This window comes from Leopardus geoffroyi, chromosome X (genome assembly GCF_018350155.1).
Source record: "Leopardus geoffroyi isolate Oge1 chromosome X, O.geoffroyi_Oge1_pat1.0, whole genome shotgun sequence".
Taxonomy (NCBI): Eukaryota; Metazoa; Chordata; class Mammalia; order Carnivora; family Felidae; genus Leopardus; species Leopardus geoffroyi.
In genome coordinates, this window is record NC_059343.1 from 34,448,972 (window position 1) to 34,521,060 (window position 72,089).

Here is a 72,089-nt window from a genome sequence, read left to right on the forward strand (position 1 = left end):
TAGGATTCTCTCTCTCTCCCTCTCTCTCTCTGACCCTCCCCTGCTCTCTCTCTCTCTCCCTCTCTCTCTGACCCTCCCCTGCTCTCTCTCTCTCTCTCTCTCTCTCTCTCCCTCTCTCAAAATAAATAAATAAGCATTTAAAAAAGAAAGGAGAAGGCATTTTTGGCACTCTTATGCACGCCGGGGCTAGAGTTTTAAAGGGAGACCACCTCCAAGACTAGCTGCTGAGGTAAAGATAAAGGATCACTCCCCCATCCCAAAACCTATTCTACAGATGTTCCTCCTAGACGGTGGACTGACTTTGAACTTTGGAGGGGTAGAGGCCTTATTTTTATAAGAGAGGCCTCTTTTCCTCCCCCACCCCCCGAGACAAAAAGCCAAAAAAGGCACCTCTCTAAAAGAAGGTCTTAAAATTGGGAAGTTTGAAGTGTTCCAGGCAACATGTCGGGCCTAGCACTGTCGGCTTCCCCTTCGTGCCACCGCCTCCTGGCCGGGGGTGGGGCGGGCTCTCTGATCCCTTACCCCTCCTGGGCAGGCAGCTGCGGGCCTTGTGATCGGCTGACCCATTAGTTCCCGTTCCCCGAGAGTGCTCACAAGATGACTGGATACACGCGCGTCCCAAGGTGCCGAGGAACACCTGGGGACGCACGAGGTCCGTGTCGTCTCTTGAACCAGAATTGAGTTCAGTGTCAGGGAAACGGCTTTCCAATCGAAAGCTTCCGGCGTGCGTTGCCGTGGACCGGGTTGCCTTCTGTGCTCTGGGCAGGGTCTCTGTGACTGGCTCGTTGGCCCCCACGGGCCCCTACTTTGCTTCAAGACTTTCTGCCGCTCCCGCCTTTGAGGTCGGCCACATGCCATCGGCACCGCCCCTACCAGGGTCACTTTCCATTTCTCTGCCCATGTGACTTCTCAGCAGCTTTTGGCACCCTCCACGCAGAAAATGATGTTCCCTTTGGCATTCGTGACCTCTGATCCACCCCTGACCTCCCTGGCTGCTAGCAGTCTCCTCCCACTCTGGCTGTTTCTTAAGAGTTAACACTCCAGATTCTGCCCCCCGGGCCCTCTTCTCTCGGTGGTCTTATCCGTTCCCAGGATTTCAACCGCTATCTGCCTATATTCTCATGTGTCCCAATCTCCACCGCCAGCCCAGACCTCTTTCCTGAATTTTAGACCCTGTGCTCCCCTGGAGTCCCATGGCCCTTTCCACTGCAGCCTGTTGAAAGTGTGTTCCTTCCCTGCCCCTGGAGGCCTGCTCCCGGCCCTTGTCCCTAATAACAATGAATTGCTCCTGACCTTGAATTGCTGCACCATCCTCCGGTCCCTCAAGCCTGACACCTGCGCACCGTCCTTACCTGCCTCTCCCTCCTCCCTCCCCATAGCCAGTCACTCACCGAGCCTGCTTCTGTGAAATGTCTCCAGATTCATGACTTCTCTTGCCTCCAGCTCTAAAGTCATTCAGATCACTGTGCCGCCTCCTCTCTTGGTAACCCTTGGATCTTCGCCACCTCACCACCGGCCCCCTGTGTCGGCTCACCCGTCAGCCTTCTCGGACAGAGAAGCTCATCTCAGCAGACCCTTCCACCAGGTCTGGAGCTGGTCTGGGGTTGAGAGCCGGGCGTACCTGCACACTCCCCACCCTGGAGCCGATGACCCCCGCAAGCTGGTGGACTGTACGTCGACCCCCATTACCCAGCATATTATAAATGAACATGCACTGATGAGACACGGTCCCATCTGGCTCGGTAATCTTCAGCCGTGAGCAAAGTGAGAAAATAGCACCTGTTTCCAAACCCTTATCTGTGGAGCCTGGAACCTCCTCCCTCCATCGAGTCCCTTGGGCAGCAGGTCTTGCTGCAATGGATCAGAGTGTGTTGCAAGGGCTGCTCTGAGACACGGGGCAAGGATGAAGTGGCACGAGTGGACACAGGGAAGATGCCCCTGGCCGGGGTCGAGGACTTTAAGGCGTGTGTGCTTCGAGGAGTCTATCTCAGTGTTGTGTGAGCGTCCCAAACCTGTGTGTCCTGTCTGGAAGGGAATTCAGACGCGCCACAGTATTGGGACAGTTGTAAAACTGGACTCAACGGATTGTCCCTTCACTTTGCCAGAAGGTAACTGCCTAAGCTGTGGGCATTCGGGAAGGAAACTGTTCCCCGTCCATTGAGCACAGTTCCTTTACCTAGGGATGCAGTCTTTCTGGTCGGTCCCTAAAAGAAATGAGGTATCTTAGTTTGGGTTTCCTGGGAGAGACACTTTGAGTCAGAGAGGCGCGTGTGGAAAGTCTATCGGGAGCACCCTTTGCCCTCTGCCCTCAGGAGCAACACCTATAGGGAGGGAGGGAGGGAAGCAGGATGAGACAGAGGGATAGCCTTATAGAACTGTCCTGAATAGAGGCAAAGGGGCTGGGTCTCTGTACCGCCTCCCGGTCACCCTGCAAGGCCGTGTGACCTTGGCCAAAGAGGCCTCCCCATCAGCCAAGAGCAGTCTCCAGAGTGGGACTCAGCCTCTGCCAGTCCCGGTGGCTGAGGGCCAGAGTGCCTGGGGGGGGGGGGGGCGGGGGGCGGGGAATGTGGACACCATGGTACCCGCCACGTATGGCTGAAAATGCAAACCCACCCGAGAAAAGCAACAGACTGTATTTTTCACGGCTACCAAGGAGTAAATGACTGATAGCACAGTCTCTTTTGGTAAGGTTTGGATAAGGGTCATGGAAGTGGATTTGAGGTTGAGAGGAACAGGGACCAGGGTAAGGGAAGAGCAGAAGAGATCGTGAGGAAGGACAAGGAAGGGGAATCTGGATGGCTGGGGGCTTCTTGCTCGTGCAGTTCTGCTAGCAGGAAAGCCCCCATCCCTTGCCCAAGGATTGGTGACGACCCAGAGTTTCAGCTTGCCCGGAGAGAGACCCTGGGCGGGAGAAGATCTCTCTGTTCCTGCTCTACCACTTGGCAAGCGGGGACTAGTGACGGCCACCTAATCTGGGGGCTTCAGTCTTTAGGGGAAAAAAGGGGAAAATACACATCGATGGCTGCTGCGAGGGATGCACCGATAAAAATGAGCGCTTCAGTAATTGGAAGTGAGATCTAAATTATCATGAGAATCGCGGTGCTCAGGGGTGGGAGAGGTGATTCAACGCACTCCCTTTACAGATGAGGCAACGGGTTCAGGGAGCAGAAGTGACTTGCCCCAGGTCCCCAGCTTGTCAGTGGCAAAATCAAAACTAGGCGCAAGGTCTCTCTGACTTGTGGTTCAGTGCTCATTCAGAACACCCAGCTTCTGTAGTCTTTGTGGGCTGCCTGCCTTCAAAGCAGCCCCAGGGCCCGGCAGACTTGGGGTTTTGGAAGCTCCTGTACTATGCAGAGTTCTGGTGCTGGTGCTCCTGCCAGCCGGAAGGCTGGCCAGCCAGAGAGGCCTCAAAGACATTTGCATTTGGGTGAAAGGGGCCGATGGTCTTGGACTCACAGCTGAAGGTTTTCTGGGGTGGAAATTAAAGTGGCAGCAGGAAGCAGAATGCGACCTAATTAGCAGTTTGGTCTCCGAGGCTGACCTCCTTTCGGGAAAGCTGGCACTCGTAGGAGCATAAAGCAGCTGTCGCCTCTTCCCTGCCTGGCCAGGTGGGCTCAGAGCAGTGCCAGCCCAGCCGTCACCCCACGCCAGATGCCCTCCTGGAAAGAAGTCTCACCTCGCCCCCTAGAGCTCTCCATCCTATGGCTCCAAGGGGCTATGAAAACAAGCCACACTCCCAGCACGAAACCCCTTTAAAAGGCGGGAAGGAAGAGAGGGAACAAAAGCCTTTCATGTCTCTGGGGGCAGGGGGGAGGCTGGAGGACTTGAACTGTGCTCAGGAGGCGAGGGGGCTGGGAGGCGGGGGGGGGGGGGGGAGGAGAGAGGGGGCAGAGGGCGGCGCCATGCGTTCACCAGCGTCTCGCACCTGTTGTCTGCTGTGACCACACGTGCGGGCGACCCCGGGAGCTGCAGCTAAACAGGCGAGCAGTGTAATTAATCCATTGTTTAGCATTATTGGAGCTCACTGCTGCGCGGATTCTTCCTGGCAGTTCTCCCAGCCCCACACGGGAGGTTGGGAGGTTCGTCAGCCTGACGGTGGTGGTGGTGGTGGCGGTGGAAGGAGCAGCAGGGAGGGAGCAGGGAGGGAGCTTGGAGGGATTGAGACGTTAGGTCCAGGGAAAGAATCCCCCCCCTTCCCCCAAGGAGGGACACTGCCTAGCTCTCCTCACCCCCCCCCCTCCCCACTTCCGACAGCTAGGAAGTCGGTTGTCTGCCTCCTGCTGAGAAAGCTGGTTTCCACCTTGGTCCTTGGAGGCCGGCTGAGCTGTGGATACTGAGTGGTTGAGGTTTGCCCAGAGGCCGGGCCACTTCCTGCTGCCTGGCTTCTCCGCTGGTGTGTGGTCAGCGGCTTTCCCTGACATAAGTGCCCCAAGCATCATGACACGATCTTAATGGCCTCACCTGGGGGTAAGAGGCACCATTTTCACAGTTCTTACTAAGCACCAGGCACGGTGTAAGCACGAGGAGTCTATTATATCATTGAATCTTTACAACATCCCTACTTAGGTAGGCGCTCTCTGTATCCGCATTTTACAGATGGGGTCAGACACACAGAGACACTAAGTCACTTCCCCAAAGTAGCACAGCTAATAAGCAGTAGAGGCAGGATTCAAACACAGAGTCTGGCTTCAGAGCCTGTGCACCCAACCTCTACACGTACCATCCCTGCCTGGGGCCGTGGTTCCTGGGTCATACGCCTAGCAGCAGTGGGGCATGAACAGTTTTTCTTGGTATCTTGATCCTTGCATCCACCCGCCACAGGACATTTCCATTTCTGTCCCATGGATTCAGGTTACCTTTAGAGGGGCCTGGGAGTTTGCATTTTTTTAATGTTTATTTATTTTGAGTGTGTGTGTGTGTGTGTGTGTGTGTGCGCGCGCGCGCCAGCAGGGGAGAGGCAGAGAGAGGGGGAGAGAAAGAATCCCAAGCAGGCTCTGCACTGAGGGCACAGAACCTGACTCGGGGCTCAAACTCACAAACCGTGAAATCATGACCTGAGCTGAAATCAAGTGTCAGACGCTTAGGCAACTGAGCCGCCCAGGCAACCCTAAGAGTTTGCATTTTTAACCAGCACTCGGAATACCTTAGTCTGTTTAGGAGGTCCTGGAGATACGGGATTACTTCAGCGCAGTGGTTCTCAAACAGGTGTGAAGAATAAACCACCCCCATGGAGGTTACTGACGGCACTGCCAACCCCTCCAGCCCCCACATTTCTGGTTTTAGACCCACTGGTTGGGTTTTCTCACCCCCTCACTTTCGTGGATAAGGTAAGACTGCAGACCTCTTCGTTCCATCCTGGTGCCTATCTGCCCTGATGTGCAGCTCTGGGCTGAGGCAGCCCCACAGGGCTCACCGACTCTCAGAGGCATGAAACGGAGGGAGGCGCCCCGAAGTCCTTGCTGACGGAGCAGGGATCACAAAGCTCCAGCGATTACTGCTCCTTAATCAGATGGTTATTGCATTGCCGGGGCTGGCTCTTGCTGGCTCTTAGCAGCGTGCAGCCGCCCCAGTCAGTACAGTGAAGGAGGCTTTTTTGCTTCCGTGAACCCATGGGGACAGTGGATGGTGCCTTCCTTTCTCTCCCAACTCCGGCACACTGAGAGGAGGAAAGCACATTCCTGGAACTGGACATCGTCAGAGAATAAAACAGATGACCCAAGTTGGAAACCTATATACGGTCAAACCTTGGATTGTGAGTAACTTGTTCTGCGAGGATTCCGCAAGACGAGCAAACATTTCTAATAAATTTTAACTTGATAAACGAGCGATGTCTTGCAACGCGAGTGGTGTGTGATGACGAATGTCACATGATCACAACTGAGCCAATGTTGTCTCTCTTTCTCTCTCTCTCTCGCTGCAGGAGTGTGGGCGATTGTCTCCTGTGCTCGGATGCTCTATCTCAGGCCGTGGCATTTGGCAGAAATCAGTGATTTTTCAGAACGTTGGAAGGTACCCACAACGGCACTAGTATATTTCTTGTCACTTCAAAGCACCTACGGCCAGTCCTTTGCTTTTCCATACAAGAGTGAGCTCAGGAATGCTTTGCTTCATTCCAGGTCAGGCTGCCTGCAGATACAGACCCTTTCCTCAGCTGCCTCATTGCCAGTTACATTAAATACAGTCTGTGACAACAGTTTATTAATACTGTACTGTGGTCAATATCTATGCGAGCGTATACGGTGACCCCATGCAGAAAAGTATTCCATGGAGCCTACAGACGGCAGTGACTCCGTTAGTGATAGTGGAAGTCGTCCTACACATTAACCCTCCTCTCCCATGTCTCCCTCACACCAGTCATGAAGGTTTTCAGAGGTAAGTGCAGGTTAATGTGTTCATTTTTCTTTACGTTTTGTATTTTCTTTATGATTCTGTATTATATTACAGTACTGTACTCATTTTTATATGAATATTTTTGGATGGTGGAGCACACATCTGAGTTTCCATTATTTCTTATGGGGAAATTCGCTTTGATATACAAGTGCTTTGGATTACAAGCATGTCTTTGGAACAAATTATGCTCTCAAACCATGTTTTTAACATATGTGTATGTTACCTATATATACATATATGTACGTATATACTTGCAAAGCCGTGACTCTTAGCTTGGGAGGCCAGGCCAATGAGTTGTTTTCTGAGTTAAGTGCCAGAAAGGGAAGTCCTTGGTGGTAATGCTAATTAAAACTAGCCCTTGGGATAGGACGGAGGAGTCCAAGCCTCCGTATACAATTGGTTAAAACAAGTCCCATTGTTTGTTGGTTAGGAAGGTGTCTTCAGTTAGGTCCAGTGACGGGGCTGGCATCCCGGCTTCAGTTCTGATACCTCCTGGGTAAATACAAGTATAGATCAAAAATCATCCTTTTACAACTTGCTGGGGCTGCTGGAACGACCCAAGTCTGCTCCCTGAGGTCACTTTGCGCCCTTCCTGGGCTGCGTGGCTCAGCCACCAGCAGCACATTGGAAGGAAGGGCAGCCGATCCCAGGTCTTTGCCGCCCGGCCTGGGGGTGATCCTTCCCTAGCTACAGGCAGACCAAAGCACACTTTCCGGGTGCAAAATTTAAGGAGGCACACAGTCTCAGGGTTCTGCAAGTACAGGGTCAAGCCTTGAGAATAAGTACCTCCTTAAGTTTTGCACTGGCCTCTGTCTAAGTCCCACTGTCTTCCAGGCTGTAAGGGAGGATGTTTTCAGTGTGTGGGTCCAGCTAGAAACGTTCTCACTGGATGAACTATGGTTTCACTCCCTCCGGAGCCATGCGATTTCCAGTTGTTCTTGGTTCCTCCGTGGTAGAAATGAATAGGGAGTGTTTCCTGGGACCAAGAGAAGAGAGTGGGAAGGCATGCATCTCAGAGTGTGTCAGATTTTGTTTTTAATTTTTTAAGTTTATTTATTTGTTTTGAGCGGGGGCAGGGAGAAGCAGAGAGAGAATCCCAAACAGGTTTCCCACTGTCCGCACAGAGCTTGACACGGGGCTTGAACTCACAAACTGTGAGATCATGACATGAGCCAACGCCGAGAGCTAGACGCTCAACCAGCTGAGCCACCCAGGCACCCCAAGGTGTGTCAGCTTTTGACCACGATCTACCTAGTTCCATGGATTTTACTCATGGCCAGGCCACAGCGGTAGAGGAAGTCTGTCCCATTACAGGGCTGACCTGAGGATTCTCTTGCTGTTCCCTCCGGGCAGAAACGTTTTGTTTCAGGAGACGTTTATTTGAAGTCTCGGGCCACGCGGAAATTAGTCCTATCAGAACTTACCTATAGGATTCTCCTGGCCAGTCATAAAATAGCACCAGCTGGACAAGTGTAGGAAAATAGTTTCCTGACTCCAGTTTCCTCAGTGTGGTCCTTTTACAGTTTCCAGAAAAGCACTTGAGCCCAATCCCAGGTACGCTAATTCGCAGGTAAACACGGGCCTCTGACGGTCTTCACCAGCCACCGAATCATGCATGCCCCTGACTCTGTGTTGAATTGAGCCCCCATCATCCTGTTCTATTTTTTTTATTTTTTTAATGCTTATTTTTGAGAGAGAGAGAGACAGAGCGCAAGCGGGGGAGGGGCAGAGAGAGAGGGAGACACAGAATGCGAAGCAGGCTCCAGGCTCCGAGCTGTCAGCACAGAGGCCGATGTGGGGCTTGAACTCACGAACTGTGAGATCATGACCTGAGCTGAAGTCGGATGCTTAACCCACAGAGAGCCACCCAGGCGCCCCCATCCCATTCTATTTTGAATGGCCTGTCATGAAGGCCAGCCGGTGTGGACAACCGTCTTGGTCCCAGTGGTTATGCCTCTCACCCAACACATTGAGCCAGGGCTGACTCATGATCATATCTTCATCCGGAGAAGAAGCAGTCACTCCTGTGTAATTGAAATTGTCCTTGTTGGTCTACCTGGCAATTTTCAGCTGTTTCTTCTTGTTCCATCCTTCAAAGACACAGGGAGGAGCCAGCCACCAGCTGCTCAGTAATAAGCCTTCTTGTGGGGCATCTGAAAGACACCCGGGAAAGTGCAGGGTTAATGTGAGAGCCTCATTCCGATTCATTCATGCAAGGACCTCAGGAAGTTTTGTTGTTGAATTTTTTCCCGAACATCAACTATGCATAATGAAGTCAGTGCAGGATGGGCTTTAAGCCCAAATTCACTTGCTTTGGGATTCGTCACTCAGGCTCCTATATTAAATTCACCTTGGGGTCTATGGTAAATTTTATTAAATGTGACTTTCCTCTTTACGGCTAGCATAAACATTTATTATACATCCTGTGATATATGTTTCCAGGAAGTAAGGAAATGCAGTTGTGGAAAGATATGATTCCCAACTGATTTGAAATATAGACGAATAGCATGTTTTAGAAAGGGGCCGGAACTTTAATGGAAAAAAGTAGTTATCAGATTTTTTTCCTTGGCTTTCTCTGTCTTCTCTTCTGGCACCAGTTAAAGGAACATTTCTCAGCCCTTCTCCCCATGCACACAAAAGATGATACCTGATATGAAATGCTGTGAAATCCTGCTTCATTAAAGCCCACAAAAGCTAATGCACAGCTCCCCTCACACTGCCCTAAAATGGGAACAAAGAGGCAGAATAATGTCAAAATAGAACACAAAGGAAAAGAGTTTGTCCTCTGGGCCCGGGAGATGAAAGATATCAGGAATCATCCGTGAATGTTGGGCTGGGCCAACGTTTCTAGGGCTCATTTCGTGGATGATGGGGGATTGTCAGACCGGGCAGCCCGTGTAAACACAGCAAGGGTGCGGGCAAGGAGCTCCAACAAGGGCCCAGGCAGTGTTCCTGTTAACAGTTCGGTCACCGGCAACAAGAAGGACTATGTGTGTCAGGATAGGGACAGATGACCAATCAGGGCAGACAGACTTCCACTCACTTGCTGCGCGACAGAATACCCCCCGAACAGCAGTGTCGTCTAGGGAGCTTGGTTGGGGGACCAAGGAAACAGGCAGTTTCGGGCCGTGTTCTGGGTTCTTCAAGGGAAGTGGCTGTAAGAGAAAGCACATCCTCTGAGAAGCCGTGTCGCTGCTGGTAGCATAAACAACCCTGAAGACCAAGCCACTTGGCTTTGTGGCTTTACTAATGGTGGGTGGTAGATCACGGATGGGGTTGGTGCATTCCATCAGGTCAGAACACGACCCCTGGAAAGGTGAGCGGGCAGATTCAGAGTAACCTCGTCGGCACCACCAAGGAATGGTAGAGCTATGGTTTGACATCTAGCACGATGGGACACAGTTATACGATACTGTCCGTAAAAGCAGTGACAGAACACAGCCTGGACCCTTTCCACCAGCCTGTATTGCCGCTTCACTTAGACTCCCGGACGCCCCTTCAACCTTCTTCCTCTTGCAGTATTTTACCATCCACAGCTAAAGCCAGTTCCTGGGTGCTGGCCCTGGACCCCGTGAGGAGAGAAACGATGAGGGCTGGACAGCCACTGGGATCCTAGCTTCTCTGCTTGGCAAGTGAGGCCGTGTCTTCCTTGGATTACTCAACGCCGAGCCAGAAACAAGTATTTGAGAAAAGGTAGTTCTGGGGGGGGGGGGGCGGGGAGGGGAGTGATCCCAGAGGGCAAGAGTGGGGGAGGGGGAGAGTGGAGACAGGGATGGAGAGAAAGTCAATACAAGGGAGCATTATCAGGGCCTAGATCTTCCAGGGCTTCCTAAGAAGCATATAGAATGCCTCCCAAAAATGTCTCCTAAAAGATGGGAGGCAGGAACATTAGTTCCCTGGCTGCCATCCGGCCGAGGGCTAGCCCTGAACTTCTGAGCTGTGCCTGCAGTGGCCTGGGACTCATAAGTGCCTTGGGGCAGAGAGCAAAGGCACGGTGCTCATTCTCGGTGACGCTCGTGAGCCTCAGCTGACCTTGAACTGTCCACCCCGGTCACCGTTAGAATCAGAGACTGTGACCAATAGGACGTGTGACAGGGCACCAGGCACATGGACTACAGGAAGTGTGTCTGCAGCACGAGGAGATAATCTGCTACCACAGGGGAGCCAAAAGCTGAAGGGAGCTTGGACAAAAGTCCTCTCGGCAAATAAGCTGATCTGGGAGGATTCAAACTGACAGAAGTAAGAAGAGCTAGGGAGGGTTGCTGGGAGTTGGGTGGGGGATACTGTCAGGGAAAAGGGCAGAAGTCCTTCTGGATACCCAGCATCCTGTGCATTATAATGCACTTGAGCCCTGACCCAACAGAGTCCTCAACATGAGGTCATAAAGGAGGTGAGACCATACTTTAATGAGATTTTCTGGTTCCAACCTTAATAAACCTCTGTGGGTAGGGACCAGGATGGCCTACATAGTATTGATTTGGGGGCTACGGCAGGGTCATGCCTTTGTGAGAGTATTTAGAAAGCTTGCAGTGCAAGGAATGGGGTGTCGGGAAACAGGGAAGGCTTGGACCAGAATCCTGATTAGACTTTTGGAGCTATTTGCCCTACAAAGCCAGAGTCTAGACATTGCTGCTTCTCCCTGCCACAGAGCACGTTGGGAACAGTTGAGGGTCTGTGAGGCGCTGCAAACTCAAACTTGCAAAAAGAAAGGAAACGTCCCTCGTGCATGTATATGGTAGACGCTTCGAGAGAGAGAATCTGAAGATTACAAGCCTCTGAGATGAGTAGGATGAAGTCTGTCTGGTTGAGCTGATTAAATACTATGAAAGGATCATAGAAGATACACACGGCCAAGACCCATTAAGTCGTCCCTCAGCAATGCACTCGCGCCTCCAAATACCACAGGCTTGGAAGTTACAGTGGCCGTATATTATCGGCCTTTTCAGTGTCCCTCCTCTGGAGAACTGATTTCACCTCCATTCTAGGTGGTTCTGGTAGGATATTAATCACACCTGCCCACCTCCACCATCACATGCTCCAGCCGCAGAGGGGTCGTGGAAGGACTGGCCAATCAAACACTTCCATTACTCTGATCACAGCAATGCCTTCCACGATGGGTGTGTGACTTACACAGGAACAGTCAAAGTGTTCACTGAGATTTGATATATGGATGCTGGCAGCATGAGGGTTTCTCATCTGTTTGACGGTGAAGCTTCTTGAAAATAAAGCAACACCAAGACGGAAGAAAAGTTGAAAGGTGGAGAGACTGAAAGATACCGTGGAGTCCAGGATCCAGTCGTGTGTGATGCCGCTGTCTCTTCCAACCTCCCGGTTACGTGAACAAATAAATTCCCTTTGTGCTTAAGCTAGTCTGGCTTGAATTTCTATCATTTGCAATGGAGAGACTATCTCATACGGTATTTACTGAGCACATAAGGTGGTCCCTGCTAGATATAGTGAGTTGAATGTTGGTTCCCAAAGGCTATATCCCTGTCCAGAAGCTGTGAATATGGTTTATTTGGAAAGCGAGTCTTTGCAGACTTAATTCCTTTAGGGATCTCAAGATGAGATCTCTTGGATTATCGGGATGGGCCCTAAATCCAATGATGAGTGTCCTTATAAGAAACACAGATTAGAGACCCATAGACATAAGAGGAGAAGATACAGACACACAGAAGAGGAAGCCGTATGAAGACAGAGGCCGAGATTGGAGTGATGTACCCACAAAAAATGCTGGCAGCCCCCAAACGCTGGAAGAGGTGACGAAGGATTGTTCTCTAGAGGGAGTGCACACCTGCTGATACCTTGAATTCATACTTCTGGCCTGCAGGACTGTGAGAGGATAAATTTCTCATTATTTGAAGCCACCTAATGTTTGATAATTTGTTATGGCAGCCACAGGGAACTAACACACTTGGTGCTTGCCAACAATTCAAATTTGAAAAGAAAGCGTTGCTGCTCTGGAGATAGGGGCATACCTTTATTTATTATTTATTTTAAATAATTATCATACAATAACTGTGTTAATGGACTTAACGGGCGAAGAAGAATGGCTCATGCAATGGGGTCATATTATAGATGCAGAACTCTCTGATAGTTAAGATTTGATATATGTGTTCAAATCCTGGCCCACTACTTGCTCCACCATATATAGCGTGTGCAACCTTGGGTCAGTTGCTTAACCATTCTGGGCCTCAGTTTCCCAATCTGCAAAACAGGAATGGCAATAATACTTTATTCATAGCATGGTCATGATAGTTAAATGAGATAACATACGTTAATTTCTTAGAACAGAGCCTCACACATGGTAGGTACCTAATAAATGTTATTCTGGAGGAACTACCTTGTAACGTAACGGCCCCAGGGAAATAGAAAAAATGTGGGGAAATCACAGAGAAGGAGAAGCTTGTGAACGTGACCCCATAAAGTTGTTTATGAATTTCTGTGATCATCCCATACCTGTGCATGCACGGATGTGATCCTGAACAGTGTACTAAAGATATCGAGAACTGAACAAAGAAATAGACCAATGTGCAGGTCAAAGACTGGCCTATGGGTCAGGCACACATGAGACAGGTCCAAATCGTATAGCAAAGGCTTTGAAAACAGAACTGACATTGAAACCACAGCCCAGGGGCACCTGGGTCGCTCAGTCGGTTAAGCGTCCAACTCTTGATTTCGGCTCAGGTCATGATCTTGCAGTTCTGAGATCGAGCCCCGTGTGCTGTCAGCACAGAGCCTGCTTGGGATTCTGTCTCTTCGTCTCTCTCTGCCCCTCCCCTGCTCTCACATGTGTTCTCTCTCTCTCTTAAAATAAATAAATGAATATTTAAAAACAAAAAAGAAACCACAACCCACAGGAGGCTGGTCAAAATCGGCAGCCGCAACTAGGTTTATTGTCTACTAAAACAAAACACACAGCAACATTCTCCACAAGATTTAAACAAGAACTAGAATCTGATAACATTCAAAACGTCTAGATGCAATCCAAAAATGACTCAGTATACAGAGAACCAGGATATAATGGTAAGATGATACAAATGCTGGAATTGCCAAACTGAGATTTGAAAATAGCCATTGTAAAAAGACTTCAGGAAGTAAGGGCAAACACTATCGAAATGAATGGAAAGGTAGAAAATCTCAACAAAATCAAAAATAGAAGATATATAAAAAAAAAAACAAACAGTGGGAGTTTTAGAACAAGAAAATACAATAACTCAAATAAGAAAAAAAAAACAACCCCGCCTCACTGGATAGGCTCAATAATACAATGTAGATGGTGGCAGAAACGATCAACAGAAATTAACCAATCTGAGTAATAGATAAAAAGACTGAGAAAAAATGAACAAAGCCTCGGGAACTCTGGGGAAATACCAAAAGGCTTTATAATTGTGCCATCAGAATCCCAGAAGAAGAGGAGAAAGAACTCTATGTTGAAAAAATATTTGAAAAAATAATGGTTGAAAATTACCGTTTGATAAAATACATAAACCTATAGATTCAAGAAGATGAGTGAACTCCAAATAAGATAAACTCAAATAAATCTATAGCCAGACACAGCATAATCAAACTACTGGAAATTAAAAACCAAGAAAAAACTGTCAAAATCAGTCAGAGAAAAACAATGCTTTATTTATAAGAGAACAATTATTCCAATGACTGTGAATTTCTCCGCAGAAGCCAGAGGCCGAAAGAAAATGACACGGTACTTCTCAAGTGCTGGAAAAACAAGAATAGTTAACTGAGAATTCTATATCCAGTGAAAAGTATTCTTCGGGAGTAAAGGTGAACTAAAGATATTCTTAGATGAAGGAAAAGTAAGAGAATTCATAGCCAGCACACCTGTGCTGAAATAATTGCTAAAGGAATTTCTTCAGACAAGTGAAATGATACCAAGATGAAGCTCGGGACATTAGGAATGTGGGACGAGCAACAGAAATAGTAATGTAAATAGTAAATAATTATTTACTATTACTAAAGGATTTACTGAGTAGGTAACATTGACTATTTCTCTCCTCTTGAGTTTTTAAAGATATGTTTGACAGTTGAAAGGAAATGTATAGTGTTGTTTAATAGGGTTTCCAGTGTTTTTAGATGCAATATATAAGACAATTACGACATAAATGTAAGAGGGTACAGGGACCTATTCAGTGTTAAATTTCTTCATTCCACTTGAAATAGTCAAATATTGATTCTAAATAGAATGGGGAAAGCCAAATACGTATATTCTAATACCTCGAGCAACCAAAGATCTCCCAAAAGAGATATAGTAAACAACAATAGATGAATTAAAACATATATTTAAAAATGTTCAAATAACCAAGAGAAGGCAGGCAAGGAGAAGCAAAATAGTGAAAAACAGAGGGAACAAACAGAAAATGACATTGTAGAAGTCAAAACGTTTTCATAATTATATTAAATACAAATGGTCTAAACATATCAATTGAAAGAGACGGTCAGCATGGATTCTTTTTAATGACTGAACTATATGCTATTTACAAGACACTCGCTTCAAATATAATGATAAAGCTAGGTTAAAAGTAGAAGGATGGAAAAATACATGGACTAATCAAGAGAAAGCTGGAGTGGCTACACTAATACTGATAGACTTCAGAGCAAAGAAAATTACCAAGGGTGAGGGAGGGAAGCACATACTGATAAAAGAGTCAGTTGCCGAGAAGACAGGACAACACCGTATGAGTATGTGTCTAATGACAGAACACCATAGTACGTGAAGCAAAAACTGACGAAAAGGAGAACGAGACGAATCCGCAACTATAGTTGGAGACTTTGACACTCCTGTCTCAGAAATTGACAGACCTAGTATACAGAAAATAAGGCTATACAGGAAGCGAGCAGCACCATCAACCAACTGAATCTAATAGACATTTTTAGAAAATGTTACCGAAAACCATGGGAATACAGATTTTCAAGTAAACGTGGAACATTCGCCAACGGAGACCATGTCCTAGGTCATAAGGTAAATTTTAACAAATGTAAAAGATTTACAATCAGAGTATGCTCTCCAACCATAATGGAATGAAACCATAACTCAACAGAAAGGTAACAGGAAATTTTCAAACATTTGAAAATTAAACACACACTTCTAAACAATCCTATCAACCCAAAAAGGAAGTCCCAAAGGGAAATTAGAAAATCTTTTAACTGAACATAAGTGAAAATAAAATATTCAAAACAAACAGTGCTTCGAAGGAAATTTCTAGCATTAAATGCTTATATTCGATAAGAAAAGGGGCCTAGTTAAGTCTAAGCTTAAACCTTAAGAAGCTAGGAAAAGAACAAAATAAGGGCAATGTAAATGGACAGAAGAAGATAATAAAGGTAAGACAAAATAATGAAAATGAGAACAGAAAAACAATAGAGAAAATCCGCGAAACCAAAAGATGTTCTTTGAAAAGATTTCCACAATGATAAATCGCTACCAATAGTGACAAGGAAGGACAAAAAGAAACCAATTGCCAATGTGGGGAATGGATGAAGGGGATATTATGACCCGTTCCACCCACATGGATTTGACAAGTTAGTTGAAATGGGCCAATTCCTTACAAACCACGAATGACCAAAATTCACCTAAGATGAAGTAAATAACTTGTATAGTCCTGTAACACATTAAAATATTAGTGGAAAATCTTTCAAGAAAGAAATACGGAGGCCTAGATGGTTTCACTGGAGAATTCTACTAAACACTTAAGTAAGAAATAACACCAATTCTATGCAATCTCTTCTGAAAATATAGAAGTGGGGATTTGGAACACTTCCAAATTCATTTTGTGAGGCCAGCATCACCTGATACCAAAATCAGACAGAAGCAATGTAAGAATAGACAACTACAGGCCAATATCTCACATAAACAAACACACAAAGAACCCTCAACAAAATATTAGAAAGTTGAATCCAGTAGTACTGACTGCAATCCTTCCAAGAGCCCCAAAGAACTGGTGGGCGCTTCCTCCATATTCTCCCTCTGACTCACCCCAATAGTAAAATCAAGTTGGCAGAATTTCCCTGGAAGGAGCTTTTCTACACATCTAGCTGCCACCGGAGGGATGGGCCCCCAAATCACCTACTTTTTGATAGCCATTGGGACTTGTGTTCATGAGTCCTACAGGATCACAGCAAACAAAGAAGCCGTTTCTAAATGAGCACAGAAACACCCTCTGTGGCTACGTACCCAGATTCAGCACAGAGGAAGGAGAAGATATGCCCATGTCTTAGCTGCTGCCTGAGGGTCCAGCTTCTAATCACCACCCATCTAGGTGGCTGATGGCGAGCCACCTGTTTGGGACACTAATGAGTCTTGGCACATCCTCAACTACCGGATGCCACTAAGAGCAAAGATGGCAGATTGGACAATCACAAAGGTTTGAGGAGCAACCAGGAACTCGGGCCAGGCAGACTGATAAGGTTCACGTCCAACTCGAGACCAGTCTGTCAAGACTGGGAGAGGTGGCTATTTCATCTAATGCGCAGAAACCAACACAGACAATCAAGGAAAATGAAGAAGAATATGTTCTAAACAGAAGAACAGAATGAATCTCCAGATATTGATCTTAATGAAATGGAGATGAATGATTTACCCAATAAAGAGTTCACAATAACGACCATGAAGATGGTCACTGAGGTCATGAGAACAATGCATGAACAAAGCGAGAATTTCAACAAAGAGGCAGAAAATACAAGAAAGTACCAAACAGGAATCATAGAACTGCAGAGTACAATAACAAATGAGAAATTCGGTAGAGGGGTTCAGCAGAAGACTAGATTCAACAGAGAAAAAGAATCAGTGAACTCAAAGATACGGCAGTAGAATTCATCCAATCAGAGGGACAAAAAGAAAAAGAATGAAAAAGTGAAGAAACCTAAAGGAATTATGGGATGCCATCAAGGCGACCAGTATACGCATTATAACACAATAGCAGTAGCCACGATATGGAAACAACCTACATATCCATGGATGGATGAATGAATAAAGCAAATGTTATGCACACACACGCATGCACACACACACACACACACACAGGAATATTATTCAGCCTTGAAAACGAAGGAAATCCAGTCATTTCCTTCCTAGATGAACTTGGATGAACTTGGGGCCATTATGCTAGGTGAAATAAGTCAAACAGAGAAAGACAAATACTGCATGGTATCACTTATATATGGAATCTAAAAAAAAGTGAAACTTATGGAAACAGAGTAGAATAGTGAGTGCCAGGGGCTAGAGGGTGGGGGAAATATGGGGAGGTTGGTAAAAGGGTATAAACTTTTGGTTATAGATGAATAAGTTACAAGGATCTAACGTATAACTTGGTGACTACAACTGGTAATACTGTATTGTATAATTGAAGTTTGCAAAGAGAACGGAGCTAAGTGCTCTCACACAAAAACTAAATATATGAGGCCATGAATGTGTTAATTATCTCGATGGTAGGAATCTTTTCATAATATGTACATGCATCAAACCACCATATGCTTTAACTATATTATCATTTTTTTAAAGTTTATTTATTTATTTTGAGAGAGAGCACGAGTTGGGGAGGGGCAGAGAGAGAGGGAGAGAGAGAATCCCAAGGAGGCTCTGCACTGTCAGCACAGAGCCTGATGTGGGGCTTGGACCCACGACCCGAGCCGAAATCAAGAGTCGGATGCTTAACTGACCGAGCCACCCTGGCACCTCTATATTACCCTTTGTCAATTATACTCTATAAAGCTGAAAAGAAACACAAGAAATGGATAAGCAAACTGTTACTTGCATACAGTAGAACATTACTCAGGAATAAAAAGGAATAAAAACACAATTTGTATGACTCAGAGGGTGAGTGAAAGAATCCAGTCTCAAAAAGTAACACACTGCATGATTTCATTTATATGACATCCTCTAAGAGATAAGACTGTAGTGGCAGGGAACAGACCAGCGGTCGCCAGGGGCTAGAGGTAGGGACAAGGAATAGCTAGCTACAAAGGGATTTGGTGAGAGATGTTTTTCTGGCCATGGAAATACTCTGTATCGTGATATGGGTGGCGGTTACATAAAAATAGGTGTTAAAATTCATGGAAATGTATGCCTTCCCCCTAAAAATCGATTTTGCTTTATGTTAGTCTAAAAAACAAAATCAGGGTGCCTGGGTGGCTCAGTCGTTAAGCGTCTGACTTCGGCTCAGGTCATGATCTCACGGTTTGTGAGTTTGAGTCCCATGTCGGATGAGCTCCAGCCCCGCATTGGGTGAGCTCGAGCCCCGCTTCAGGTGGACACGAGCCCCGCTTCGGGTAAAACATGAGCCCCGGGTGAGCCCTACTTCTCTCTCTCTGCCCCTCCTGGGATTCTCTCTCTTTCTCTCTCTCTCTCTCTCTCTGCCCCTCACTTACTTGTGCCCTCTCTAAATAAGTAAGTAAATAATAAAAAAAACAAGATTAAAAAAAAGAACAATCTACTAATCATGAATGCAGTGTTAGCATCCCTTGAGATAGAACTTACTGTTGCTCTGTCTTAACGCGCATATGGAAAAGAAGACGCAGTGATTTGCTTAAGTCCATGTTTCTCAAACTTCACCTGGGGATCGTGTTAAGATGCAAACTCGAATATGAGAGGTGGGTGGATGAGTCCTGAAATTCTCCACGGGATGCCAGTGCTGCTGGTCCACGGCCTCCACTTCGAGTAGCCAGGGGCTAATGTTTTCCACCTTGTAAATCAAGATTCACATTCTGATGGTCAGAGACAGAGCCCAGTGCTCTTTCTATCCCACTACTGTTATCTCCAGAGATTTTTTTTCCTCCTGCTGCAGTTTGATAGAAGGTAACGCGGCAGTTAATTACAGGCTGCCAGTTCCAGCGTGCAGTGCTGTGCAGCAGGAAACAGAAAGCACCCTTTTTCACAGTCAGCTCTGGGTAGTTGTCTCACCTCCAGCAGATTTAACCGCAGGCACATCGTGCTTCGGGATTGAACTTGTAAAAAATAGTGGGTTGAGACTGATAAGCCCATTGTAGGCATCGCTGGGGCCCCTTGGAGGAGAAAGGAGAGGAGAAGAAAGAAGTGAGCGGGCTTAGGAAAGAGAATGCATGTAAACTGGACGAGGATGGAGGTTGGAGGGGGGAAATGCCTGGACTCCTTCTGCGGTCGGCTAGGGAATGATTACTATAATAAGGGAATCACAAGCATGCTGCTAATGCTTCCTGGTCGGGAGCAAGCCACAGCTGCCCAGGTGGACTGCCGAGCAGCGCCTGTGCTGAATGAAGAAGCCTGATGATGATTATTTATTTGCATCACGGAATCCTCATTTTGCAGGCTTGGCTGTCTCAGCCTGCACGCTGACTGGCTGTCCAGACATGCGGCCATCCCTGATGATGATGGATTTCGGAGTTAGCCCCACTCTCTTCCTTTGCTGAAGGCCCCATGCTCTTTAACAAGCATGCTGTAGAAACGTGTGTGACCGTCCTGCTCCTGGGATAGGGGGCCAGGGACTAGTGAGAGGTTCATAGCAGCGGGGCTTGGAATATTTGAGATGTGCACAGGACTCCTTCATGCTTCCCCGGTTTTGGTTTAAAAGGATATCCTGGGTTGTACTGGCAGAGGCTCCTTTCCTTTCCTTTTTTTTAAGTTTATTTATTTATTTTGAGAGAGAGAGAGAGAGAGAGAGCACAAGCAGGGGAGGGGCAGAGAGAGAGAGAAAGAGAGGGGGGAGAGAAAGAGAATCCCAAGCAGGCTCAGCACTGTCAGCGCAGAGCCCCATGCGAGGCTCAAACTCATAAACGATGAGATCATGCCCTGAGCCAAAACCAAGTATCAGACGCTTAACTGACTGAGCCGCCCAGGAGCCCCTCCTTTCCTTTTTAATTTACTTTTTACAATGAGATATAACTTACATATAATAAAACAATAAATCTCAAGTTTGACAAATTTATATGTAAATGTGTACGTAACCTGCCATAGGATGTTGAAACTCTTTATCAACCCTATAGACAGAATATGGCCAGTGCTCATAGCACGGTGGACATACTAATGGGAATCACCGTCATGGTAGTGAATCAAATTCCACTGGCTTTTGTCCCATCACTGATAGAGACCCTCTCTCTCCAAGTGGCCCTTCTGGAGATGTTCTTTATGTGCTCAGGAAGGAGTCTTTCTTACTGCATCAGCTATTTGTGCGGTGTTGCTGCATAGCTTATCAACTCAAAAACCTCCATGGCATTCAACTGCATTTATGGTCCACGCAACTGCGGGGTATGATGAGCACTGGCTGATCTAGGCTGGGATTCTAATTCTTCTTGGCTAGAGATTGGCCAAGCGAGGCTGGGTCCAGCTGGGATAACGGCTGCATTCCACGTTACACCATGCTGTCCTGGACCCGTTTTTCTCATGGCGATGGCAAAAGAATGAGAAAGGAGAATTGGAGCCGGCACGCTATCTCTTCTGCCTTGTTCTCTTGGACACAGCGGTCAACGGCTGAACCCAGGATCAAGGAGTACACTCTGCCTCTTGATGGCAAAGGGTGCGGATACGAGGAATGACATAGCATCGTGGTCGCTGACGCCATGCGTCACACTTGCCGAGAGATGCTGCTTTCCCTCTTTCATCGGGCGCCAGAATCTCCCACCAGGTACCACCACTGCTCCACGCCATGGGCGGGCCCACAGGGGAGGCGCCAGACTCATGTCAGGCCCCAAGCTGTCGGGGGGAGGAGAGGAGAATGCAGTGCTCCCTTCTTTGTTATAACCTGGGTCATAGATGCTTATCACCCTGAATCTCTTAGAAACCTTAATAAAATGGTTTTCTACTTATGGCCCTTCTCTCTCTAGGAACGGTGTCACCCTTAGTGTTGGGATGGGAGGAATTTAAGTGAGAGCCCCTAGGTGTACTCAGAACGATTGCTCTCCTCCAAGAATGTGGTCAAACTGGAGTCTGTCTTCTTCCCAAGACAACCTCGGGGAATACTAATGAGGTCGTATCAAGTTTCTTTGCTTCGTTAACAGATCTCCAGCCATTTCAGCACGGTTTGGGCCTAAAATATAGACATCTGCTCTCATGATGACTGTCCAGTTAATGACTTTTTGTCATAACAGCTTTTAGAATTTATTTATTATTTATTTTTATTTATGTTTATTTTTACTTATTCCAGCTTTATTTTATTTTTATTATATGTATACAGTATACTGTCAAGTTAGCTAACATACAGTGTATACAGCGTGCTCTTGGCTTCGGGAGTAGATTCCCGTGATTCATCACTTACATATAACACCCAGTGCTCATCCCAGCAAGTGCCCTCCTCAGTGCTCATTACCCGTTTTCCCCGCCCCCCTCCAAGCCCCTTTCAACCTTCAGTTTGTTCTCTGTGTTTAAGAGTCTCTTGTGGTTTGCCTCCCTCTATGTTTGAAACTAATTTTTTTCCCTTCCCTTCCCCCATGGTCTTCTGTTAAGTTTCTCAAATTCCACATATGAGTGAAAACATGTGGTATCTATCTTTCTCTAACTTATTTCACTTAGCATAATATCCTCTGGTTCCAACCGCATTGCTGCAAATGGCAGGATTTCATTCTTTTTCATTGCTGAGTAGTATTCCATTGTATATATAAACCACATCTTCTTAATCCATTTGTCAATCGGTGGACATTTGGGCTCTCTCCATAATTTGGCTATTGTTGAAAGTGCTGCCATAAACATTGGGGTACATGTGCCCCTATGTATCAGCACCCCTGTATCCCTTGGGTAAATTCCTAGCAGTGCTATTGCTGGGTCGCAGGGTAGATCTATTTTTAATTTTTTGAGGACCTTCCACACTGTTTTCCAGAGCGGCTGCACCAGTTTGCCTTCCCACCAACAGCGCAAGAGGGTTCCCGTTTCTCCACATCCTCGCCAGCATCTGTTGTTTCCTGAGTTGTTAATGTTAGCCACTCTGACCAGAAATTTTTTATTTTTTTAAGTTTATTTACTTTGAGAAAGAGTAAGCACACGCAGGGGAGGGGCATAGAGAGACGAAGAGAGAGAATCAGAAGCAGACTCCGTGCACTGGCAGCGTGGAGCCCTATGTGGGGCTCGATCCCACAAACCGTGAGATCATGACCTGAGCCGAAATCAGGAGTCTGCAGCCTAACCGACTGAGCCACCCAGGCACCCCAACGGCCTTTTCTTTTGCCATTATTCATCTATTTTATTTTGTTCTGATGTAATTTTCTCACCTCAAAACACAATAAATACACTTTAATCAAAAAGAATGAAATCTTGCCATTTGCAACTACGTGGATGGACCTGGAGGGTATTATGCTAAGTGAAATTAGTCAGAGAAAGACAAAAATCATAGGACTTCACTCATATGAGGACTTTAAGAGACCAAAACAGATGAACATAAGGGAAGGGAAACAAAAATAATGTAAAAACAGGGAGGGGGGCAAAACAGAAGAGACTCATAAATCTGGAGAACAAACTGAGGGTTACGGGAGGGGTGGTGGGAGTGGGGGGGCTAAAGGGGTCAGGGGCACGAAGGAATCTACTCCTGAAATCATTGGTGCACTATATGCTAACTAATTTAGATGTAAATTTTAAAAAATAAAAAATAAAAAAAAAAGAAGTGATATTTTGACCCAATACTTCCAGGGAATTCAGCAAATTAATTGAAACATCAGTTTTTAGTCAGAGTATATCATATGGCACACATTTGTATCGTATACCACGTTTGGATGAGGCCAAAATGTTTGGCCTTGCATCCGTAGACTTATCGGCTTTTCTCTGTTGTCCGTGTGCATTGCTTCCATGTTTCTAAAACACTCTTCTGCTTGGTCTTTATTTTGTCCTAGAGTGTTTTTGTCTGTGCTGTAACATTATTTTTAAGGCACTTTAAATGCAGGATGACCATGAGCCCAAGCAGGTTGAAAAAGTGAACAGAATGGTAGAGAAAGAATGCATCTTCCAAAGAATGACTCCCTTTCACCGTTCCTCCGGCATTGACCGCTGCTATCGAATCTTCTTCCTTTGACAAGAGCAGGAAAGTTTCAGGATCTGACATGTATGTACCTACTGTGCTTATTTTCTTTCAAGTTTATTGGTAGAAACCTATGTTATTGTTTAATTGATGTATGTTATCTCTCCATGGATATTCTTTCCGTATATTAGGTTGAGATGGAACACGTAATCTTCCTTATTAAAATAAGTGGGATTTCTGGCATTGGGCTTTCAGACAAAATGGGAACCCTGGAAAAACTACATGAAGCAAACAGCAGAAGACACTGAAAAAAAAAATTTTTTTTTTGACACTGAAATTTTTTTTAAAAGTGCTTTGTTGGAGTGCCTGGCTCAGTCGGTTAAGCAGCTGACTTCAGCTCCGTTTGTGATCTCACGGTCTGTGAGTTCGAGCCCCGTGTCAGGGTCTGTGCTGACGGCTTGGAGCCTGGAGCCTGCTTCGGACTCTGTGTCTCCCTCTCTTCCTGCCCCTCCCCCCCAAAAGTAAATGAACATTAAAAAAAAAATTTTTTTTTAAGGTGCTTTGTCTAGGAATCTTGGTATTTGAGACCTCTATATTCTGGCCTGGATACCATAGAAGCTCACAAGCCAGAAACACCAAGCACAGAGAGGTCAAATCAAATCGATAAAACAAGGGAGGCCTTTTCTCTCTACCTGCAAAATAGGGAGAGTGGAAGCCTTTCCAGAATAAAAGCTTTGTGACACATGAGCCTTATACCACCCGAACACCGCAAAAAGCATGTGTCGTCCCCGGTGCCACTGTGCATGACAGCCAACACCAGGACTGTGTGAGAACACCCCTCTCAACCATCCCAGTCTGGCAGTAATATGGCAACAACCCTGTCTCCTGATACGTAGTGATCAACAGAGCTTGTGTGTGAGCAGAGCCCTGACTACCGTCCTGGCTTCATAGCAATGAGGCAGGACCCGCCTCATTGCCACTAAGAAAAATGGATAAGTTTCCGACATTTAACTTGAAGTGGTAAAATGGTGATACTAATAGACTGTGGTAAGTTACATATTTATACTGTAATTCCTTGAGCAACCACTTAAGAAAACTCTACAAAGAGATATACTCAAGCCTACAGATAAAGCAAAATGTAATACTAAAAACATTTAAATCACCTGAAAGAAGGCAGGAAAAGGGAAACAAGCAAAAGCCAAATAAAACAGATAAGGAGGGCACTTATTATGCTGAGCATTGGGTGTTTTATGTAAGTGATGAATCTTTGACTTTGATTCCTGAAACTAATATTGCACTGTATGTTAACTAACTAGAATTCAAATAAAAATTAAAAAAAGAAAACAAATAATAAAATGTCAGACATAATTCCTAACATCTCAATAATTGTATTAAACATGAATCGTATACGTATACCAAGTAAATGATAGTAATTGACAGAGTGGGGAAAACAGTGACCCAGCTCTGTGCTCTCTACGGGAAATTTATTGCAAATATACTGATATAGATAGGTTAAAAATAAGTGGGATGGAAAAAAATATACCACGGAAACACTAATCAAAGGAAAGCTAGCTATACTAATATATTGGTATCCATATTATCCCGATTTCAGATAAAGTAGACTTAAGAGCAAAAAAAAAAATGACCAGGGACAAAGATAGATACTCCATGATGATAAAAAGATCAATCCACCAAACATAACAATTCTAACTGTGTATTGCCAAATCACGATGCTACAAAATTCATGAAACAAAAATTAACACAACTGAAAGGAGAAATAGAAAAGCCACAATTATACTGCGGGATCTCAATAACTCTGTCTCAATAATTGATAGAGCCACTACGCAGAAAATCAGCAAAGATTTAGAAGAACTGAAAAATACTATTAGCCACAGGATTTAACTGATATTTAGAGAACACTGCATCCAACAAGTGGAATTCGAATTTTTTGCAAGTATACATGAACAGCCACAAAGATACACCATATCCCGAGTAAAACAAAACATAACAATAAATCAAAAAGAATTAAAATCATTTTTTAAATGGCTAAGAAATGGAATATCACTCAGCCGTAGCAAAGAATGAAATCTTGCCATTCACAACACGGATGCTGAGTGAAAAAAAGTCAGAAGAAGACAAATACCATACGATTTCATTTCTATGTGGCATCTGAGACACAAGAACAGACAGAAACAGACTCATACATGCACAGGATAAACTGGTGGTTCCCAGAGAGTAGGGGAATGGGGGAATGGGCAAACTAGGTGGTGAGGATTAAGTGGTAGAAGCTTTCAGTTATAACGTAAGTAAGTCATGGGAATGAAAAGTGTAGCATAAACGGTATAATCAATCATATGTAATAATATTGAATGTTGACAGATGGTGGCTACACCTATCATGGTGAACACTGGGTAGTGTATAGAATTGTCAAATCACCATGTTGTACTCCTGAAACGAATACAATGTTGTATGTCAACTATACTTCAATTAAAAAAAAAAAGCATGGAAATCATATAGAGTATCCTCTCTGATCACAATTGAATCAAACTAAAAATCAACAGAAAGACAACTGGTGAATCTCCAAAAAGTCGGGAATTAAGCAACACAGTACTACGGGCGCCTGGGTGTTTCCGTCGGTTAAGAATCCGACTTTGGCTCAGGTCATGATCTCAAACCTCGTGAATTCGAGCCCCGCATCAGGCTATGTGCTGACCGCTCAGAGCCTGGAGCCTGTTTCAGATTCTGTGTCTCCCTCTCTCTCTGACCCTCCCCTGCTCATGCCCTGTCTCTCTCTCTCTCTCTCTCTCTCTCAAAGATAAACATTAAAAAAAAAAAAAAAAACACGATTCTAAACAATTCATGAACAAATGCAGTGGTTTCAAGGAAAATCAAAATCAACATAGAACTGAATGAGAATGAAAATGCAACATATCAAAACCTATGGAATGCAGCTAAAGCAGTGCATAGAAGGAAATTTATAGCATTAAATGCGTATATTTGCTAAGCACAAAGGTCTCAAATCAATAATCTAAACTTTCATCTCAACAAAGCAGAAAAAGAACAATAAACCCAAACCAAGCAAATGGAAGCAGAAGTAAATGAAATTGAAAACAGGAAAACAATAGAGAAAATTAATAAAAAGAAAGCAGATTCTTTGAAACTATCAATAAAATTGACAAACCTCTAGAAAGACGAACAGAAAAAGAGAAGTCACAAGTGGGACTAAAAGGAAATATCACTGTGGACACCGAAGGCATTAAATAATAGTTAGGTAATATTACAGACAACGTTGCACACATAAATTTAACTAAGTACAATAAAAGAAAATCACAAACCAATATCCTTCATTTACACATACACAAGAATTCTCAGCAAATTAGCAAACCAAATTCAGCAATATATAAAAAGAATCCTATACCAAAATTAAGGGGACTTATTCCAGGAATGCAAGTGTTGTTCGGTATTTGAAAATCAATCAGTGCAATCCACCGTATATTAACAGGCTAAACAGGAAATACCACACAATTATATTAATTGATGCAGAAAAAGCAGCTGATGGACTCCAGCTTCCATTTCTGAGAAACACTTAGGAAAACTAGGACTTGAAAGGAACTTGAACATCCTTACCCTGATAAAGGACACTAAGAAAAAATGGATGCCTGGGGTGCCTGGGTGGCTCAGTCGGTTAAGCATCCCACTTCAGTCCAGGTCATGATCTCATGGCTCATGAGTTTGAGCCCCGCATTGGGCTCTGTGCTGACAGCTTAGAGCCTGGGAGGCGCTTTGGATTCTCTGTGTGTCTCTCTCTGCGCCTCCCCCATTTACGCTCTATCTCTCTCTCCTTCAAAAATAAACATCAAAAAACGTTTTGTAAATGTATGGCTAACATCATACATAATGCGAAAGACTGAATCCCTTTCCCCTAAGATCAGGGACAAGGCAAGGATGTCTACTCTTGCCAGTCATACTTAGCTGCAAGCCTTAGCTTGTGCAATAAAGTAAGAAAAGGAAGTAAAAGACACAGCAATTAGAAGCTAAGAAATAAACTCCTGCTATTTGTAGATGACATAAGCCCCAATAAATCTATAGGAAAACTCCAGACTAATAAGTGATTTTAGCAAGGTGAACATACAAATGTTAGTCACATTTTTATATGTACATGTTGCGCATGTTTATATGCAAACAACAAAGTATCAGAAAACAAAACGAAAAATACAGTACCATTCAGAATTGTTTCACAAAAAGGAACACCCAGTTATAAATCTAACAAAACACATATAGATACTATGCTAAAAACTTTAGAACTTTCATGAACGAAATTAAAGATATGAATAAATGGAGAGAGAATACTATGTTTATGGATTGGGAGACTTGACATAGTAAAGATATTAGTTCTTCTGAAATTGATCTGTATATAGATTCAACAGAATTTCTGTAAATATCCCGACAATATCTATGGAAAGACCATGAACTAAAATAGCTAAAACAATGTTGAGAAAGAAAAATAAAAACAGGAATTACACTATGGAATGTTAAGACTTACTATATACTTATAGTAATTAAGACAGTGTGGTATTAGTGGAGGGAAAAAGAGGGAGAAAGAGAGATATGGCTTGATCAGTGGAAAATAATAGAGAACCCCCAAATAAGCTCATGTAAATATGTCCAACTAATTTTTTGTGGGAAGGCACTAAAGCAGTTGGGTGGAAAAAGAATGATCTTCAACAAACGGTGCTGGAACCGTTGGCCATCAATAGGCAAAAAAATGAACCTCACCTCCTATGCAAAAATAACTCAAAATGGATTATATATCTCAATGTCAATGCAAAACTATAAAATTTATAGAAGAGAACAAAAGAAAACACCTTTGTTACCTAAGGAATGCTTAGATGGGACCCCACAATAAACCATCCATAAAGAAAAGGCACACGTTCAGAGAAAATATTTAGAAATCACATATCTGAGATAGGACTCATGTCTAGAATGTATGAATAATTCTTTAAACTCAACAGTGAGAAAACATACAAACCACTTCAGGAGATCAGGTCATGTGTATAGGAGAACTCATTATTTTTGCAATTTTTGTGAGCCTATAATAATTACAAAATAGAAAGTTAATATTCTTTGCTGTCATACTGTAAATTACAATCTCTCCTATCTTGATATATTTTCTTTATTTTCATAGTAAGGAAGTTTTAAAAAATGTTTTTATGTATTTATTTTGAGAGAGAGAGAGAGAGAGAGAGAGAGGCAGAGAAGGAAGGGAGAGAGAGAATCCCAAGCAGGCTCTGTACTGTCAGCCCAGAGCCCAATGCGGGGCTCAGTCTCACAAACTGTGAGATCATGACCTGAGCCGAAATCAAGAGTGGATGCTTAATCGACTGAGCCATCCAGGTGTCCCTTAAGGAAGTTTTTGAATGAAAGTATGCTTGCACGAAAATTTGTTCATGGAATAGTATCACACTAAACAACAGGGCTTTCGGGAAGTAAAGTCATTAAAGGAGGACAAGAGTATAGTCGTGCATCTCTTTTGGGTGAACTGACCCGTATGGTTTAGAATGTGTCACATTTTGGGTAGACCCTTGTGACATACCTGCATCCAGTTCTGTTACAAATCATTCTGTTACAACTCTACAGAGAAGTTCTTGTACCCTGTTTCAGTTCACTTTTGCCGCATGACAAACCAACTTAGTTTTCTATCGCCATGTAACAAACTGACCCAAAATTAGGGACTTGAAAAATCCTCACTTATTAGCTTAGCAGTTCTGTGGGTCAGAAGCCCAGCACAGCGTGGCTGCGTTCCTCGATCAGAGTGTCACAAGGCTGACGTCAAGGTGACAGTTAGTCTGACTTCTGATCTCAAAACTCTGGGGGAAAACTTGGCTTCTGAGATCATTCTTGCTGTTGGTAAATTCAACTGCTTGAAGGTGAGGTAGAATTGAGGCACCATTTCCCTGTAGGCTATCAGCTGGGGACCATTCTTGGCTGCTAGAGGCCACCTGTAGTCTTTGCTGTGTGAGCTTTTCCACCTTCAAGCCGGCAGCACGTCATCATCGTTCTTGTGCTTTGAATCTCTGACTTCTGCTTCCAGCCGGAGAAAACTCTCTACTCCTACAGGGCTTATAAGATTAGGTCAGATCCACCCAAGATAATCTTCTTTCCTTTTTATTTATTGTGGCGAAAAACACATAACATGAAATTTATCATCGCAACCATTTTTAAGTATACAGGAGAGTGGCGTTAACAAAGGCACGTTGCTGTGCAATAGCTCTTTAAAACTCATTCATCTTGCAACACCAAAACTCTATATCCATTGACCAGCAGTTCCTCATTTTCCCCCTCCTGCTGGTTCCTGGAAACCGCCATCCTCTTTCTGTGTCTAAGAGTTTGACTACTTTAGATACCTCATGTAAGTGGAATCACGCAGTGTTTTCCTTTTGTGACGGGCTTATCTCACTTAGTACAATGTCCGCAAGGTTCATCCGTGTTGTAGCGTATGACAGGATTTCCTTCTTTTTCAAGATTTTATATTTTTTTTCATTATTTTTTAACATTTATTCATTTTTGATAGAGAGAGACAGAGTGCGAGCAGGGGAGGGACAGAGAGAGAGGGAGACACAGAATCCGAAGCAGGCTCCAGGCTCTGAGGTGTCAGCACAGAGCCCGACGCGGGGCTCAAACTCACAAACCGCAAGATCGTGACCTGAGCCGAAGTCGGACCCTTAACCGACCGAGCCACCCAGGCGCCCTTAAAGATTTTGTTTTTAAGTAATCTCTACAACCAATGTGGAGCTTGAACTTACAACTCTGAGATCAAGAGTCACATGCTCTACCAACTAAGCCAGCCAAGCACTCCAGGATTTCCTTCTTTTTTTTTTTTTAAGTTCATTTATTTATTTTGAGAGAGAGAGAGAGAGGCAGAAAGTGAGTAGGGGAGGGGCAGAGAGAGAGAAGGAAAGAGAGGATCCCAAGCAGGCTCTTCGATGCCAACGCAGAACCCAATGCAAGGCTTGAATTCACGAACCGTGAGATCATGACCCAAGCTGATACCAACAGTCAGATGCTTAACATGACTGAGCCACCCAGGTGCCCCTTTCCTTCTTTTTTAAGGCTGAGAAACATTCTAGTTGTGTTTGCATGTGCACAGGCGTGTGTGTGTGTGTGTGTGTGTGTGTGTGTGTGTGTACGTGTGTGTGATCAGTTTCTTTATCCATTTATCAGTATGGTTGTTTCCATATCTTGGCTACAGTGAATAATGCTGCAGCAAGCATGTACGCGCAAATATCTCCTCAAGATCCTGTTTTCCATTATTTTGGGTATATAACCAGAAGTGGGACTGCTGGATCATATGGTAAGTCTATTTTAAATTTTTTGAGAAACTTCCATGCTGTTTTCCATAGCAGCTTAAACGTTTTAAATTTCCACCAACAGTGCACAAGGATTCTGATTCCTTCGCATCCTCACCAACACTTGCTATTTTCTGTTTCGTGTTTGTTTTTTCCTAGTGGCCATCCTAATGGGCGTGAGGTATTATCTCATTGTGGTTTTGACATGCGCTTCCCTGATGGTTGGTAGTGTTGTGCGTCTTTTCATATACTTGTTGGCCATTTGTGTGTTTTCTTTGGGGAAATGTAAAATGTGAGGTTCCATGGCTATTCTCCAGGCTGCTGGGTTTTAGGAGGCACTAGTGGCATTCTTCTTTATTCTGGTTTCCTGATCCTTGGATCACAGTTACGATGCTCTGGTTTTTAAGTGTATTTATTTATGTTGAGAGGGAGAAAGAGAACACGGAGGAGGGGCAGAAACAGGGGAAGAGAGAATCCCAAGCAGGCTCCGTGCTGTTGGTGCAGAGCCCGACGTGGGGCTCTATCTCATGAACCGTGAGATCGTGACCTGGGCTGAAATCGAGGGTCAGGTGCTTAACTGACTGAGCCACCCAGGTGCCTCTATAATGCCCTGGTTTTGAACTCAGGATTCCTGTGGTAACCTAAAAGGCTGCGCTACTCTGATAGGCCAGTACTGTCACAATGATTCCACAAATCATTCATGGGGGTGCAGCTTATGAAGCACTCCTTCAGGCATTCCAGTGATATTATAAGCCTACAATCCCCTATGTTAAATTCCTGCTTTTGCATCACACAGGGGTTTCTGTTTCTTGCAATGGATCCCAACTGTTACTTCTTCTAAAACACCTATCAATGAAGCATACGTGCTTCTGCCAAAATAAGCAAGGACCTCTTTGGATGTCAGCCCTACCCAGGCATTTTCCTCCTCTTCACCCTGCCATCTTGGTTGTATCTGTAGTCGAGCAGCCATGGAGGATATCGGGAGGATCACATGGAGAGGCAAACAGGAATCTCCCATGTGGCTAATTCCTTCTAAGCCTCCAGAAGGAGGGCTTTAAAACAAAGATCTGGACCATCAAACGTTTTACAGGTTCGAGTTTGTGGCCACATTGGGAAATTAGCACTCTCACCTTCTTACGTTGTTAATTTCTTTTCCAAAGTTTTTTTTTTTTGTTTGTTTGTTTGTTTTAACTGACCTCTGGTTAAGCAATGTTTCTCTAGAATTTAACTCAAGAGGAGGGATGGATATGGGCCAATGCTTTGGTTTGGCGATGCTAAGTGACTCCTGAATTGGGGTGTGAAAACCCAGGTGTTTACTTTCTACCTTTACCTGTGAATCTTTTTTCTGTCTAGCCCCAGATTTCAGTAAACAAGAGAAACTCAAAATCTGCATCTGAGGAGGAGATCCCATCAAGGGGACTGTTGTATTTCCATAGATCACAGAAATATGTGTGGCTACGAGAACAGGAGGTGTAGGTAGGGCCAAGAAGCCTTGTTATGAGCGACCGGGTTCTTGGCCGTGGGAACACACCGTCAGGGGGAGACTTTAGGGGGAAATCCTTTCGATAGTCGATGGCTAAATGCCTTTGGGTGGATTTTCAATCAGACCTCTTCCTTCAAACAAATTTCACTTTGTGATTAATGGCTCCATAGAAAGGATTCAGCGAATTAATAAAAGGACTAAAATATCTTAGTAGGCTAGAATTGTTCAAACTTGCTCTTGCCTATTTTTTTTCTAAAATCAGTAGAGAAAGGAAAATGATATGGGCTATATTTGGGTTCTAGAAATAGTGATCAAGGGCTTTCTTTTAAAGAGTGGCTTGAAAATGGGAGGAGCTAGACACACATACACATCGTTGGTGAGAGTGTAAATTGCCACAAGATTTCTGGAGGGCAGTCTGGCAATCTCTATCAAATTCTAAATGGGCCCCTCTTTTTTTATTAATTTTTAAAAATATTTTTATTTATTTTTTGAGAGAAAGAGAGACCGAGTGCAAGTCAGGGAGGGACAGAGAGAGAGGGAGACACAGAATCTGAAGCAGGTTCCAGGCTCTGAGCTGTCAGCACAGAGCCCGGCGCGGGGCTCGAACCCACGAACTGGGAGATCATGACCTGAGTCGAAGTCGGATGCCTAACCGACTGAGCCCCTGAGGCGCCTCTAAAATGGGCTGTTCTTGATCCAAAAGTTTAAGCTGTAGAAATGTATCCTAAGGAGAGAATGAGGCAACTGCCAAAAGATGTATGTACAAGGATGTTCATTGAGGGGTTTTTTATAGAGTATAAAAAATGGAAATAGCCAAGAGGTCTGTTGGTGGAAGATTACTTTTCAATGGGCTATTATGCTGAGTCAGGGGGATTCATATGTTTTAACATAAAAAGATATCTTTAATAAGCTGGGTATTGATAGAAGCTAGCTGGGGAGTGTTTTTTGTATAGCTGGTATATTTTTAATGATTTGTGTATTTTGGTACCTTTTATACTTGACTCACGGCAGATGCTTAATAATATTTAGTGAATTAATTCATGTGAATCTATTTTTATAAACTCTTATATGCATTATACATTCTGGAAGGATATATGCCTCCCTGTTAATGGTGGCTATTTTTATCGTTGGGTGGCATTGAAGCCTGAGGCCATAGTGGAGATTATTAGAAGCAACTTTTACTTTCTAATTTCTCTTCCTTTGCATTATTTAAATTTTCAATAAACATGTGTTATTTTAAAATTGTATTTCCATTTTGAAACAGTATGGAGTTTTCAAAGTTTGTAACCGGCAAATTTCTAGAATACACTAGAATTTGTGCAAGCCAAATAGAAAAAGGGAAACAACCCAATAGAATGGGCAAATAATACAAACAGGTTATTAACAGAATAGAAAAACTGGAGGACCCACAAATACATATCAAGGGGTCAACGTGAAATAATGGGGTACCACTTCTCGACCAGTAGACTGACACAACTTCAAGTCGGACAATATCACAGATTTTCAAGAATGTAGGGAAACAGGGCCTCTCAGACGCTGCTGGCGGAACCATGAATCAGCTCAAGCACTTTGGACCGCGCCTGGGACGATGGAAGCTGCACGCTGCAGGAACCAACAATTGCACCAAGTGTATACCTTAGAAAGAATGTCTGCAGAAAGAGAGGTGCACATGTGTGAACCAAGGTTGTTTTGAATGGCTGTGCTCTCAGAGTGTCGGAGTGATTTGTGAAGAGGGTACCTCCGCGCAGGAGCCAGCAAGGAAGGAGGGGAGCAGGATAAAGGAGAGACAGGGCCGGGCAAGGGGGATTTCGAATCAGGTCCTCAGCCTCAGCTGCCCCAGGAGGGGAGCTCTGGGCTTTTGTTGCCTCGTGCCGGTCATTGGCTAAGGGCCCCCTTGGAGGATAGAAATGATAGGTGCAAAAAAATATACTGGAATCTTAGATAGTAAACTCATGATATTCACTGAGGGGTGGGACAAGGAGTGGATCTTATCTATAACGTTTTACTGTTGTTTGTTTTTTTTTAAAGCTGAAGACAATATAGCAAATATGAATACTAGCCAATCCCACGTGGTGCAAACATGAATGAAACCAGGGTCCTTGTCAAGGAGCCGGGGGAATCCCCAAACTTGACTTGTGGTGGGAACCAGGGGGCTTCCTGGGCGTGTCACCCGCCTGGCCCTCAATTCCCCGGTGCTAGCCCAGAACTGGCAAAAAATAGCTAAGGATCCGTGCAGCTTTGGGACGCCTTAAAAGATTGTCACACAAATGACCAGGAGGCCTCGCGCCACTTTGCTACAGACCGCATCTTAACTTGGGCACTTTGGGGATCTTCTGTCTTGGTGGCCACACCCGGCAAAGATTTCAGAGTTTGAGAGGAACAGACATGTTCATACACACCTGGGAGACACCCTCTGTACATTTCCAGAGAGGGCTGGGGTGGGGAGGCAGCTAAGGATGCTCATTTGTTAGTGGCTGAGACAGCTCCCAAGCAGGAGTGGGTCAACAGTGAGCTCTTTTGGGGGTGGGAGAAACATCCAAAAATTTGTGCTACTGGTGGTGCAACTGTAAATATCCTAAAATCCACTGGATTGTTTACATAAAGGGAGCGAATTGCTGCTACGTCAGTTATCCCTCGATCGAGCTACTTTTTAAACATTGAGTTGTTCCTTAAGACCTTCATAGGGAGCAGACCTGGGATCGACCAGGGACCTGTGGCTTCTGAAGAGAACCCCCTATGCTTTTATCCCATGGCGTGGCTTTCTATAGCATACACTCAAAATAGTTGTTGATACAGGCGGCATGTCACAAGTGGGTTACCGATATGCTGGGACATTCCGGAGCCTCACAGCCCTTGGGAAGGCTGCCCTGGGGGCTGGGTGCAGAAAATCCTCTATCAATTGCCTCTGGCCAAGGGCGTGTTCTACCTTGTGCCCCAGCATGTTAGACAAAGAGTATTAATTGTCTTTGGGTGCTATGATATGGAACAAAAGAACCCAGAAAGTATTTCCCTAAAGAAATGCCATGTTTCTCAACCTTTTCTATGTTTCTTAATAAGAACCTGGGCCTTGTGGAGGGGAGAAGGGTGGTGGGTCACCTGCTGTTGGTGGATTTGGGGCTTTATGTAAGAAAAGGGTGTGGAGCTGGCTGGCTAGGAAAGGACGCCCTAGGTAAACGTGAGGGCAGCCAGCACCGACTATGGGAATCCACTTGGATGTTTCCTCTACCCCTGCAGAGAATTATGTTTATTCACCTGGAAAGCAGAAACTGTTGCTAACTGGAGCAGAAAAGTAATTTCCATTTGGATGTGGCAAAAGAAGTCCAGGGCATCAGAAGAGGAAGCCTCCTATAGCAGAGACAGGATCACCTTTGCCTGCATTTCCAAAGGCAGAAACCTGGTCCGGGAGGAACTCTAAGACCCGAGGAGGCCACCTGGGAGGTACTGGAGGCATGTGGAAATCAGAGTATCTTAGACCTGTCTTCGGTCAGATTTTAACAGCCCCTTACTAGGCTGCTCGGAGCTTGTCTTACTTCCACGACCTAACTATCTTTGGAAAAGGTTAGGACATCCATCCTTCCCAGAATCCAGAGACTGTGCAGGTGAGGGGCGTTTCTCAGGCACGTGCACTTTGCCACCAAAAGTCCTTTCTGGTGTCTTCATTCGAGTTGCCCATGGCAGGCCCTAAGACAACGGATTGATTGTCATTTCTCCGGGAGGGATAGACAACGGATTGATTGTAAGTCATTTTTTCGGGAGGGCCAGGGAGTGAGGCAGGGAAGAGAAGGAAGGAGGCGACTGAAGGGTACGTCACCAAGCGGGTTACCACTCGGGGCAGTGGGAGCTGCTCCCGCTGGGGGATGTCTGGAGACGGCACGGAGCGGCTCAGGTCTTCCAGTGTTCTGGACACCTGCTGCCACCTCTCTGGAAAGCCACAGAACCGGCAGCCATCAAGGGCACCGCCTAAGTTGGCTGTTCCGATAGCATCATTCGTGGTCCACCCAGAGAAAGGCTGCGGTTGGAGGAGCTTTGCGCTGCCCTGCGAGAACTGGCTCATCTGCACCCATGCACTGTCTGAGGCCACCCGCGTCTGACAACAGAAGCCAGAGCCTCGGACCAGAGCCTCTGGCCACAGCCGTCACGTCTGATTCCTAGGCCGCTCTGTCTCTGATCTGGAGGAGACTCAGTGGCCAAGATGTTTCTCAATTGTCTGGACGTCCTCACGAAATGGCAGTAGAGGCTTTGGTCCTTCCTGCCTTCTCACCCCTGAGACACATGCTCTGGCAAAGGCAGTGTAGCGCAGCGATTAAGAGCATGTATGTGCAGGGGCCCCTGACTCTTGCTTTCCTCTCAGGTCATGATCTCATGGTCCGTGAGTTCGAGCCCCACGTTGGGCTCCGTGCTGTCAGTGCAGAGCCTGCTTGGGATTCTCTCTCTCTCCCTCTCTCCCTCTGGCCCTCCCTCTCCTATACTCTCTCTCTCTCTCTCAAAATAAATAAGTAAACTTTAAAAAAAAGAGTGTGTGTGTGTGTGTGTGTGTGTGTGCACATGCGTGTGTGTGCATGTGTGTGTGTGTGCACGTGCACTTCCTCTGGGGTTAAGCTGCCTGGCTTCAAATGCTAGGTTTGTTACCCATGCAAGTCACTTAACCTCTCTGTGCCCCGTGTCACTCTCATGATACCACCTCAGAGGAGTGGTGCAAGCGTAAAGTTGTAGAAACATCTAGAACCTTCTAAGGGCACCTGGCGAATGCTTGGCAAATGTCGACATTTTCATTCTGCTTGTGAGATAAGGAAAACCCTGGAAGTGGGGAGATGCACCCAAGGTCACAGGCAAGTTGGATTTGTAGCAGAAAAGAACTGTGCCCGGCGGCAGCCCCTGCCCAACCCCTAGCCCAGCAGCCCCCCTTCCGCACACATTTGGAGTCACCCGTCATTGTGATTCTCGTGGTTAACCCCCAATCTCTGTAACCACTCCAGCTCTAGAGCCTGGATTTCTGCATCAACTTCCCCGAGGCCAAACTTCCGATCATATGACCCAAGCCGGACTCTTTCCTTGTTCCCCAGTCCCAGCTCCACACCCCTGTGCCCCAATTCCCATGTCTCGGCTTTCTCACACGGGCCCCGTCCCCCTTCCTTTGTGCATTCAGCACAGTGCTTGGCAGCGGGTAGGTAACTGGGCAGGGGGCGTTGGCTGCACTAGTCTCTGCTTCGTGGCTGAGTCTAAGGATTGAGACCAGGACCCCTACCTGGAACCAAAGCCAGTGACAGGAGACTGCCCCACACTGCTGGGCCCCTGGTGGCATATCCCGTTTTCTTGGAGCTTCCACGCGCAAGCCACCGCGGCTTCCTGGGCCCCATACTTTGTTGTAGCCTCATTGTTCCAGTTCCCGGGTGTTTGCCTGGCTGGAGACCAGAAGTAGCTGTGAGTTCTGGTGCCAGACTCAGCCTCCGGGATAAACCTCCTCTAGCTGCACCTGCAGCCTGGCCAGCACCCCGAGAATTACCCTGGGCCAGTGGGTGTGTCTGCAGCCTATTCTCTTCGGGGCCAGAGCTCCTGGTCCAGCAGGCACCTCAGACCACACCGGCCGCACCCTTTCCATTTCTTCTCCAGAAATGAACAGCAAAACACCTCTGATTTGGCGTCCAATTCCAAATTCAGAAAACTCTTGCCCACCCAGCCAGACACTGGCTGATTCTGAAACCACTGCGTTTACAGATTCAGTTCAAACTAGAGTCATTCTCGAGGCCCTACAACATATGTCTGTTTAAACTCACCATTAATTTGTTTCATCACCAATTCTAGGCGCCAGAGGTACGAAAATTAATAAGTCACATCCGTTATCTCCTGATGGAGAAGGCAGATGTGTAAGCAAATAGCTATTATACGAGGTTATAAACGCTAAAATACAAGTATCATTAAAATGCTATGGGAATGTCAGTAAAGGAGGAATTAATCCTATGGGGAAGGGTCAAAGAAAGCTTCAAAATGGAGACCATGCCTGAGCCAAGCTTGAAGCCCGGGTGGGAGCATGTCAGCTGGAGAAAGGAGAAAGGGCGTTCGACTCTGTTTTTGCTTTCCTCCGTTTGCACCCGAGGTCAACAGGGCTCCCTCCGTTAACCACATCTCTGTGTTTGCGAACCGCACCTGCACCAGTCCGCCCAACTTGTCTCTTTTCCTATTTCTCTCTCCTTCTTCTCTTCAATCTCCCGGTTCCCCATCGTCCCCTGGAGGCACCCTCTGGAAGGTTGTATAAGCGGTATCCTTCAATAGTCTTTTGTTTTTGTGATATACACAGCGTCATGTTAGGCATGTGTGCTCTTAATTTACATAAAAGGTATTGTGCTGTGTCATTTCCTTTCTAACACTGTTCACTCAGCACTCTTTTCAAAGATCAATGCATTTGCTGTATGGGCATTTAGTTTTTCCTTCTAAGTGCAGCATAGCATTCTATGGTGTGTGCATACCTCATTTTTCCCATCATCTCCCTTAATAATGGACACCGGGGTGGCTTAATAGCTCTCTTCTTCCATAAAGAACATCCCCACATATGTCCTCTTACAGACCTGTGCGGGAATTTTTCTCGGCGGGATTGCTCAGTGATGGGCCATCCACATACTTAGTTTTACGACGGGTTGCCAAATTGCTTTCAAGGTGCATGTCCTCAGCCAAGATTCATCGAGCACGAACCTCCTGCCAGGTGCTATTCTATCCACAGAGGATTTAGCCGTGAACGGAGTCCTTGCCTTCAGCGAGCTTACGGTCAAATGAGGGAGACAGCAATGAACTCTTAAGTGCCCAATGAAAAACCACGCAGTGAAAAGTGCCGTGAAGAAATTGAAACGGTAGGTAGGGGACAGAGAGCGAATGGGAACGCTATTTTAGGTAAGGTCATCAGAGGCGTCTGAAGGGTGCCATTCCATGGGAGGTCTGAAAGAGGTGAGGGAGTGAGCCATGTATTCGGTCGGGAGAAGAACATTCTGGGCAACAGCGAAGCTCCCAGGCAGGAGCGTGTCGGGTGTGCATGAGCAGGAGGGCAGTGTTTGGGGTTGTTCAACCATGGGTTCAAATTTGACGATAATGCTAGTAAAATGCTTAGCACTGTGCTCAAATTGGACAGGCCATCACTATTATCAGATCGCCATGATTAGATGGGAAAGATGCCTTTCAGTGCAGAAGGAAGGAAGATGGGGGGATTGGAAACTGGTGGGAGGGGTAGGTGCCTGGATTGCGATAGCGGTAGTGGGATGTCGGTGTAAACAGTCCCAGAAAACTTTTTCATTGTTTTTGTCCTCACGAGGGTTTTGTGAACAGCTCTGGGGACCTGATGGCCGTCATCCATCTTCGTCACCATTAGAAAGCGCACCCACAGTATGGTCCCTGCAGAAGGGGGAGCTTCCTCAAGGACTGAGGAGGCACTCAGAAAATAAGCTGGACCAACGTGCATCCTTTGCTTCCCGGGAGCTTAAAGAGAACAGCATTTTGGCGAGGTGTTCGAGCTAAATGCCCAAACGATCAGCTAATTACTTGGGTCTGAGCACAGCTGAACAAATCCACCTTTCCAAGTCACCGCCAGAAGTTCGAGCAACTTCATTCTGGCTGGATTTCAGCACTGCACACCAAGAACCAGATGACCGGGGCCAGGAGGGGCATTTCTCACTTACCTGCTTCCTTCTGTTAAAGAAAAAAAAAAAAAAAACTACAGTGCAATCAGTTCTCCTGCCTACTGATCTGGTGAGGGATGGAGACAATATGAAGCACATTCAGCCTCACTAGAAATCACAACCGTGCAATTATAAACAGAAATGAGAGACCGCTCTTTATCCGCCAGGTTGGCAAGCGTTAAAAAGATAGAAGGATCAACGATATCTAGAGTTGGGGAGAGCAGGGGGAATTGGGGACCGCTGGACACTCTCGGTGGGAGTTTTCATTGGCAAAGCCATTTCGGAGGCAATTTGGCAGCTTCCAGCGACATTTAAAACGGTCATAGTCTTTGGCCCGGCAAAGTCCTCTTCTAAGCCAGCCTGAGAAACTACCTTGTAGATATGTCTGCACATGTGTACCCAGATATATACATATCTAGCTATAGCTAGCTAGCTAGCTAGAGTGAAGAATGCAATCAATCTAAATGCCCATCCATAGGAGTGTTGTTAAATAAATAAATCATGGCATGCCTGTACAATGGAGTCTTTGATGCATGTATTGCCGGGGAAAGATGTTCAAGATATACGATCGTGAAATAAAAGCCAGCTCTGGCTGATATGCAGGATAGAATCTCATTAATATAAAAAAAGAAATCTATATATGTTCATTTGCGTGTGTAAAGACTTTCCTACGGGGGGGGGGGGGGGGGTCCGAAGGGACACACTCTGACTGTTAACCCCCAACCGCTCCCCAGGGAGGGCAATGGGAAAGAGGGAAGGGTGCCTTGAAAGGTTTCTCTCTGTGTACTTCTAAGTTAGCGTTCACGTATGGCACGTGCCTTTAAAGGCAATTTTCTCAGAAAAACAGAAAATCGGGGGGCCGATCTGCATTTGTATTTCATATGCCTCATCTTCCTCCTCTTCAGGACCCATCCTGATCATCACTTTCAAACCCCTGAGCCTTTTCTCTTCCTTGGCGCATGACAAAGCCTGAATCCTAAGCATGCTCTTACTGTGGCTGATAGCTCTGTCAGCTGTTAATTATTCATGCTAATGGAAGGGGCTGGAGGCACAGATAATGCAAAATCAAGAGGAGTAAATCTTTCAGAGCCTCTGTCGACTCCTCTCCTGGATCCCCTGGGAACACCTTGCATACTGTAGGTATTTACTCAGCAATAAATATTGATTGATATGGATTGATATTTGTCTCTGCAATTTCACATCGCCCACATCCTCAGACGGGTAGATACACACCCCTGGGCAGTGCCTTCCCCACATCGGTACTGGCCCGGCCTTGCTTGCCCACGAGGACTAGCAAGCCCCCGTCACAAGCCACCAGTGGGCTATTCTGTTCTCAGATAAAACAGAGACGACAGGAGTCCTTGCTGTTACTTGTTTTTTTACACTAACTGATCAGTATGGCCACTGGTGGCCCCGCCTCTCTAGTGGGTTTTCATCCAGCTTATGCTCAGCACGAACAAGCCACCCGCAACCAAGATTTCACAACCATGAAAGTGGCTACAATAAAAATAGATACCCATAACCCCCAATACTGATGAGGACGAGGAGCAACTGAAACCCATTTGCCGGTGGGAACGTAAAATGGTCCAACCACTTCGGAAAACCGGCCGTTTCTTACAATTATCCGTCTTAACCCTGTGACCCAGCAATTCCAGTCCCAGGCTCGCACCCAAGAGAAATGAAAGTAGAGGTCCACCGTAAGACTTGTACACAAACGCTCATAGGAGCTTTCTTTCCGAGAGCCACAAACAAGAAGTGCCTCCAATGTGCGTCAGCAGGCGAACAGGATTAAGAAGTCCTAGGACCAGCAAGAGTGCCGTGTGGTGTTGTTTAGGGTCGTGGGGAGAATTGATTGGAAAGGGGCATGAGAAATCTTTCTGGGATTATGGAAATGTTCTGCATCTTGACAAAACTCATCAAACTGAACATGTAACACGTGTATAGTTTGCTCAGGCCACAGCCTGGGGTGGCGGGTGGGGCGGGTGCTTAAACAGCAGTAATTTGTTTTCTCGCAGTTCTGGAGCCTGGAAGTCCAAGATCAAGCTGTGGTCGGCACTGGTTTCTTCTGAGGCCTCTCTCCTTGGCCTGCGATGGCTGCCTTCCCACCGTGTCCTCACCTAGCCGTCCTTCTGTCTGCTGTTGTGTGTGTCCTAATCTCCTCTTCTTATAAGGACACCGTCATATTGGATTCGGGTCCACCCGAACAACCTCATTTTAACGTGATCGCCCTTTGAAGGTACGATCTTTAAATACAGTCCCATTCTGAGATCCTGGGGGTTAGATCTTTGACATATGAATGGAGAGGGGGTATATAATTCAGCCCATAATAATAATAGTGCATTTTATCACAGGGAAGATGGTCCTCGATAAAAGAGGAATAAAACACAGGGAAGTAAAGCCCCCCATATTCCTGGAAGCCGAGGAGGCTGAGAACTGGTGAACGGTGAGGATGTCTGCCATGCAGCGTTAAAGGCACAGTAAGTGAGATACGATACCGTAAGAGCCAACATTTATTGCATGGAGACCCTTTACCTGTATCAACTGATTTAATCTTTGCAAACACACTATGAGGTATAGGCACCATTATTATCCCCATTTTATAAATGAGGAACTAAGGCCCAGCGAGCCTAAGTAATTTACTCAAGGTCACATAGCTGCAAAGTGGCCAAGCCAGGATTTGAACCCAGGCAGGTTGTGCCCAGAGCTGGCACGACCGTCACGCGGCTCTGTGTCCACTGGCTGCAGAAAAGATCACTAATAGATGGGTACTTGGGAAAGCAGATGTGTCCTGAAGTCATGAGGTTCTCCTAAAGGAGGACAGAGGTACTCCAGGTTACAGACTGAAGGAGGTCCCTGGGAGAAATTAGCCGATCACTGCGTTACCTAAGTGCTTGACACATAGTAACTTTTTAATATAATTTTTTTGAAGTTTATTTATTTGTTTTTGAGAGAGAGAGCAGGGGAGGGGCAGAGAGAGAGGGAGACAGAATCCCAAGCATGCTCTGTGCCGTCAGCACAGAGCCCGACATGGGGCCCAAACCCGCAGAACAGTGAGATCATGACCTGAGCTGAAATCAGGAGCTGGATGCTTAACTGACTGAGCCACCCAGGTGCCGCAATATTATTTTTGAGTACGCTTGACAGGTTTCTCTGCCTGCTACGTGCAGGTCTATTTCTCAGGGAATGTGGCCCCATCGATAACCAGAAAGTCCCTAAGTGTGTGTGTGTGTGTGTGTGTGTGTGTGTGTGTGTGTGTGTGTGTGTTAATGTTTCATTGAAGTGTAATGTACATAGAGAAAAGTGCACAAATTCCCCCTCCCACCCCCTTCCAGACATCACCCCTGCCACCAAGGGTAACCATGGCCTTACTTTTAAAGAACATGGATTGGTTTTGTCACCTTGTATCAGTTTCCCAGAGCTGCCATTACAAAATACCACAAACGGGGGGGCTTCAAACAATCGTGTCACAGTTCCGGAGGCTGGAAGTCCAAAATCAAGGGGTCGACAGAACCATGATCCCTCTGAAACCTGGACACCACTCGTACTGGATTAAGTGTCTTCCCTACTCTGATATGGCCTAATCTTTGCTAGTTGCACCTGCAACCACCCTATTTCCAAATAAGGTCACAAGTTGAGCTGTTGGGGGTTAGGACTCCAACGTGTATGTTTCTTCGAGGGGACACAATTCAACAACTCATAACACCATCCAGAAGGAAAATGAAGTTGTATGGTATGAAGTCTTGTGGCTGGCTTCTTTCGCTTGGTGCAGCTGGCGAGATTTGTTCATGGGTATCATGTGTACTTGTCGTTAGTTCGTTCTCGTTGCTGTATCGTATTCCATTTGGTGCATATAGCATCATTTAGCTATCCATTCTACTGTTGATGCGCATTTGGGTAGTTTCCTATTTGATGCTGGTATGAATAGTGTTGCTCTGGATATTCAAGTACGTGTAGTCTGGCTAACTGATGTGTGCCTTCCTGTTGGTGTCTATGTGGGGCTAGAATGGCTGGGTCACAAGGCAGGCATATAGTCACCTCTTGTAGATACCGGCACACGGCATTCCAGAGGGATTTGACCAACCTGCCCCTCACCAGCAGTGTCTGAGAGTCCTGATTTCTCTCCCGCCGGCACTTGGTATTGTCTTTCTTTTTCGTTTTAGCTCTTCTGATGAGTGTGCGTTGATGTCGTGCCATGTTGTTAATTTGCTTCCTTTTGTTTTTCATTCCAGCTTCACATCTCTCTTTGATCATCTTGTTTACTTCCTGGTCTCTTCATCGCCCGTTACCACAACTAGCATCTCAAAATCCCTTCCTTACAGTCAGATGTCTTGATCTACAGGGAAACCAGTGTCTTTCCCCATTTATCATCCTCTTACAGAAGAATTTCTCTCGCAGCACCTTTGAACAGCCTCCGAACTCATGTTGCAAAAGAATCCATGCCTGTTTGTTGATTATTTGGGTGTTTTTTAATGCCTTCAGAGCACAACTGGAACATGAAGTTGGAGGGCAAGATGCTTGCCATAACAAATTTATAGAGTCTGTAGTGCATACAAATCTACTTGTAACAAAGTAATCCCCCAACTTTGCTCTACGGCTGTCTTTCTTATTGTATGATTGTTAAATGCATTTCATGGTGCACTTATGTTAGAGTGTCAGATGGCTAATGGAGATAAAGCAATTCCTGAACAAAGAGGCTGGATATGAGGAGGCAGCCATCCCCTGCTTAAATTGCTACCACTGGCCCCCTTTCCTTCCTTCTGCCCCCGCTGTCTAAAATGTAGCAAGTTTGCATCTACTGTGATTTTACAAGGAAGCAAAATGGTATCCTGGAAAATACAGGGCCGAGGGGAGGGTCAGTCACCTTAACTGCAAGCCCTTTCCTGCCACTTGCTGGCGATATGAGAGAGGGGCAGGGAGCTGGGCAGATGGGCATCCTTGAGGAAGCAAGTGACTCAGCAAGAGTGGAATGAGTCAGGGCCCGAGACCAGAAGCCAGTGAGGGATTGCAGTTTTTGTTTATTCTGGGCTTGTTCCCTTTTTGCCCCATCGTGTTCTGTGAAGTCTCTTGGAAGAGGCAAGTCTGCCTGGGTACATTCGGGACTTGGGTTGGAGATATAAAGAGGAGCCACCCTCTCTGGGGCCGTGAGTTACTGTGGCCTAAGGGTCCTGGCTTCTCGGACCAGCTTCTTTTCTATCTGCGAGTGTCACCAGCTGGAAGTGATAGAGAAGGAAGGGCCATCACCTACCAATTCTCAGTTTTGAACCTGTATTGTTTCCAAAACTGGCCTCGAATAAGTCAGACTCTTGGTACTTGACATTTTTTTTAATGTTTATTTATTTTTGAGAGAGAGAGACAGACAGAGAGAGACAGAGCACGAGCAGGAACAGAGATGAGGGAGAGGGAGACACAGAATCCGAAGCAGGCTCCAGGCTCCCAGCTGTCAGCGCAGAGCCCGACGCGGGGCTCCAACCCACCGACCGTGAGATCGTGACCTGAGCCGAAGTCAGATGCTTCACCGACTGAGCCACCCAGGCGCCCTGAGATTTGATACTTCTGGACTGTCCCAGAGCATTTGGTATGATAGAGATCGCACGGAATAGATCCTAACCTGGCCCCTTATGGACTTTTTATTAAGCATTTACCAAGAACCTTACATCTGTGAAGGGAATCTCAGAGCCATCCACACCCACCCACAGGGCTGACAAATGAGGACTGCCAAGCCTTAAGGTGAGTGAAATGAAGACTTCCCTCAATGGGCCCAACAGACCAATGCCAGACCATGATCGTAACAGAGAGTTACACTCCTTCTGCCATTTACCTTGGCTTTAGCTTCCTGTCTGGAAACAGCTGGTCTCTGTGATTTGTTTAGGTGGGATTTCCCCAAGCATTGTGTTCTTGTATTTATCTTCCAACGGCGGGAGAATAATTGAGTCTGAGGAGAAGCTGCGTAGCGTGACCCGTCCATGGAGGAGGGCATTGGAAGGACGGTTTGCGGGCTTGACTTGAGGTGCGGGGCCAAGAGGGAATTGCGGAGAGGTTGACTGAGGAAGAGAGGAACCAGAGAACATTTAGGCTTATCTGTGGCTTGTTTCAACTCTAAGAAATTTGGTGGCTATGCAAGGAGCATCCCTTGAAGGGAGGGAATGACTCAGGGCCATTGTCATATTGCGGCTGATAGAATAAGGTGGAGAATGAACAACTGGGTTAACTTTTCAGCCTACAAACCGAGCAGTGCCCACCTGGCGTGAGATGGTGCCAATTTTCTGACGTTTTCCCGTGATTAACTCAGTGATTAGTAAGTGGACTAAGTTGTAAGAATCTACGTTTGCGTCTTCCCACATGGGAATGAGTAGAGTCATTTTCAGTTAGACACTGCTATCGAGAAGCATTTCTTGCTTGCTTGCTTGCTTTCTTTCTTTCTTTCTTTCTTTCTTTCTTTCTTTCTTTCAACCCTAAACTGGCAAGAGTTTGTTCGTCCCTGTTCTACTCATCCACCATGGACAATGGTGGCCACTCTGGGCCTCTAGTATCGTCACTGGAACAACCAAGAACAACCACTTATATTTTCTGAGTCGGTCACTGATCTAAGAGCTTGCGGTAGATGGCATGGTGGTTGCCAACTCTGCACCCCTCCACGTAGCCACGCCTTTTGCCACGTGACTTGGTGGTGCCTCCCCTCTCCACTGATAATGGAATCGGCCCTGTGACTTGCTGTGGCTAAGGAGATCCTGGCAGATGTGATGCTCACAAAGGCTTGAAATGGACTGTGCTCTTGGGCTTGCATTCTCGTGTGGTGGCTGCAGCCCCTTTATCCTGGCCTCGGAATTAAAACATGTGGAGCAGGTTTGATTGCTCTCCTGTAGCAATACATTCAAGCCCAGCTGAACCCGAAGCTTAAAGTGGACCCACTCAGCAGAGCCTAGCCTGGGTCCCCTGGTCCACAGACACTGCGGACGCATAAATGTGAGACGGGCCGGTCGTTTTGTTGGTCATTGAGTTGAGGATGTGTAGTAATAGCTGAAAGTCCCAGAACTGCTGTTTTAATGTTTGTTTTATTTATTTTGAGAGAGAGAGAGCGCAAGCGGGGGTGGGGGGGGGCAGAGAGAGGAGGGAGGGGGAGGGAGGGAGAGAGAAGCCCAAGCAGGCTCTGCACCACCAGCACAGAGCCCGACGGGGGGCTCGATCTCACGAGCGGCAAGATCGCGACCTGAGCTGAAGTCGAGAGTCAGACCCTCAGCTGACTAAACCACCCAGGTGCCCCAAAGTCACACAACTCCTTAAGCACTTTTTCCACTTAACTCAATAATGCCATACTCGGGCCCTCCCGTTATTCCCATTTGAAAGTTGTGGAAACTGATTCTTAGGTTAATGAACTTACTCAGGTTCACATTGCTGAGAAATGTCAGAATGGCAGCTCGAACACAGGTGTGTGGGGTTCCAAGGCTTGTGCTGTCAGCAACTATGTTTTCTTTATCAAGTACAAATCTACAGGGTCTAGGGCAGAGAGAGAACAGATCCCTTCTTCATTTCCTATGCCACTTAAATGTCAGCCAGCTGACTTGCTGTTTCCATATCACTGGACAACTGGAGACCCTGAGTTACAAAATCTCCCCTCTTCTCCCCAGCAGATGGGTCCCGTGCTTAAGGAAACTAGAGCTTACAGTGCTGGTGACTTTTCAAAGTTTGGGGAAATTCTTTGATGATGTATTGGCTTATAGAATATTTGCCATTTACTTATGAAGAGATGGAGGGGTGAGGAGTTTATATCCCCTGGCAGTTGAAGGTCAATCGGAAGAGATGAGGAGCCTCTGGATCCTTAATCCAAATCAGTGGAAAACTATGATTTGTTTTACAATATATCCATTTCACTATGATTTTCTAGAAATTTGGGGAGTATGTAAAGCCACTTGGCTTTACTTTTATTGGCTTAGAATGTGGGCTTTGGAGACAGATGACTGAATCCAGTAACTACATGAATAAGTTACTTAACCTTTTAGTGCCTCAAGTTTTTCACCTACACAATGGAGATAATAATACTTCTGCCTTCTGATAAAATGAGGTAATGCACATAAAGTACTTACTTAACACACTATGTGCCTTTAAGATAGTTTTGGCTACGAGTGACAGAGATCCTGAGTCAAAATGGCTGAAACAATTAGGAAATGTACAATCTCACATGGTCTGGTGAAGGAGGAGAGTTCCCGGTGTGATCCAGGATATCCAGAGCTCTGGCCCTGATATATCAGCCATGCTGTGTGTGTGGTTTTTCTCAGGTTGGGCCCCGTAGACGCAAGATAGCTCCTGGCCCCAACTGGAGCAGTGGGATTGCTTGTCCGTGGCCAGTGGAAGAGAAAGAACAAACCACTCTCAAACATGAAAAAAGAAAACTTTCTTCCTTTAAATCTCATCGAGCCAACCTTCGGTTACTGTCCTCCCCCTGAATCCGTAGCAATTGCCGGAAGAGTGTTCTGTGGCAAATGGATTTAGCTTGGGTGTGCAAACCAACCCGGAGAAAAGAGGAATGGATTATGGTGATTGATCCACATGAGTCAGGATTCATCTCTGTTGCTGGAGGTAGGGGCCGCCTTCTCCTAAGTTACACGGTATGGGTGGGGAAGGAGTGGTTACTTGAACAAGAGCAAGATCTTACTAGAAAAGAGGAAGAGGGGAATCGATTTGAAGACATTCAGCAGTGGGGACCACAGCAGACAAAGTAGGCGCTTGATAATTGCCAGCTTTGCTGTTCTGCTTTTGCAACCAAAAGTTACTTTTTTTTTTTTTTTTTTGTCAGTCAGATTTGGTGTTTTACAATAGGGCAACTGATATCTGGCTTTTATCCACACGCTGAAAGATAAATTTGGGGACTCTGGAGTGACAAATTATTTACATTGAAAGCTTGTCTCGCCTCTTCTTTTTTGGAAATTCATCTACCTGGAAAACATGGTTGGTCTAAACTCCATTCTTCATGTCAATGTCACCTTGAAAAGGCGAAGTTGATCATGCACAGCAACTTTTCCCTCCTTGGGCCAAGCAATATTTTCCTTCAAAAATATTATACTTCAACAGTTTTTGCACAAAACCTTGGCGCTCTATGGTGGACATCTATTGTTTCTGCCCACCCACCTACCTTTCCCTTTTTTCCATGTCCTATCGGAAACCTATTCTATGTGATTTGGGTAAAGCTGACCTCATCTATACACACACACACACACACACACACACACACACACACACAGGAGCCAGGTTGAGCAATTGGAAAACATCATCTCTTCCTTGGCTTGAATGAACAAGTTATCAAAGGAGCCACAGCTAAGTCTTTATATATAAGCCAGTGCCTGGGAAATATAGTTCATGCATTCTCTTTATTTACATCCAGAGTTGACATGGTTTCCATCAGTCACAGGTTCTGATTATCTTGATTAGTTAGCTCTGTGAACTACTCAGAATTTCTCTAATAAAAACTGCTGTGGAAACAAAAAACTGCTCTGGGATGAATTGCGGCTCCCCAAAATACGTATGTTGAAGCTCTAACCCCTCAGTGTGATTGTATTTGGAGATAGGACTTTTAGGAGGTAATTAAGGTTAAATGAGGTCGTAAGGGTGGGATCCTAATCGAATAAGACTGATGGCATTCTAAGTGGGAGAGAAGAAGAGATATCTCTCCATAGACACACACTGAGGAAAGACCATTTGACCACACAGTGAGGAGGCAGCCATCGGCAAGCCAAGAAGAGAGTCCTGACCAGAACCAACCATCCAGGCACCGTGATCTCAGACTTCCGGCCTCCAGATCTGTGAGGAAGAAATTTTTGATGTTTAAGCCACCCGGCCTGGTACTTCATTATAGCAGCCTGAGCAAACGGAGACAAATATCATTTTCCTTCTTCGGTATCAATGTCTATTCCTTGCCAAGCAAATAAGTCCTCATTTTGGAGTGGCAAAGCCGCTGGTGAAATTGTCACTCCCTGTATCTTCAGATACAGGCAATATGCCTACGCACACCAACTACTGGGCTTAGTGGGAAAATATCAGGATGTCGTAGTGTGGGGGCAACTTTTTGTGGCTTTCCCCAAGGTCTTACAAGAAAGCCTATTCTCTCTGGAAGCCAAAAAGGAGGAGCCTATATCTCTGGCTAAAAAGCATGATCCAGAGCCTTGGTAGAAGTGAAAAAAAGTCCTATTTTACGCTCCACACTAAAGTTAGAGCTCACTAAGGCAAGGAGGAGGGAAGCACAGTGGGGGATAAAATTGGTCCCAGGAAGAGATCTGCAGAAAATGGGAAAGTCTTGGCTCCTTCCAAATATCTCCAGATGAGTACTCTTTGCCTGACAAAGGTAATAATTATCCTCGGTGTAATGAGTCATTCACTCAAATTGAATGGAAGCTTTGAACTTGGAAGCAAGGGGCAGATTAACTGGGCTTCATAACCAGGCTGCTGTTTTTATTGCTGAAATGCTGAGGCCCAAATGGAAGCTGTTAGATTAAGAATGAGGGGTTACCTGCTCGCACACTGAGACTAATTATGAAACAAAAGGTGCCACAGGGCTGGGGTTCGGGTTCAAGCACCATAACTCATCAAGGCTTTCGGCTTTGATTAGGGTCACCACTAGGTTTGTGGGGGCACCCCCTCAAGGCACGTTTTGGAGGGGGAATGGGGGCGAGCGATAGGTACAGGTTAATGTTTTAAATGTGCTACAAAGTTCGGGGGCTGGTGCCAGGTGTAGTGATTTATTAGTGAAGATTTAGGACAATGAGTATAGAAGAGACGCTTAGGCATTTGTTCACTGTCCAATCAGTGCCTGTAAAGATTCTTCCGGGCGTCCCGGCGTCATCTCTTCCTGTTTCTGATCCAGGAACCATTCTTTGCATTCTTGGTTGCCAAATGTGTCACTCCTGGGTAATTTCGTATCTCTCGCTACAAGAAAAAGGTAGCACTACTGTTACTACTCACAACAGCGGAGCTCTCCGGAACCTGTTTGTATGGAATCATGCAGATCTTCTTGCCTTTTCAGTTCCCTCATACCACTTATTCCATCTATGCAAAGCTGGTTATGGTGCCCAGGATGCTGCGTCACCCACAGTGCCGCCAGGGACGCTGGCTTCCAGTGACTGTCCCAAAGGTCACCGCTGTGTTTCATTGATGACCGTCACAAATGCAAGTCTTACTGAGTATGCAAGAAAATGCAGATGATAATCCCTTGTCTGGTCATGTTAAACTTACTGTTTAGAATTATATGGCTTACACAAGAGACTCTTAAATACAGAGAACAAACTGAGGGTGGGGGGTGGGGGAGGGGGAAAGTGGGTGATGGGCATGGAGGAGGGCACTTGTTGGGATGAGCACTGGGTGTTGTAGGTAAGCCAATGTGACAATAAATTATATTCATAAAAAAAGAGAACTGTATGGTTTAAACACCGAACAGCACATCTTCCATCTATATTTTCCCTTGATCTCTTTAGGCCGTCATCATTGCATTTCTAGAATACAATCTCTTTTGACGTTGACCTCACCCCTGCTTTTCACACCTCATGGCCAGTGGGGAGGATAGGTGAGAGGCCCACAGGCAGATGGAGAAGAAGTCTCATTCGTGCAAGAGATGTCCGTCCCTTATCCTGCGTGGCTCGAGGACAGCCCAGGAGAGCATGGCGTTTCATCGATTGAAGGTAAGAGTGGACCTAGATCAGAAAGGTCTGTTGACATGGCAGAGCACCAGTCTAGGGAGCCCTTGGAGGAGATGGGCACGCGTCCTCCTGGAGGACTAGGGATGGAGCCTGAAGCAGAGGTGGGTGATCACCCTGGGCGCCAGCAGCAGGAGGCACACAGCGCGATGGTGCCGTAGCCAGGACAAGGATACATTGTAGCTGACACATGGCTGGCACCCATGGCTCAAACTTAAGGGTAAGCCGTGGACTGTTGGTAGCCCAGAGCCCCGAACTCACCCTGTATTCTGTGTAAATGGGAGACACCAAAATCAACGGTGCCAGCGCCACACTTACGGCCCAGTCTTTGCGATTCTGCAAGAGGGATACTGCGCCTGCAGAGAGGCTCTGCTCCCCAGGCTGCCCTTCTGGAACCGGCCCTAAGACAATGCCATATGACAGAGCCTCAGGGTTCCTCAGAGCATCTGATCAGTCCCTCCCTGGGGGTTGGGAGGGGTGTAGATGGTTGCAGAGTGCCCCGAAGGGGATAAACAGAGATGCAAGCTCATGCAGGCCTTGGTCTGGGCTCAGGCGGCCTCATCCAGACAGATGCTGCTGCCAGCCCTGGAGGGTGGGTCCCAGTCACTGTTAGAGGACCTAGAAAATGTTCAAGTAGCTGCTTCCAGTAACCAGGACCCATGCAGACCCAGGGTGGTAAGATGAGAGGCGGTGCCCAGATAGTATTCTGGACCAGTTCAGGCATTGGAGGGGAGGAGTTAGAAAATTTCAGGGAGGGGCACCTGGGTGGCTCAGTCGGTTAAGCGGCCGACTTCAGCTCAGGTCATGATCTCGCGGTCCGTAAGTTTGAGCCCCACATCAGGCTCTGTGCTGACAGCTCAGAGCCCGGAGCCTGTTTCAGATTCTGTGTTGCCTTCTCTCTGACCCTCCCGCATTCATGCTGTGTCTCTCTCTGTCTCAAAAATGAATAAACGTTAAAAAAAAATTGATAAAGAAAACAAAAGAAAAAAAAGAAAATTTCAGGGAAAGGACTTCAAAGCTGAGGTCCCTTGAAGCACTAAGATCAGAGTAGAGGTCCTGCTTGCCCACATCTAAGGCCCACACTGGCTTTGATGACTAACCAGTTGTCTTGTTGAGAAATCCGATGGCTGGTCATTAATCAAGAGTTTTAATGACGCTGCTTTGCCAGAGTACCCGCCCCAAGTTTGCGAAGCAGGAGTGTATGATTGTTTAGTTCCCAGGCAATCCCAGGCCCCTATAACCGTTCTGACAGGTGTTGAGCTGCCAAATGGGCATGTTCTCCAGAACTGAATTGTTTCATATGCCCTCCTTAGGGAAGTCCATGGAAGACAATGGTCAAATGAGTTCTCGCAGGGCTCACAACTCTGAGCCACGGTCTCACTTCCCGGAGCATGGACTTCTGCCGCCCATCTCCAAAAGGATATCTAACATGGGCTATGGTCCTCGTATGTTGTTCCCTCCTCTCCTCTTCCCAAAGAGAAGGAGCTTTTCTTGTGATTTTCTTGCTTGCCTTTAGAACTGATTATGGGGTACATTGTGGGTGGTTACATTTACCATTTAGATGTGGGGTTCTTGACCTGGGGGTCTATCAATGTAAAGGGACTGTGAACTTGAGTGAGAAAAAGTCATGTTTATTTTCAGTACTCTTTAACTAAAGTTTAGCATTTCCTTCCGATATCATTGCGGGCAATAGGCCACAATAGTATTAGTACTTGTCACCAATGGATCGTAGATTTTTTTTTTTTATCATGTGATGATTGTGGTAGATTCTCAAAATGTCATTCACGGATGTCACTTTTGAAATTGTGCTAGTTATTGGACCCACCCGTGGAACTATAATGTTTTGCTCAATACACTTCAGTATGATTCTGAGGAGTTTGTAGGTTCCTGAGGTGTCCATGGTGTGAAAAAAGTTGAAGAGAAAGGTTTAGATGGAGGTGAGCAGCCTATGAAGAGCTACATCCAGGTCTGTCTTGGGGAACAGAAACCCAAGACTTGGATTTGAACTGAGTATCCAGAAAAGACCTTGGTTTCTCTTTCTGAGGAGAACTGAGTGGATGTCTGTTGTAGGGGAGATTGATGCATTCAATGGTGTAAGGACATTTTTGGCAAAGTGTATGTATTCTCGGCTGCCAAGGGGTGGAGTGTAGTGGGAATATGTTAGTCCTACTTACCAAGACTCTTTTCCTCTTTCTACTGGAAATGGAATCCCCATTTCCTTTGAGGAACTAAAACTTAGTTGTGTCTAAACCCACCCTACTCTTCCCCTCCAACCCCTGCCCTGGGGGTGTGCATGTGAGCTAGGCTTGCCTAGTCACAGTGTTCCATCCTGTTGGCCACAGGGATTGGTTTAGAGCAGGACACGTGTCCCAAAACAGACCAATCAGAGTCTTCCCTGAGATACTTCTGCTGAAAACATCTGGGTCACTTTTTGAGATTATGAGTTGCAAGGATGGAAAAACTAGAGCTGCTTGAAGCAATCTTTCCCAGCTCAGGCACAAAGGTGTTGTCAGTGGGAGGGAATGAGGCCAACAAATAAAAAGCAAGGACAAAGAAAGTGGTCAGAGAGAGATAAGTAAGTTCAGTTCAGTTCGGTTCCTTGAACTAATAAATCTCCCTTGGTTTGTTTCTTCCTGGTTGAAAATGGATCTCTGTCATTTATAAGCAGAAGATTCCAGACTCATGTGTTGAAGAAGGGAGGGAGGGAGAGAGAGAGAAAGAGAGAGAGAGAGAGAATGTGTGTGTATGTGTTATCCCAGCAAGTGTTGAGAATGATTGAGGATTGCACTCCTATGTAATGGGTAGTAAGGTGTCTATTGTTTTTGTTTTCCTTTCTTTCTTTCTTTCTTTCTTTCTTTCTTTCTTTCTTTCTTTCTTTCTTTCTTTCTTTCTTTTTAATTTTTAAAAATGTTTATTTTTGAGAGAGAGAGAGAGAGCACGAGTCAGGGAGGGGCAGAGAGAGAGGGAGACACAGAATCCGAGGCAGGCTCCAGGCTTCGAGCTGTCAGCACAGAGCCCCATACGGGGCTCGAACCCACGAGCCATGAGAGCATGACCTGAGCTGAAGTCGGACGCTTAACCGACTGAGCCACCCAGGCACCCTTCTTTTTGTTTTTATTGATTAAGAAATGACACAGTGATTATATAATCCTCCCGTGGTCACGTGGATAGAAAGTGACAAAGCCAGGAAAATAGGATTTGATCTAGTTTATCCCCAAGCCCATATTCTATATGAACTCAAATAGGACAATGAGATAAGAAATCCATCCCTTAGCACTTGGATTCCTCAAACTTTCCTGGTGTTTTGCTTGGTGCATGAGAGGTGAGTGGACAGTGGATGCCTCCACCATCTCAATCCCCTTCTTCCCTTCTGACTTTCTCCCTCTAACCTAGTGCTGACAGCCTGATCTTACAGCATCGTGCTGTCTTACGTCTAAGAGCTTTGGAAGCCTAGGCTCTGTGATGTTTATGGCCACCCTTTCAAAAATTAAAATGTTTTTCTCTATTTATTTGCTCTATCATTTCTTCTTTGGGTCAATAAATGCTGCTAGTTGAAATGGAGGGTTCCTTTGAGAACCTGGGGCTTTCTTTATTTTATTGTTCATTCCTTCTGTCTTCCCTTCCTTCCTTCCTTCCTTCCTTCCTCCATTTCAAGCTGTGTCCTTATTTATTTTTTTCATTATGTTTCATCAGATATCTCTGTGTCTTTGCCGTGGGAGCAAGTTATTGAAATACCACATACGTTTCCCACCCCCGCCTTCGTTGCGACGTTAAGGAAACCCGTGGTGGGGGTGACAGATGTGATACCACGGTGAGTCTGGAGAGGAGGGGTTGCACTGGCCTGAGACTGCCTGAGGACAGATTGTGGTCCGGAGATGGTGAGTCTGGTCCTGCCTCCGTCCCGGGAAGCATCGCAAGTATCAGATAAGTCCTTTCTGTTATGAGGAGCCCTAATTAATGCGTGTGCTGATTTGTTCTTCCCTGCTGAGGCCTGCAGATTAATGCTTACTGGGTGCTACATGTGTTACCTCTTATGTATCTTTAATAAAAATAACACTGGCTACCATTGACAGTGGCCTTACGGTGTTTGGGGGCCTATGCCAAGCCCTTTGCATTCGTTCTCTCGTCCCCCTTCCCACCACCCGATGACACAACTCTTGGGCATCGTTCCTCTTGCCGCATGGAGGAAGGAGCTGAGGCTCAAAGAATTTCAGTAAATTTCTCAAGGTCACACTGCTAGAAAGAGGCAGGGCGGGTTTCACACCAAGGCTTGTTTGATTTCATAGCACTTAACCACTTGCCACTGTGCTGTTATGTTTTAATGTTAAGGGGAAGTGAGAAATGTAATAATAGAACTTTGGCAAGGTGGCAATAAAAATGAGGTAGGGCTGTTCATCCCTCTTACAACTGCCCTTCTCCCGATCCCCTTGTCTTTACGTGCCGGAGGTGCTCGGAATACTGATGGGGCGGGGGGAGCACGGAGGGCGTGAGTGAGGAGCCAGCAGGCTCCTGGGTCCAAGGTGGACCTAGTCAAGCAGCAAGTGCTATTTCCGCTCCAGGGTCCGCCAAGTAACTATCGGAGAGCCTTTAGGGCCGTGGTATGGAGGGGACAGGGAAAGAGGGTGGCGAGATGCCTACCAGCTCTGTGACCTTGGGCAACTTACTTAACCTCTCTGGGCTTGCTTCTGGTTTGTACCGCAGGGAGGTTAGGCCATGTGTGGGGCTTGGTCAGGCAGTCTATAACACCCTGGTGTGAAGCAGGGCAAACAGAGAAGGCCGTCCTGGATGACACGGGTTTAGGAAGTTTCGGAGCCTGCCAGCCCCACCCTTGGTTGCTCACCCTTCCAACGTTGTGTCTGTTGCTCTCCAGCTTGCTTTCTTTCTTTCTTTCTTTCTTTCTTTTAATTTTTTAATGTTTATTTTTGAGAGAGAGACAGAGCATGAGCAGAGGAGGGGCAGAGAGGGACATATAGAATCCGAAGCAGGCTCCGGGCTCTGAGCTGTCAGCACAGACCCTGACAGGCTGCACAGAGCCCGACATGGGGCTCCACCTCATGAACCGTGAGATCATGACCTAAGCCAAAGTCAGACGCTTGCCCGACTGAGCCACCCAGGGGCGCCTCCCCACCACCCCCCACCGGCTTTCTGATGCTGCCTGGTGTCACCACGTGGTTCCTCTTAATTCTTGGTACTCAGCTCCCCACTGCATCTCACGCTTAGCTCCAGCACGATGGTGAGAAGCTCGGGCTCAGGAGTCGGATTGCCTGACCTCCTCACTCCTCCCCATTCCGTGCCTTAGTTTCCTCAGCTGTAAAATGGCAGCAATAATGCTGCTTTTCTTGTGGGCTTGTCTGAGGACTGAAGGTCACCTTTGTGTCAAGTGCTCAGTCTGCTTCCCTTGGTGCCAGGCCCACGGATCTGCTCCTTCGATGCTAGCAATGACAAGCAGTAATTAACCAGATCGGCAAACGCTCGCTGAGTACCCTCGCTGAGTACCTCGTAACAGCAAGCCCCACAGGTGAGTGCTGTGGGGTAACAGAGCAGCACGGCCATGGCCCCTCATCCCAGAGTTCTGGGTGTGCTCACCAGCTGTGGAGGCAGAGACCGCGTCTGGGGTGCGAGATGCCTGTTGAAAGTAAAATTGTACAGAGCAAGAACCAGAACTGTGATGCGGGCCCGGTGAAACTTCAGCCGACCCAGCAGGGAGCTCTATCTAGAACAAGGATTGTCCCTAAGATGGTCCCATGCTGGACCCAAGTGGTCAGGCCTTCATAGTCCTCCCCTGCCCGCTCACCACACGTGGGCCACCCCAGAAAGGGCGTGACCTTGGATGAGGTAGCTCTCGGCAGTTCAGACAGACACTGAAAGGCTGACCCCTGGGGTTGGACAATGAGTCTTCCTTTGGAGGGGGGTCTGGATAGTACTATGGAGCGTCCACCACTCGAGGAGTTGATAAATGACCGAGGGCATGGATAGAGGACCAACACGGACAACAGACCGTCCAGGGAGAAGTTCCCAGAGATTGGCCAAACCAAAGAAAGCCTTGCTGTAGGGAGAACTCAGGTTCTTGTAGAGCACTAGTGGAGAAGTAGGGCATCTGTGCCCATGCTGCATTGGAGGGGGCACAGTGAAGGCCTATATGGGGAAGTTAAGCCCTAGGCCAGAAACCTGTGAAGGTTCATTGGGGGCCTGGGAGAAGAAAAGGCCAAGGCAAATGGGCCTGCTCATATCCTGCCTAACCTAAGGGCCATGGATGGGTGTCAGCTGTGGGGTACGCTGGGGAGCTTGGGTAAAGACCCGATTAAATAGTTGTTACAAGGGAGAATCCAAAAACATTCTGTGGTCCCCGTAATATAGCTGTAAGTAGAAGAGAGGCCAAGTTCTAAAATCAGAAAGAAGATCTCTCACTTTCTACCCAGGGTTTCTCATTATCTGCCTACCACGCCATTGTCTCTTGTCTGTTGCCCTTTACATCGTGATCTTAATCACCGTGATGATCTCAGCACATTAACGTGGGCTGTTCTCGGTGAATGCGCTCGGTGGAAAGAGGGGACGGTGGTTTCCCATCTTGACCCTCTTAGAAATGTGGAGATATACGCCAGAGGCATGTTGGGAAGGGCTTTGAATACCCAGACCAGACAAGCAAGGTGGATTTACTGTGGCAGGAATCGAGGAGTTGCTGAAGACTTGGAGATCCGGAGAGTGCTAAAGAGATTAGACCAGCACTTTAGCAGGATGCATTTGCTAGCAGTGTTCTAGATATTCCAGAGCAACGGGAGACAGGAGGTGGACACATAATGCCCTCAGAGAGAGGGTGAGCGTTTCTCTTGGTTATGAGATACTAATGGGAGGTCAACAGGATTTTTAAAAAAATTCAAATGTATTTATTTGACAGAGAGAGAGAGAGAGTACACATGGGTGCACACGTGTGCATGTGCACGAGAGTTGGGGGGAGGGACAGAGAGAGACAGAGAATCTTAAGCAGACTCCACATCCAGCTCAGAGCCTGATGCAGGGCTCGATCTGACGACTGGGAGATCATGACCCGAGCTGAAATCAAGAGTCGGATACTCAACCAGCCGAGCCACCCAGGCGCCCCCGAGACAGGACTTTTCATGCACAACCCATGTCCAGTTGCCCGGAAGCTGATCCCAAGGCAAGGATTTGTGTGTGAGCAGTTCAGCCAGGAGGGAGGCCCTTCCGGAGGAGACCTGCAGGGGAAGGGGGGAGGCAGCAAAGGGAAGGAAAAGAGGAGCCACGCAGGGCATGTCCTTGCCTGGCCTCACCCGTACGACAGCTCTGGAGGGTGACCGCTTCTGAGTCAGCATGGCTAGGGGACCTAGATTTTCACACCCCTGTCCCCATCGGCCAGTGACTAAGAGCCACAGTGGGGGGGTGGGGGGGGGGTAGTCACCTCCCAGGCACTGCCAGTTCCCCGCACCGGTGTGCAAAGTGGCTCCCTTCTGGTGGCCCGAGGACTGACCTCCCGAAGCGAAGCTTAGGTGCTGGTGGAGCGTGTGAGGTGAAAGCAGGAGCAGAGTGCACGCGCCAAGCGTCAAAAGGGATCCCGGGGCACCTGGGTGGGGCCGCCACCCTGCCTGCTGTCACAGGGAGCGCCGTCTTGAGAAGGAACGGTGGCTTGCCAGCGACTCTTCTGGCCGGGCTGATCGTCCTCCTCCCCGCCATCTGCTGCTTCCAGGAACAGTGTGGAATCCTCGGCCGGGCTTCTGTTGCAGACTGCACCTCACGTTCACCTTTTTCCATAGAAGACCGGAGGCCAGAGAGCGCATTTCCTTGACGCTCTGGCTTGGGGGCAGGCAGCCATCCAGCCCCGCGGAGGGCTCTGAGTTCCAGCTTGGTATCCATCCCAACGCCACGGCTTCTGAGCCCGCCGCCAGACAGCTCTAAGGCGGTCACTTGTCAGCAGCGGGGACACCGGCCTCGACCCAGTGGCAGAAGCTCCCGGCCCATCAGGACTTGCCCGAAGACTCCAGAAACCGGAGGACACAGGTGCCACCGTCACGTGTGAATTGCGTGGGCCGGAGGAACACTGAGCTTGAATCGCAAAGTGAATTAAGCCAGGCCCCTGGGGATGGGAGAGGGGAGGGATGCGGCCTCCTTCCTCGCAAGGAAAGAAATAACAATGAAAGCGAGGGAGTACAGAGCAAGACCAAAGAGCCTCCTTGTCACACCCTCCTGGGTTCAGGCCTGGCGTGGTGTGCCAGGCGCAGGCCGGGGCCCCTGAGAGGTGAACCCTGAAACAAAGGGGCTGGTGAGGATTCCTCTTTCCCCCGTGGCTGCCTTCTGTTCTCAGGGGGCCGTGTGGGGGCCATGCCAGTTGTTCAACAGTCCGCGGCTCGTCCCTGCTTCTATCTGCCCCTTCTGCCACCCCCGTGGCCCCCTCTGCTGTGCTGTGAGCAACCCCTGGGCGCGTCACCCTGAGGGAGCGAGGGAGGCAGGCCTGGCTTTGCCCTCAGCTTCCCAGCAGCCGACAAGAAAACACTAGACGGGTGGGAGTCCGCGGTCTTCGCCCAGAAGCCTCGCCTCCACGTCTCTGTCCCCCTTCCTGCCCGAGAGCCATGCACCAGGTGCCCCACAGCCGCCCCTCAGTGGGGCTAGCCCCGCGCTGTCGCGGAGGTGGTGCCTTCTCCCCGTGTGGACCGTGCTGCCGTCTCGGAACCCCCACTTACCCAGGTTTTCTCAGGTTTGGCATTCTTCCAATCCCACAGGAATTCAGCTGATAAATGAATTCATACTCAAAGGTTATTGACTTAATTTGTCACCCCCATCCAGGAGCTATTTGCACTGAAAAGAGATCCACCAGGGAGAAGGCCATGTTTCACTGCAAAGAATGCCTTTCCAAGGGGCGGTTTGGGGGGGGGGGGGGTCGGTTCAGGTGCTGTGGCCTTCGGGCAGCCCCTGTCACCGCTGAGGTGACACAGGAACTTTTGGCTGCAGGCATTTCCCAATTTTAGTGTGTCCTGGGCCCTGGAGATTGGATTTAGTGGGCCTGCGCGGGGCCCAGGAGTCTGCATTTTAATCTGCTCTCTACTTTCCGACGGAAGTGGTCCATGGACCGATTTTTGAAAAATGCTTGGGTATGAGTCTGCTCCTGCCGCCACAGACTCTCCGTGGCTGAAACAGCAGGAATTTATTCTGTTCTGTTTGTTCAGCTCTAGAGGCTGGGAATCCAGGATCAAAGCATGGGCAGGTTTGGTGTTTCCTGAGGCCTCTGTCCTCTGCTTGGAGAGGACTGTGTCTCTCCCTGTCCTCACGTGCCATGTCTCTGTGTGTCCCCATGTCTCGTTCTTATGAGGACACCAGTGAGATTGGATTAAGCCCACCCTAAGGGCCTCATTTTATCTTAATCACCTCTTGAAAATTTTTTTTAAAGTTTATTTGTTTACTTTGAGAGAGACAGAGAGCACAGAGAGAGAGGGAGAGAGAATCCCAAGCAGGCTCCGTACCATCAGCACAGAGCCCGAAGTGGGGCTTGAACCCCCAAACTGCAAGATCATGACCTGAACTGAAATCAAGAGTCAGATGCTTAATGGACTGAGCCACCCAGGCACCCCCTTAATCACCTCGTGAAGGGCCCCTTCTCCAGAGGTCCTGGTGGTTAGGGCATCAATATAGAGATTTGGGGGAGGGATACAATCGGCCCGTCGTGGGCACGTAGAAACAACAAAAACGAAGGCAGTTTTGAAGTGGTTACCAAGTTCGCTCATCTTTTCAGTAACTGCAAGAGAGAATATACCCGGGTTTAAAGAGATTATGCAGAAAGCACTGGCCATTGGCCGCGGTGCCGGAGGCTGCCGGGCCTCTGACAGCGACCCCCGTCAGCACTGCTGGCCCCTGTTTGGGCAGGCACCTTGGCTCACTCTCTCTCTACATTGCCTTTCCTGTTGTTATTCCTCCTAGGTTTAGAAACAGCCTTTCTTCTTTCAGCATCACGGGAGAGAAGTCTTTGGCGCTGGCACCAGAGTGGCCGCCCGAGGCAGCCCTTGCTTCTGCCTCCGAGGGTGTTTCTTTCTCCAGAAAGAAGCTAGGACCCTTCACCCTCCCCATTCATCAGCACCACGGGTAATCTAATTACAGCCTTGTCTTAAAAGAGTGACTCATTTACAATTGAGACTTCTTCCTTATGAAAATGTAACATCTTGAACTATGTTTTTATGGCCCCCTTTTTTCAAAAATAAAAAAGGAAATTAATTAATTTCCTTGCACACGGGAAAAACTCATGAGGTCTTGCCGGTCGTGCGAGGAAAAGATTCTCTCTCTCTCTCTCTCTCTCTCTCTCTTTCTCTCCCTCTCTCTCTCTCTCTCTCTCTCGGCCTCCCGCTGTGTGACAGTGAAATGCTAAAATGATTTTGGCAGGAGAATATTCTCAAAGGCTGTTTTTATTTCAGCAGCAGAAGAGTATCTCAGAACGCAGGCTGCACCTCTGCCCTGTGGGGCTGTTTCTAATTGCACGAGGTGAGCTGCAGAAATCCTTCCCCCAGCCGGGTGGGGAGAAAGCGGCAAGAAACCTAAGAAAGATAATCGTGTCTGCCACACTCAGTGCTCACCACTTAAAGGAATTAACTTGTTGGAACAAAATATTTCTATGGGTGCAGAAAACTATGCATTAGAATAATGAGGCTGACCCCTTCCTTCCGCTTTGCAATCACTGGGGTTTGTTGCTTGTCTCTAATCACAACATGCTCTGTTCCTCCTTGCTCACACCTCTGTCTGCGAGACTGGCTGCGAATACTTTAGATTATCACCTTCTCATTTTCAGTGTGAAATAATTGCCCAAGGATGGAAACTGACAAACAAGAATGTGGATTTCGGAAAGCAGCCCACTCCTTTCTTAGGATACCATTATGTGTCATCACCCTCTCCCATCGTCACGCCCACCCCTTTAGAAGCCAAGTTGTGCTTTTGGAGACCTGGATTGATCTGAAATACGGAAGACAGTGAGGGTACTGATATGTTTAATTAAAAACCTATTGGACGCTGTGGCATACAGGTATGGAGTTCTGGAGGTAAGCCTGTGGGTTTCACTCTCGGTGCTACTGCTTACTGGCTGTGTGGCCTTGGGCAAATTGTCTAACCTCTCTGTGCCTCAGTATTTTCACCTATAAAAATGAGAAAATAATAACAATGCCTTATGGGATGGCGAGGGCGGAAAGAGTTAGCACGTGTAAAGTGCTCAGGACCATGCTCAACATACAGCAAACACTCAACAAATGCCAGCTATTCTCTTTACACCCTGGGAAAAGAAAAAGTGGATGCCTTCTTTCTCTCCTTCGGAAATGTTTAGTAAGCACTGTGCCTGGGGATCAGGAAAAGTAATCTAGGTCCCTGTCTTCAAGGAGCTCCTAGTTTTGTGCATGTGCCAAATGTGTAAACAACTTACTATAATACTGTATAAGACAAATTTGAATAAATGCTGAGTAAGGATAATAGAACCATCGTATGGGGGCATAAGAGGAGAAGCGCTTAATTGGACTAGAGGATCATGGATGGCATCATGAAGGAAGTGACATTTGAGCTGGACCTTGCTAGGATAAAAGGTCTCTGTAAGTAGAGAACAAAAGAAAGATGTCCCAGGGGGAGTACAAGACCCCTTGAGAGAAAGGCAAGGGTGCCTGTGAAATTGAGACAATGGAATGGAGGGGACCTGGGGCCTGAGAGGGAGTCGGAGCCTTCACCTATCCTGCAGCAACCTGGCATCCTGATTTTTTTTTTCCAGGTGAAAGAACTGGAAATAATATTGCGACATGAAGTTTTCCCCGTATTTTTTCCTGTGGAAGAGTTTGGGGAAAAACCGTAATGACGAGCAAAGTCCTACAGTTACCAACTCTTATTGAGCCGCAAGACCCCCCCCTCCCCAATTCTGTCCATACAGGTCACTGATTACACCCAGAGAAATCTTTGTAGTCGCCACAAAAGTGCAGCTACCTCTGGGGTATGGTGCAGCCGTTATTTAACTGTCACGTAACGTGACGACCGAGTGTCCTATTAGAGCTAAAATTTAATTGTGAAGACGGGTACCATATTTAACCGCAATCCTGGGGGGCATGTGGGTTGACAGGCTGTAATTACCCAAACTGGAACCTGGCCAGGGCACACCTACTCTTTGCCAAAAGAGCTATGGGGGGAGGGGGGGGGTTTCAAGGACCGCAGGCCCACTGAAGCTGCGGGTTCTGCAGGGTAGGGAATCGGCACTTGCGGCCCCACAGCGCCCCCTAACAGAACTCAGGGCAAGCTCAGGAGCTCCGGGCAGCAGGCCCCTTCTGACCCTCCACACTTTGCCGCCTACCCCCAAGCCCTTCCCTGCCTCCGCCTGGCTCCAGTCCATCCTGGGTTATCAGAAAGTTTCCACTTAGGGTTGCGTGGCTGTGGGTCCTGCAGTCAGGTTTGCGCTGGGTCTTATCTGTGCCTGTCTGTCTGTCTGTTTGGCCCTCTCTGGGTGTCTCTCCCCAGGTCCTGCTGTTTCTCTCTTATCATGATGGAAGGGCTTGTGCTGATAAAACAATCACCCACCAGAGCACAGTGGTTCTGATGGCCAGCTGCTGTTTCTACACAGAGATCAATTAGAGACATCTTTTCGCTGGGGCAGTGGGCTGGTCAGGCCAGTTTACTAAAAAATCCCATTAGGAGTCTGACTGTGAAATGCATTATATTTTGGCTTTCCAATGCAGTTACTACCAGAAAAAATACAAAGTGGGCCAAGAAGAGGTGGAAATGTGGCTTGCTGATGTCACTGTAGGGTTAAAAGGGAGAAAGTTCTGGGCTGCGAGCAGCCGTGTGAATAAATGTGGTCTTAATTTAAGGTTATGGATTTTTTAAAAAGCCTCGCTTTTTGTCTTCAGAAGTCTTGGCATTCATATCAGTTAAAAAATAATTTAGACAGAAAATAAATGTTGGAGCAAACTCAAATTATTATGTGCATTTTAAATAAACCTGTGTTTTCAGCTGCAGACCTAGCATATGAATAATAACATTAATAGTGATCACCGTCATTTGTCAACTGATGATCTTTTCCCTCAGACCTTCCAGGCCCTTGGTTCCTGGCTCTGCTCTTCAACTGAGCCCAAGGCCTGTCCTTCCTGAGGGGGGGGGGCTCATGATAACAGCCCCCCGCTCCCTCTGCAGAGTGGAAAGATATAAAAGCCCGGGGTTCTGGTCCCAGCTCTGCCCTAATTAGCTGTGTGAACGTGGGCAAGTTGCTTCATACCTCTGGCCAGTTGTCAAAGGATGGAATGATCTCTAAGGATGAACGGTGGAGCCCATAATGTGCAAAATCAAAAAGCAATACAGGAGTGTCACCTGGGAAAAATTTTTCCCCTTTCTTAAAGATGAAAGTTCTGAAAAAAAGGAACAGATTCAAACAGCTACTTCAACAGAGGAATTATTGAACAGGGCACTGGAGGAAGTTAGATTAAGACTAATTTTTTAAAAACGTGCGGGGCGGTTTTCTACTTAGTTTCCAAGAGCACACACACGTACATACACACATAGGTACCCTTTGGTCAAAGGCAAAGCCACGTAAAATGCTCACTTTTCTCCCTCTCTGGAAACAACAACAACATCAGGATATTATGTTCTGTCTAATTCTTGTAGTTGTGTAAAACTGTCCAGATACTATCAGCAGAACGGTAATATGCAAGGTTGAACCATATGAAATTTGTCATTTCTAGAGGCCAAAAAGAGTTGAATATAAGAAATTTCTTATGATTCAAACTAATATTATATATGTGTATCAATATACATATTTATATGTAGGGTATATATATACTACACATCAAAAGGTATATATATATTATTATGTTTATATACAGTTATATATATTATTACATGTCAAAAGGTATATATGTGTATAATACATAAACCATTATAAATTATATAAGGGGCACCTGGGTGGCTCAGTCGGTTTAGCATCTGACTCGTGATTTTGGCTCAGGTCATGATCTCATGGTTCATAGGATCAAGCCCTGCGTGGGGCTCTGTGCTGACAATGGAGCCTGCTCGGGACTCTCTCTCTCTCCCTTTCTCTCTGCCCCTCCCCCCTCTTAAAAATAAATAAGTAAACATTAAAAAATAAAATAAATTATGTAATGATAACGTAGTCTGGAGAACTGTGATTCTTCTATATTCTTATTTTTCTAGCAAATACTTTCCCAGCCAAAGACTGGTACATTCTTCATATTCCTATCCCTAACACAGAAGGGGATGACCTAAGACTTATTAACAAAACACGCTTTGGCATCCCACACTACATTTCTAAACATGGGCTCAGACCCCGATTTGGTCCTATAAGAATATAATCAGAAGTTGACATGTGGAAAGGTCACTTAGAGGCACTAGCAGGGATGTTGGCTCCCGGCAAAGGCGAAGGGGGCCCTGGGCACCTGGGGAGAGTGATCTCAGTGGAGCTGGGTCCGGAAGGACCTCTACACAGCTTTTACTCAGACGTCTGAGGTCATAATACATATCCCTGGGGAGAGATGTGCTTTAGCAGAGTTTATTGGCAATTAATTTTTATTGGTGATTTAAAAAATTCAAAATACAAGTATTATTATACCCAATAATGATTTCAGGGAAAGCCAATGTGATAGAATGTTCCAGGATATTTTCAAAAGAAAAAGATGAGGCTACTAGGAGTAGGGAAGCTTCCTGGAATAAAGTGAGTGAATTCCAAAATGAATAATGAAATAATGATTCCAGAGAGAAACGATCACATTTTTCAGTGATGAAAAATTTCACTTCCTTATTTTAGGTACTCATGTCTTTATTTGTTGTTTCTTCCACTTCCATAAAACAGCCAGAATAACCAGACCAAGTGCTCCCTAAAAGGTATTTTTCAATGGAGATAACTGTAAATTTTCATTGTGAAAAAAAATCAAGAAATTATGGAAAAGTATAAAGGAACAAAATAAAAATCACCTGTAATCTCATCATTCACAAAGTATGATTGCAGAGCACACGATGTTTTTCTGCAGACACACATTTTTAAAGTGCTAAAATACCAAATCATTCCACACCTTGTTTCCAACTTTCTTTTTTTCATTTAGTGACATCTATGTGTCACAGACATCCTTCCATATCAATAGATATAAAGCTGCTCGTCTTTTCAAAGTGATTACATGGTATTCCACTGTATGCTTAACCAATCATCTATTGATAGGCACTTAGATCACTTCCGGTTTTGCCACTATAAACCTCACCAAGATAACTAATCTTATCATTATACATCTTTGTTTACTTGTTTGATTATTCCTTAGGATTCTTTCCTAGAGGTGGAATGTGTGAGTCAAAAGACAAGGCTTTTGTTACGCCTTGCCAAGTCGCCCTCCAGAAAGGCTGTACCTATGTACAGTCCCATTAGTGGCAAATGTAAATGCCCATTTCCCCTCGCTTTGCCTGGGGAGGATCAATATGTTTAATCTTTGCCGAGCTGATAAATGAAAAATTATACTCTACAGGTTCAGTCTCGCTGGTAATTAAAGAGAAACCAAATAAAAAAGCACCTTTTCGGTCTTCATGTAGAATTGACTTGTATTTCTTCTTTGGTGGATTGCCTACTCATGCCTTTTGCCCATTTTCCAATTTGGATATTCCTCATTTTCTTATTGATTGAAAGAGCACTTTATATATTAAGGATACTCTTCTTTCAGTTGCTGTCTATGTAAAAAATATTTTTCTCAGTTTTTCATTTGTCCTTTAATTGGTTCCATTTTTTTTTTTTCTTTTCAATGCCAAACGTTTACACTGTATGTGTCAAAACAGTTCACTTTTTCCCTAAGGGTTTCAGTCTTCAGCGTCACTCTAGCAAGGCAGCATATTCCTCTGCATTTTATTTTTCCAGTCATACTGAATTACACTGCTTACAACTGTCTTTTCCCTCCAAAGCACATTTCTTGTTTCTTTCCAGAGGTTCTGGAGTGAAAACGGAAGGGACCTTGAAACCAGACCAGAGGAAATATGACTATTAATAGTAACACTTGACATTTCTATGTTCAGTGTGCTATAGGAGCACTAATTAGTAACCCCCTTAGCCTAGCCCCAAGGGTCACTCTGGCTGCCATTCACTCACCCTACAGGATACTGTGGCATAGGGCAGGGAATGCTGTGGCATTCGTCTGGTGGGCAGCACTCTACCTGGCCAAGACTTCAATCCAGGCTCCTGATTCCCCATCTGTGCTTAAATTAAGGTAAGGCAATTTCCTCCACACAGGCTGGCAGCTTTCCAGAACGCACTCGGCCTGCCAGGACGAGTTCTCTAGCTGAGAAGCCACTGTTGTTCCTTCCCCCTTCCCAGAAACGGGAAATCCTATAATCTATAGGATGGTTTGCAACCTGGGTTTCTAACTTTGTCTTGGACCACCGAGGGGATTGTACCACTATTGAATTCACTCCTGATTTTTGACCATCCGGATGCTTACTGCAAGAGTTAGGGAAGGCGAAGTAACATGGAGGAAATGCGTGGGTGGAAGGTACCTTCTAAGTCGGTGAATGGTGTGATCCCAAGGCTGCCTTATGTGGAACTCACTCACACCATGAAGGGGGATCGGGCTCCCTCCAGTGCCAGGCACTGGGCTAGGGGCTGAGGGGACAATGAGGCTTGGCAGCTGCCACGGAATCTGGTGTGGACTGGTACGTCGAAGCTATGGACAGTATAGGCCTCTAGGGCCTGACGGAGGAGAGGTTCCTGAGGAGTGGCGTCTCTGCTGAGACCCAAAAGACCCACAGGAGTTTATCAGGAAAGGGGGAATCTGGGCGCCTGAGGGAGATGAAGGCAACGTGTAAGCTTCTGAAGAGCGGAGTAGGAGGAAAGCCAGGACAGTTGGATTCGGAGGAGGTAAGGGATGATAGCAGTGTTTCTTACATTATCTTTGGAGAAGGGTTAGGGATTCGCCCCGCGCCCACATATCCCAGACCAACACTTTTGTGATAAAATGCAATAAAATGGATTAACAAATGTTAGCGCCTTCAAAATACAAACCCCATTTTTTTTTTTTTTATTACTAGATTCAACAGGCAAAAGCTCCTCTGCCGAATTGCCATAAAAGTTCACCTGAGTCTTCGTTTCTGTACTCAAACCTCGTGGCCGACCAGCAACAGTTTGCACACTGGTCCCGGTCCGCAAAGCCCGCTTTTGGAGCGGCGCTGAGCCAGAGCTTTCTAGGAAGGGGGTGGGGTTGGCGGCGGCCACGGCGAGGTGTTGAGTCAAGGGCGGTGTGGGAAGTGTCCTTTGAATGTAGCAACAAATAGGTAGTTGCAAAGAGCAGTTTCGATGGAGTGGTTGAGACAGAAGCCAGACCAAGCGGGGTGAGGAGTTCACCAGCATTCCCAGCAACTAGAAAACACGCAAGGGGAAGACGAGGGACAACAGGAGGTGCCTAGGCCGGGTCCCTAGGCCGCCGCCCAGACAAGATGGGTAGCAGCCGCAGGCAGGTGACGTGTCAGCTGGGGTTCTAACCCCGGGCCTAATGCCAATGCCAATGCAGCACCCCCCTCCCGCGCCCCCCATCCCCGGAGTTTCCCCCGCGGAGGGGGGGGAGGAGCAGCCTGCCGAGGAGCCAGGTGGGGGCGCTGCTGTATGGCCTGTCTACAACGGGGAGGCCCCAGAGCCCACGACGGAGTGCCTGGCCTCCCTCGTCAACAAGGAGGCGCTCTGCGCCTGTGCCGTGCACTTGCTGGCCCGCCAGGGGTGCGTGCGCACGGCTTCCGGGCACGCGGGGCGGTGCTGGCAGTGGGCAGGGCCGTCTTCGACGCTGCGTTCACGGGCGTGGCTGCCGCGTGCACCGACGTGGCGCTGCGGGAGGTAGAGGCGGCGGCCTACCTGGCCCTGCTCAAGTTTCTCTCCTCCCCTGAGGTCACGACCACGCGGCACACCCGGGGCGGGCGCTCCAGGCCGACCGCCTGGAGTTCCAGAAGAGCCTCAGGGCTGCCCACACGTCCGTGCCGCTGAGGCAGGTGAGACTCTTCAGTGAACCCCAGCCGGCTGGCCGGTTTCTGGAGAACATCGGCAAAAACACTGCCGAGGTGTCCGTGCTGGCGCTGGACACAGTAGGCATTTGGAGGGTACGTTTGTTCAGCGCCGTTGTCCCCTGGTCTGAGGCTGAGGGTCAGCGACAGCAGCTGCAGGTTTCTCCCGAGAGCAAGTGCAAGGTTCTGGGCAAGGCGCTGGCCCTCGTCTGCTTCCCAGGGATGACCATGGAGGAGTTTGCTGCAGAACCTGCGCCCAGGGCATGCTCGTGGACTGCGAGGTGGTCAAGCCTCTTCCTGCACTTGGCCGTGCATCCCAAGCTGCCTGTGGACTTCATGGACCAGCAGGGCGGAAGGAGTGCAGCAGCATCAACAGCTTCCAGCAGAGGGAGAGCCACTGGGGCTACAGCAGCACCAGCGGCCACATCAGGTTCAACATCAACAAGAGCATTTTCGTGGTTGGCTTTGGGCTGTATGGCTCCATCCACCTGGACCACTGATGACCACGTGAACATCCAGATCATCCGCACGGTCAGAAACACGGTCAGGGCCAGAACGACAGGGGCTTCAGCTGTGATGGCTCCACCAGCACCTTCTGGGTCGTGTTCCAGGAACTGGTGGAGGTGCTGCCCAGTGTCAACTACGTAGCCCGTGCCACGCCGAAGGGCCTGGACTCCCATTAGGCACCAAAGGCCTTCCCAAGGTGACCCATTAGTTCCCTACCACGGAGGGCCAAGATGTGTCTTACCTTCTGCTATGTGGCCTGGAACAACAACGGCAGGTCCACGGAGGACAGCGACATCTCCAAGGTCATCTACACCTAGGCCCCTCAGGCCCCCAGCCCGTCCGTGGAGGTTGGCCAGGACCCTGAAGTCACCTGATACAGGTAGGCCACCCCACATTTCATGCAGAGCCCCGGTGCCCCCCTGCCATGGGGGTTGTCCATTCACTCCCTACCACATTCCTGGGCGTCAGGAGAGAGTCTTTACTCTCCATGGTGGTGAGCGTGGCTGCCTGTCCAGAGGAGCCGGGATGTGGCCGGGGGCAGGGGTGGGGGCCACGTGAGCCAATCCCTTAGGACTTGGGATGCAGGACTGGCCCGGAGCCTCCCTGAGCCGAGGGTGCACTTGTCCCTGAATCTCAGGGCCACCTGACCAACTGCCTGACCATAGGCTTTGAATGAGTTTTCGTCTCGTGTTTGTTTTCGTTTAACTGCCCATGGCACTGCATCTTGGATTTCTAGTTCTCTAGTAGGAGTATGTGGGAGAGGCTTCTAGTGCATTTGGTTGGGGTCTTGTGCTCTTTTGTTCCGGTCAGTTCACTGGGGATGTTTAGGCCATCCTGAGCCTGGCCCCCAGAGCACTGGCCGGAGCCCTGGAGACTAGGACTCTTTGGGCCTGGAGCCCCCTCAGAGTCCTGAAGGCTGGCTTCCTGCCAGGCTCAGGCCCACCCAGTGGGCCTTGTGAAGGGCCATACTTGTCTAGCCTCTCTGAATGGGCCCTTCCAGGCCCCTGCAGCTGAGTGCATGGGCCTCAGACCTGATCTTCCTGGGAGGGGCAATGGTGTGAGTCAGCCACGGTGGCCATGTCCCCAGCTGGCCCACCTGTACATACTGGAGCCCTGCCCCAGCTGGCCTCTGAGTGAGCACTTTGCTCAGAGGTGCTGGAGGGCGTGGCCCCTCCCCCAGCTTCCAGGTACCTCCCCACTCCCAAAGCCTGTGTGTTTCTGCCCCAATGATTCCTTCTGGAACCTACATTCTCCCCCAAGGCATGAAATAGTTTTTAAAAATAAAGAAAAGAAGTATACCTACAAACAAACAAGCAAGAAAGCAGAGACAACCCCATAAACTGCTTAGGCTTTATGTTGATAAGCATCATCCTTGTTTACACAAAACGGTTGCCAAGAAATCTATGTTTGACATGGAATCCAGAGACAGTAATGGGAAAAAGGGTGTGGTGTAGTAGCAAATGTATTGGTCTAAGACTCCAGAGGCCTAGAGTGTCAAGTGGGGCCAGGCAGTCATAACCTGTGTGATCTTGGGCATCATTCGCCCCCTCTGCCCGTCAGTTTCCTTCTCTGCCAGATGAGGGGGTTGTACAAAATCTCCGTTACTTCCAACGTTTGCATTGTATGACTTCACTGTGAAATAAATCACTGCAAATATCAATATTCCTCAAAATGGTGCGACTTTTGGTGGAGTCGCTGCATCCTGTTGATCCGGCTGGGCCTGTTCAAGAGCTCGACCGTTGCCTGCCGCCAGGTGCCAGTGGAAACGTCTCTTGGTTACAACTGGTGAGATAAACACGTGCCCCCCCCCACCCCACATTTAGGACCCAGAACGTGTGCTAAGGACCCTGCACGTTCATGGTGTTAACGTAGAACCCACTTCCTGGTCCAGCCGGAAGGGAGAGGAAAGAATCTGAAGGCGTGTTCGAGCTGGTCTGGGTTTTGTGAAAGCCCCAAATAAAGGTGCCGGCTGGGGGAGTTGGGATGTGGAGCGCAGTTATGGCTGTGGTCTAAGCTGGGCAGGGGTCTGGGAGACTCTGCAGCGGGGTCACTTTTCCTTTTCTGCCCCAACCCCTCTGAAGCGAAAGGACCGTTGGCCGGATCGTTGGTCCTCATCC

The 72,089-nt window shown here is 47.0% G+C and overlaps 1 long non-coding RNA gene and 1 pseudogene across 3 annotated transcripts; both read left to right on the plus strand.

Annotated features, from left to right (window-relative positions):
- The first annotated feature begins 5,013 nt into the window (after positions 1 to 5,013).
- On the plus strand, positions 5,014 to 40,323 carry LOC123594689. Of its 3 annotated transcripts, XR_006710841.1 has the most exons (8): positions 5,999 to 6,009; positions 6,117 to 6,372; positions 20,839 to 21,002; positions 21,202 to 21,344; positions 23,244 to 23,402; positions 30,568 to 30,669; positions 38,709 to 38,989; positions 39,445 to 40,323. It is a non-coding gene; the product is annotated as an uncharacterized LOC123594689 (long non-coding RNA). The 3 variants fall into 3 exon arrangements; XR_006710840.1 differs by having other exon boundaries at positions 5,014 to 6,372; XR_006710842.1 differs by having other exon boundaries at positions 5,014 to 6,372; positions 38,799 to 38,989.
- Positions 40,324 to 68,966: 28,643 nt separating this feature from the next.
- LOC123594342 lies at positions 68,967 to 70,345 on the plus strand (annotated as a pseudogene).
- The last annotated feature ends 1,744 nt before the right edge of the window (positions 70,346 to 72,089 follow it).